At 56.4% G+C, this 70,350-nt stretch overlaps 1 protein-coding gene across 8 annotated transcripts; it reads right to left on the reverse strand.

Annotated features, from left to right (window-relative positions):
* Positions 1–6,127: 6,127 nt before the first annotated feature.
* On the reverse strand, positions 6,128–53,033 carry ERICH1 (glutamate rich 1). Of its 8 annotated transcripts, XM_041737563.1 has the most exons (7): positions 26,751–26,887; positions 25,160–25,302; positions 24,400–24,541; positions 14,743–14,957; positions 11,879–12,526; positions 9,467–9,661; positions 6,128–6,647 (listed from the first exon to the last, which is right to left on the reverse strand). In XM_041737563.1, the coding sequence occupies exons 3-7, from the start codon at positions 24,420–24,422 to the stop codon at positions 6,571–6,573; spliced, it is 1,158 nt and encodes a 385-aa protein (XP_041593497.1). In that variant the 5' UTR covers positions 24,423–24,541; positions 25,160–25,302; positions 26,751–26,887; the 3' UTR covers positions 6,128–6,570. The 8 variants fall into 8 exon arrangements, 6 of the variants coding, with proteins under 6 accessions (XP_041593497.1, XP_041593496.1, XP_041593495.1 ...); XM_041737562.1 differs by lacking the exons at positions 14,743–14,957; positions 24,400–24,541; positions 25,160–25,302 and adding exons at positions 39,340–39,483; positions 52,924–53,033 and having other exon boundaries at positions 26,751–26,903; XM_041737561.1 differs by lacking the exons at positions 14,743–14,957; positions 24,400–24,541; positions 25,160–25,302 and adding exons at positions 39,325–39,483; positions 52,924–53,033 and having other exon boundaries at positions 26,751–26,903.
* Between the last annotated feature and the right edge of the window lie 17,317 nt (positions 53,034–70,350).

The raw sequence follows: 70,350 nt of genomic DNA on the forward strand, positions 1-70,350 counted from the left end.
CTCCTCCCGCACCCGCCCCGCCCGTCCCGCACCCCCGCCCCCTCCTGCACCGCCCCGCCCCTCCTCCCGCACCCGCCCCGCCCCCTCCCGCACCCGCCCTCCTGCACCCGCCCCGCCCCCTCCTCACCGCCCCCCCCTCCTCACCCGCCCCCCCTCCTCCCGCACCCGCCCCGCCCCCTCCCGCACCCGCCCCCCCTCCGCCCCCCCCCCCCTCCTGCACCGCCCCCTCCGCCCGCACCCGCCCCGCCCCCTCCCGCCCTGCCCCTCCTCGCACATCCGCCCGCCCCTCCCCTCCTCCCGCCCCCGCCCCGCCCCGCCCCCTCCCGCCCCTCCCCTCCTCCCGCCCCCGCCCCGCCCCTCCCCTCCTCCCGCACTCCCAGGGCTCCCCCCGCCTCCCCGGGCTGCCCTCGCCCCGGCGCCCAGGCCTCCTGGCGGCTGCCGCCGTCCGTGCCGGGGCTCCCGGGGGCAGGGGGAGGCGCCGGCCAGGAGGTCCCCAGCCCAGCGGCCCCGCTCCCGGCCCCCCAGCACGTCGCGGCGGCGGCTCCCGGCGGGGCGAGGGGCGAGCGGGGAGGCCCCGTGTCTGGGGCTTGGCCAACCGCGCTTGAGCCGCTCGGCGAGGCCCGCGGAGCCCTGTGGCGCCCCGAGGACCCCGTGGACCCACCGCCCGCAGCAGCCCGACCCGAGCGCGACCCGCACCGCACCGCGCGGCACCTGCTGGCACCTGCTGGCACCTGCTGGCCCTGCCGGCCTGACCCGGGCGCCCCGCGGTGGCTGCGGCCCTGGGCGCTGCTCCGGGGCGGCGCGGGCGGTGGGTGCCCTTCCCGACACGGCGGCGGGGTTCCCGCAGGGACCTCGGCCGCCCCCTCCCCTCCGGCCGGCCCCCAGGTGCCCTCCCGGCGTCCCCCCTCCCCCAGGGCCCCCAGGCGGCTTCTCGGCCGAGGCCAGTGCCCGCAGCGCCCTCCCGTCCCACCGCCCACCCCCCGCGTCGGACCTTGGTGTCCCCCGGGGCTGTACATCGGAGACATCTGAAGGGAGAAGCAGAAGGGTCTGCTACGTGGACTGCACCTTGATATTGTAGATCTAAACAGCTAAAAGGAAGATGGAACCCAGAGGTGAGACATGGGCTCATGGGGGGGGGGAGACCTTTAGGAATCTGGGCTGGAGGAATTGCTCAATCTATTGTGCTTTCCCCAAATAAAAGGCATCATCTGCAGGGGCCAAGTTACTCAGTGCCCATTTTCTGGAACCAGGTTCCCACCTCCCCTCTGCACCAGGCCCCGTGACTGGGACACTTCTTTGAGGTAATCGTTTATTTACAACAATCCCAGACACCAGACACCAGCGTGTGCTGACACATGCGTATGTGTGTGTGTGTGTGTGTGTGTGTATATGGGACACCTGCATGTGCCAACTCTGCGTGTGTGCACGGGACCCCCACGTGTGCCAACTCTGCGTGTGTGCACGGGACCCCCACATGTGCCAACTCTGCGTGTGTGCACGGGACCCCCACATGTGCCAACTCCTTCGTGTGTGCACGGGACCCCCGAGTGTGCCGACTCGTGTGCATGCACCAGGCATCCCACCTGTGGTGGACAGTGAAGTGGCAGCATGCCCTGTGAGCAGTGTGAGCACAACGACAGCTTGTCCCGAAGGTCACCAATCATCAGTTTTAAACTAACCAAAGGGGAAACCACCATGGGTGAGCCCCCTCCGGGAGGGGCAACCCTTGAGAAGGCTCAGCTTTTCCCAGCTGCTTCCGCTGGCCTTGAAGGGATTACTGCCAGTTTAGTAATCCTCAGAAGGTCCTGCAGCTGGGACGTGGGGGTCCTAGGGAGCTGAGACTTGTCCTGGCCATGCAAGAACACCAGGACCTCAGTCCTAAACCATCAGAACAGGGCTGTGCCCACAGCCTGGTGAGGCTCTGAGTGTTGTGCCCAAGATCACGAATCCGAGAAACCATCGAGGAGCCGACACCGACGCAAACACACAAGGGTTTATTACAAGCTCAAGCTTGGGTCCAAGTGCACCTGACACAGCAGAGCAGGGACTAAGAGGCGTAGCAGCTTTATAGGGGCCAGTGGCCAATGGGATACACAGAAAGTTGCACAGTCCCGCTGGTCCGGACCCTCGCAGGTGGCCGATTGAGTTACATTTTACCCTAAAGCATCCATTTGAACTGGCCTATCTCTGAGCCGATTTCAGATTAGGGTGTGCCCCGGGTTTGACTAGGGTGGGGCAGTGCCCTAAGCAGGTGGGCCCAAGGCGGGGGCAGCACGAAATGAAGTCAGTCCTGCTCTGCTTGTCCAGGGGTTGGGGATTTTTGTTATATTCCCTGGGTCCCACACTGAGCACACGATCCAGGTGCATGGCCTGCGCCCCTGACCCCCACACACCGGGAGGGAATAAACAGGTGCTGTCTCAAGCCACTGGTGTGTGGTAATCTGTTGTGCAGAAGTAGAATATTGACACACTGGTGACTGGGTTTTGGGGAATATGCAACCTCTTCACAGTTGTGCACGATATTTGTTGTACGGGGTGGGGTGGACATGTGCATCTGTCCCTCATTTTGGAGAGGGTCCAATGTTTTCATCCAATTCTCTGAAGAGTGTACGCCCCAAATGAGAAGACAAGCCCCCTGCAGAAATCTCTGGGGCTCAAGCAAGTGCTGGACACAGAAGAAAAATCCAGAATCGGCCACGTGGTGCAGGTGAACTCAGGACAGCTGTTCTCTAGAAACACTACAGCAGTGGTGTGTGGGCCGGAAGTGCTTGAGCGTGCATGCGGCCTCTCTGGGGCCTCAGGGTCTCAGGGCGGCAGGAAGGTGTGGACAGGCCTGTCCCGGAGGCACCACTGCCTCACTCAGCGAGCTGATAAACACGCCTCATGTTTCCCGAGAGCTTCCCTCTCTGTCGTGACTGGTGTGGTTCACAGAGAACAAGTCATGTGGACTCCACGAAGACTCTGCCCTATTATAAACGATAAGTTGATCTCGTTATTACCCGACTTCACCCCCGTGGTGGTAAACAGATTACCACGTTTATGCTGACACATGAGAGACAGGATTATTTGCTTTTGTTCTCTACAAGAGGCCTTCTTTTCTTCTCGGAATTAGAATGGCACACAAAACCCACTGACCCCCGCAGCCTGCCTGTGGGATTACATCCTGCTCCTTCGTATTTCCGAGTCTGGTCTGGGAAACAAAGGTCAGACCCAAGTAGGTGGGGCGGGGGCGGGGGTGGAGGTTGACAGGGATTCCATGCTGAGAGGAGAGACGGAATGCAGGGCCCATCTGTCTGCCAACCGGAGGGTTTTCCTCTCTATCAACAGTGTATTAACTTGTTCTGCACAGAAAAAATGTAAATTGTTCATAATTAAAAGACACACATTGGACACTGAGAATTAATAGGAAAAACATGAATTTGTTAACATCTATTTTCATACTGGCAGACACGGCTTATTAATTCACAGGCCCTGTGGGGAGGGTTATAACCAGGAAGTCCGGTTTCCGGAGGCCAACCAGGGGGTCCCTGAGGGCAAGCAGTGGCTGACATGGTCTCAGCGGGAAGAGGCATGACCCCTCTTACCCACATTCTATGCTGACTTACCTTGAGGGGAGAGGAAGAGGCAGTGGGTGAGGAGGCTGCTCATGTAGACGTGGGGAGGAAGATGTCAAAAGAGTGAACGGTGATGAACCATGATGCTGTCCCCTCTCCCACAGCAAGGTCTGGCTTCCCCGAAACACCCCCTTTAGGACGTGTGCCCACTCTGTGCACGGGCACTCGTTCTCACAGTCACAGCCCAGGTCTGGCTGGTGGCTCCACTTACGGACTTTTATGAAGCTCAAGGTGCCTCACAGCTCCTAGCTGCAACGCTGATGGATCCCCAGAACCTGGCCGTCCCAATCTGCCTCCAGAAGGTTCTACTTAGTGGAATAGGCATCTCTTCAGGACATGGATGGATGATGAGGTAAGAGGACCTCTTGAGATTGGGGCTTCCAAATTGGAAGGAAGGAGACAGAATGAGGTCTTTCACAGATGATATGATCTTATACACAGAAAACTAAGGGATACACACACACTCCCCACTTTACAGCTAACATACAAAGTCAGCAAAGTTGCGGGACACAAAACCAATATACAAAAATCAGTTGCATTTCTGTACTAGTGACGAACAATCTGAAAAGGAAGAAAACACTTTCATTCATAATCACATCAGAAAGAACAAACTGCTTAGGAATAAACTTAACGATGGAGAGAAAGACTAGTACACACAATACTACAGAACACTGTAGTAGGAATTTGGAAGGAGACATATGTATGGAATTTGGAAGGAGACATATGTACATGGAAAGACATCCCATGTTCATGGAGTGAAAGACTTAATAATAGTGTTAAGATGTGCACCCCACCCAAAGTGATGGCCAGGTCCAATGCAGTCCCTATAAAAATACCGAACGTGTTTTTTCCAGAGATAGAAAACTCTAGCCTAAAATTCACATGGACTCTCAAAGGGTCCCAAATAGCCAAAACAATCTTAAAAAAGAACTAAGTTGGGGGACACACACTTCCCCATCTCATACCTTCTATGAAGCTATAGTAATGAAAAGAGTGTTGTTCTGGCATAAGGACAGACATACAGACCAGTGGAATATAACAGACAGCCTTGAATAAACCCTCATGTATTCGGTCAAATGAATGTCAACAAGGGTGCCAAGACTGGTCGATGGGGAAAGCACAGACTTCTCAGCATACGATCCTGGGAAACTGAATATCCACGCACAAAAGAATGAAATCAGATTCTGATCTTACACCATATACAAAAATTAACTCAAAATGGATCAAAGACCTAAATGTTATAAAGAACTATGAAACTCTTGGGAGAAAGTGTTAGGGAAAAATCTTATGATCCTGGTTTGGCAGTTATTTTCTGGATAGGACATCAGAAACACCAGTGACAAAGAAAAACATTAAGTTGGACTCCATCAAGAGGTAAACAATCTGTGCATCAAACAACAGTAGTGAGAGAGAGAAAAAGATAGGCAACAGAATGGGAGAAAACACGACAAAATAATTTCTCTCGTAAAGTGTTAATATCCAGAATTTATTACTTTTTTAATATATAGAATTTATGTATTACTCTTATAATCCAATGACAAAAACCAAATAATCAAATTCACTAAAGGACAAAGACTTTTTTTTTTAAGATTTTATTTATTTGAGAGATACAGAGATACCAACAGAGAGAACACGAGCAGGGAGAAGAAGGGGAAGCAGTCTCCCCGTGGAGCAGGGAGCCCGACATGGGGCTTGATCCCACGACCCTGAGATTACAACGCCGATGCTTAACCGACTGAGCCACCCAGGTGCCCCAGGACAAAGACTTAAACAGGCATTTCCCTGAAAGAAAGGATGGCCAACAAGTAGATGAAAAGATGCTCAAAAACATTCAACATCAGGGGAACGTAAACAGAAACCATGAGACACCACCTGGTGGCCGTCAGGACGGTAATCAAGGCCATAGGAGACGATGGTGTCGGTGTGGACGTGGGGCCGCGGCACCTCCGTGCGGGGCTGGTGGGATGTGGGACGGGGTGGCCGCTGCGGATGGCAGACCAGCATTTCCTCGAGAAGTCACACACAGAGTTACCGTGGGACCTGGCGATTCTACCCCAGAGAGGTGGGAAAACACGTGTGCACGCAGAATGCCGGGCGTGATGCCCAGGGAGGCACGGCTCACAACAGGAACACAGAGGAAACAGCCCCGGGGGCGCCGACAGATGGCAGGTAAACAGGAAGTGGCGTATCCATACAACGGATGCTGTTTAGCCTTAACAGTGGTTGCCCGATGCGGTGAGCTACTCAACGCCACTGAATTGTAAGCTTAAATACGGCTAACGTGGTGAATTTTATGTAGGCTTCACCACAATAAAAAATATTTCTTTTCATGGACAGAGCCAATGGCCTCCTAAAATGTACACCAGCTGACAGGTGTTTCTAAACCGCAGTAATCCTGAGAGCAGGTGACTGTTGCCATGACAAATGGAAAGAACGGGAAAATGTTGTTACCAGTATCATCAAAGCAGAGAAGAGAAAATAAGGAAGAAAATAATAACTTCAACCAGAATCAAACAACTTAAACCAGAACATTTAATGTCTGTAACACATTCTTAAAACAGAGACTTTTAAATGCAGGGTTATTTAACTTTATAAAAATATATAACAGCTTCTAACTATACAGTTTGTTAGATTTAACAGGATGTCCACTTTCAACTTTTACAAGAATGAAAGAAACAGGATCATGGTGAGTAATATGGGACATAAGCAATTTCTGATATTTGAAGACTTTCTATTTTACCCCGATTTCTCATTCCATGTCTCCAATTGCGTCTTGCCCACTGTGTACAACACACGGTAAATACGGCGGCAGAGATGTTTTCAAAGTTCCTGGGGTTTAGGCCACAAAGAAGATTTAGGGAATTCCATCTTCTTTATATGTAGGAATCCTGTCTGCTAATTTCACGTTTGCCTTTTATATTCTTGCTGAATGTTAGCACTTCTTAGATGCCCGGATTTAGTCAGTGGTGTGGTTCTCAGGAAGGATGTGGGTGATCCAGTAATTAAAGAAAGCTGAGAGCACTGAGGCATGGTCTGGAAAGCAAACAGAACACCAAACAAAAATAAAATAGAACAAGAGAGCCCCAAAACAAAAATTATAAACTATCGTTTTAGAGACAGTAGCCTGGAGATTCAAAGTAGAACCTACAAAAACCCTAATAAAGCACAACTCTAGCGTGAAGTGATGTCGATGGCAGTGCGCGGCGCCCCTGGGTCCTCCAGCACACATTCTGGAAGTCTGCATGTCATTTGGGGGAGAGCCCTGCAGACTGCACGTGTGGTCAGATCTTTAGGACACGGGCCACGGCTCCGCATGTACCGCCCGAGCACACGGACACCACATGCAGGCAGATGTGTGGTCATGGGTGACCTAAGGCCAGACTCAGGAGTCCCTAAGCGGGGGCACCTGGGTGCAGGCAGCCGGGTCATGGGGAGGTCCCGAGCCACTGCCGGCTCTGAATGGACCCACACAGCTAAGGCCGTTCCGAGGTGCCCCCTGCCCGGGCCAGCAGCCTGGCCCCCGAGGCCCCATTCCCTTGCGAGGGGTAAAGGAGGCTCGCGTGACAGGGACCCTGGATGGCAGCATTACTTGTGCTAACGCAGGCGCCAGGGTGCGGGGAATGTAAGGCGTCTGTGAGCCGGGCCCTGGTTCCTGCCACCAGCTTCTGTCCTAACTCCAGAAACAGGGGGCTGGTCTACGGCCTGGCCAGGAAGCCACCATGCATCGGGAGTCTTGGTGACAGAGCTGTGCGAGGACCCTCTGCGGCTCACAAAATGCAGCCAATAGCACCCACCCACCTGTGCCCAGCCCATGCCCAGCCACCTGCACTCAGCCCACGCCCAGCCTGCACCCACCCTGCACCCAGCCACCTGTGCCTGGCACCTACACCCGGCACCTGTACCCAGCTGCCTGTGCCCAGCCCACGCCCAGAACTTGTGCCCCCCCCGCGCCTAGCACCTGCACCCAGCCCACAGCCAGCACCTGTGCCCACCTTGCACCCAGCCACCTGCACCCAGCCAGCGCCCAGCCACCTGTGCCCACCTTGTGCCCAGCCCCTCGCACCTATCACCTGTGCCCAGCCAGCCGCACTCAGCCCCCTGAACCCAGCCAGTGCCCAGCACCTGTCTGCAGGCTTCCTGCACCACTGCCAGGAGCAGCTCTGTGTCACACGTGCTGGTCTCTGAAGACAAGGCTTCGCCGTTCATTGCACACTTTGTTTGCAAAATTGCTTTAAATAGAAAAACTCCGACTGTGTATCCTACATGCGCTGACAAATAATCCACTTTTACGAAAAGTGCTTCAATTAAGTTTTAGTTCTACCAACTGCTTAAGTGTGCCCATAGACGAGCTTGTCCTGTGATTTTCACATAAGAAACAGAGAGAAACATTTCTTCTGCTAAGTCCCCAACTGCTGCTGAAAACCCTGCCGACGCATTTCAGAGCAACGTGTGACAAAGGCTGCAGCCTGAGGAACACAACAAAAACTTTAAAAATTCTAAATGACTTTGTTTTTATCTCAAATACCTTTGTATGTGTTTAACTTAATAAAACTGGCTTTCTGCAATTTGAGCTAGAACTTTATTATGGAAATTTGAGTTTGTTAAATGTTCCACGTAGGACAGCCAAGGTTGACACTGGGTTAGCTGGGCTTCCCACAGAAGGCCCCCGGGGTCGGTCAGTGGCTCTTCCCCTGCAGCTTACCCACGCTCCCCTCCACCCTCTCGTCGCCTCCTTGCAGTGGCTCCCAGATGGGGTCTCTGGGCTCCTGCACCCTCTCTGCTCTGTAACGTGGCCACTGGTGACCTTCCCCATCCTAGGTCCCCACCCGGGGTGCCCAGCCAGCATCCAGACTGGCCCCATCCGACCTGGCTCCTGATCCTCCAGCCCTTCAGAGCTCACAGCTCATGACTGGCTGCCGGGCTCCTCAGGCACAACTGCACTCAGGCCGACACCACTCTCAGGTCATCCTCCATCCTGCGTGTCCGCACCCATGACCCCCTCCCCCCCATGGGACACCCGCCATACTCCAGCCCAGTGCACCTATCCCTGGCTGCATGAATACCCCCTCCCTGTGGGATTTCCTTCTCTGTGGTGTCCAGTCTAGCGTGTACATGGAATGTCACCTCCTGGTCTCCTTAACTCTGACCCTGACCTGATTTGATGCTGTGTTAGTCTTGACTGTTGAGCTGGACCGTGAGATTTCCGGGTGGAAACAGTCATCATGGTCACATTCCCTTGCAGCAGTCAGCAGAGCCCATCCCACTCAGCTGGACAGGTGTCCTGTGCCCGGTGTGGGTCGGCATGGGGCTCTGCACGGTGCTTCTCTAGAAAAAGGCCAATTTTCTGGCACTCCATGTCTGCACATTCCCGTGGCCTGGTATCTCCCCCACAGCCCACTGCAAGCTGCGGCCATAAGTCCCCCTGGCCGGGTGAACCTGAGCACGGCTGGCCCCCAGGTCCTACCATCTCTGGGGAGCGGGCAGCCGGGCAAGGCCGACCGATGCACAAGCGAAAGGTCATCTTGTGACTCACCTCTGTCCCGGACACTCAGAGGGCGGGGTTCCCTCCCACCCGTGCAGCAGAGTGGGAAAGGGGGACAGGGTGCTTTCACTGCCGTTTAAACACAGGGAGCTTGGCCCCAACAGTTGGTAGCTCCCAGTCTGGGAGACGAGAGGCCCGGCTTCCGCGTCTCTCCCCAGGATCACTTAGCTCCAGCAGAGACGCTGGAAGCCACCCCCGCATGCCTGTGTGTTCTGACACCTGACCTCCGACCCCTGGCCACTCCGGTGCAGTGTGAGGTTTTCCCAGGCAAACCCCGAAGCAGCGCAGCGCCCACTGGCGCGGTACGTACCGGGCGGCAGGGTGCAGAGCGCCGGCAGCCTGTCCAGGGCGAGCCGCAGGCTCTCGGTGTCTCGCAGGAGCAACAGCGTCTTCATGTGATGCATCAGGAGCACATCCGCGCGGGACACGCTGTGGTCGCCAAGACGTCGGAACAGCTCCTGCGTAGCTTCCGCGGAGACGGCGGAGGCCGCAGCCCGGGACATGCCTAAGCAAAGCCAGGGCCACTTAGAAACGCACGTTCGTGTTTATCCTCGTCAACCTCGCACGTTCCTGCCCAGAAGGAACCATTTGGGATATGAGAGGCCACCCTTGGAGCAGAAGGTTGAGCCTCAGCCTCATACACCCCACCCGCGGGAGGCTGCAGGACACCTGCCCTCCAATAGGCCATGGGGGGGCGAGTGGCCCAGCCCTGCAGACCAGCCTCAGGCCCCTCCCACTGAGCCGCAAGCCCCTGCGCTCCCTGCTCCCGGAGGCGCCTGTCTCTACCCTTCATCCTCGCTCCTCGACAGAACGTGCTTCGGCTGTGCTGGTGTCGCCTTCGTGCTGCTGGACTGCACACAGCCCTACCTTGTGACCTGACGGCCGTTCCCAACTGCTGCCTCTGCACACGGGCCCTATGCCTCGGCCCCATGCCTGTCTGGCCCCCACGTGCAGGTCAATCTTGTCCCCCACTCCCATACCCCCTCCCAGTCCCCACAGGCATGTCAGACCCGTTCCCCATGCTGGCACCCCCTCCCGGCCCTGGCGTGCACCTGTGTCAGACCTGTCCCCCTCCCCTGGTGCATGTCAGTCCCACCCGCATCTACCCCAAGCCCCCTTGGCCCCAAGGTGTGTATGTCAGACCTGTCCGCCCATGTGCCCTTGTCTGCAGGTTCTATCCCACCTGCTTTCCAGCCACTGATTCTCACGCTGACCCTGACCTGCTGCTTAGACTCTGCGTTGAGTTATATTTCTCAGAATTTCCATTGGACTACCTAAATAGACTAAAGCTATCTGGTGAATATGGGAGAAAAATGTTGCACCATTTTCTCCCTGTTTTTTGAGCACTTAATCACCTCTAAAATGCCCCTTGATGGCCCCAGTGCCTCCACAGCACGTTCTCCTTGTGGTTTTGCTGCCCAGTGTAAGCGTGTAAGCATGGAGGCTGTGGTGCCTGCGCACCCTGCCTGCCCCTGCTCTGAGCGCGTGGCCCTCTGTGCTGCCCGAAGGGCCCACCATGCTGTTGAAGGTCCTGGGTGTCCGACCCTCGCACCGGGGGCTGGGCACCTGGCCGTTCCTAGCAGCGTGCCTGCTTTTCCCCGCAGCCCTGAGGCCTGCCTTTCCCTGCATGGCCTGCTCTGCTGCTGACGCTGTGCTGCCGGCCTGTGTGCTCCCAGGGGCTGGCCGGCCCTTCCATCACCCTCCTGCACGGCCCACAGCCAGCCGACAGCCGCCCCGGGGCACAAGGTGGCCGTGCGAACCCCACTCGGCCCTGGCGAGCCGTCACCTCCTCCGAGGTCTGCCCTCTCAGGCGACTCCTGCACAACCTCCTGGATCCAGCGAGTGGAGCCCGTCCTGAGGTGGTTCTGAGGCTCCTCGGCTCTGCCATGCACCAGCTCTCTTCCTCCTAACTTTGCACGTGTGTTAACGCTTGTTTTCACTCTGTCAGTACAAAGTGCTGACACATGTGCTGAAGGTTAAAAGTGCTATTTTCTCTGCCTTGCTCAGATCAGTCTCATCTCCTAAATGACCACACAGCCAACATTCCTCAACCCTGTCCATAGGGTCATGTTCTCACTTGCATCGGGATCCGCTAAGCCCGGCCCGGCCTGCATCCGCTGGGGGTGTGGTGGGAATGGGAACATCCATGTTGGGCGCCTCCATCCGTGCTGCTTGAGGACCTGCTGCTTCCTGACCCTGAGGTCAGCTGTCAGTAAGCTCGAGGCAAACCTGAGGAACCACCACCCAAGAGGACCAATCTGCTCTCCTCCACCTCCTGCATCCACAGCTGCCCAGGGCGCTCACTGAGAACCTGAAGCCCGCAGGTTACATGTGGGGAGCAGCGTATGTCCCAGAGGAGACGGTCGTGCTTGCACTTTTCCTTCCCTGTGAGCTGAGGACAAGGCACGTGAGTCCACCACACCTGCCACCTGGACTTACCTTTCCTGAGGCAACAGAGCTGAGAACACCGCCAGCCTCTGAGGCAGGTTCACGGGAGTCAGGTGCAGGGGCCGGCTACGTGAGGAGTGCAACGCCTCCAGCACCGGGACACTCCAACCCGGGTGAAGAGTCCACATATTCTGGTCTTTGCCTCAAAACTAAAGACTTATGTTCACCACTGAATATTTTCACATTTCGTATTTTAAACATTTATATATTTTACTATACTTTACTTTTCCAAATAAGTGGATGCCATTATTTGAAAGAACAGTAAAGAACGTACCATCATAAAAATAAATTTCTTGTGTTGACTTCAAAAAGTTTAGGATATCGTCTGCCTTCTCGTTGGTGTTTTTAACATCTTCCCCACTGGTGTCTTCATCGTCCTCCCCGTGATCCTCCCTGGGGTCCTCCTCGTGGGTGTCAGCGCGGTCCTCCCCGAGGACACAGGTGCCATCCTCCCCATAATCCTCCCCAAGGGCAGGGCCACCGTCCTCCCCGTCGTCCTCCCTGAAGACACGGGCACCGTCCTCCTCGTAACCCTCCCCGAGGACACGGGTGCCGTCTTCCGTGTGGTCCTCCCTGTGATCCTCTGCCTGGTCCTCCGCATCCTCCGCCCCATCACTCTCCAGCCCGGCCGCCCACTCGCTGTCGCCCTCCTCCGGCTGGTATGTGAAGTTGCCGCCAGAGGCTGCTGTCAGGCCAGCCGCTTTCTTCCTCTTCATCTGCTGCTGCTTCTTCAGCTTCCTCCTTTTATTTTTGCTGATTGTGGGGCCATCTGCGTGCCGTGGCTGCAGGTTTTCTGGTAAAAGACTCTGCTGTTTTTCTACTTCTGCTCGTTCTGCACCATCGTTGTTGGGATTTTTAAGGCTTTTCCTTGATTTATGCTTTCTTGCTCTTCTTCTCTTCGGCTGAGCGTGAAGATCCTCATCTACAAAAACAAAAATTCATATTTTCTGTACATGGAAACAGAGCAAACATATTGGGCTTCATTTTCCATTAGAATCTTGCAAATTCAGTGGACAAGGGATTTCAAATATTTACTGAACTGTCAACTTTAACTCAGGTCCCGGGACTTACCCTGAAATAAACGAGAGGCGATGTGCCCTTGCACGAGGCCACAGGGAGACACACACCCTCACCGCTGCCACAATCCTGACAAGCGGTGAGAGGTCAGGGACATAAGAGCTGCTGCAGTTTTGGGGGGTAGTAAAATTTCAGTCCTGTGGCCTTGGGATGAAAACATTAATTCCTATTTTTTAAAACATTACTTTGGTGCCTTCTAGGAGTTACTTGGATGCGAGGATAAGTCACAAATAGCGGCGCCTTGCCCCTGTGAATCAGCATGAAGTTGCATTTTGAAATGAAGATTGAGTGTGCGCTCCCGGTGGGGGCGGCGGTTGGCGGTGTGTAGGCCCTGACCGCCTGGGCGAGAGGTGGTGGGCGCAGCACAGAGCGGAAAATTCTACCTGTGACACAGGACAGCGGCAGCAGACCCACAGAGAACACGGCCTGCGGGGGGGATGGCCTGGGAGCCTCTCCTGAGGTCGGAGAAGGCGCAGGACGCCCACCTGCTGGAGGTCCTGGCGGCCGGCAGGCGAGACATGGTGCCGGGGCGGGCACAGAAGGCCTAGTTGGACAGGCAGGTGCCAGCGACAGCTGTGCAAACACAGCACCCGCGGGATCGTGCACAGGGGAAGCACAGCGCTCCGCAGCGGGGAAGCCCCGGGCCCACGCAGCACAACACGCAGGGTGGGTGGTGGAGTAACAGCAGCGAGTGACCAAACACCGGCCGCAGTCCGGGGACACGACGGAGCTGGAGGGTGCCCCGACGCCACACGGCTCTGCTCCCTGAGCAAAGACACGGAGTAGGGGCACCCGCTCGGGGTGCAGGGGGCCACGGCCAGGCGGTGCTCCAGACACCCCCAGGTGGCAGGGAGCTCCTGACGCCTCGGGAGATGAGCGTCTCGTGTATGCAGACCCAAGGACGGAGCGGCCTGCGGCAAACCTGCCAGGCGCGAGGCTGGTGGAGCTGCCCCGCCAGGCGCACGCCGGCACCACTGAAAAGGAAAGATGCGGCTGAATCGCCTTCACACCAGACCAAGGAGGAAGTCCCCTCGGGGGTGGGGACAGCAGCCGGCAGAGGCCAGGCGGGGCAGTCTCGGGCGGCGTCCCCTCCCCGGGGAGCCACTCCTGCCCCCAGCCGCCAGGAGAACGAGCCTCAGACAAACGCTGTCGCCGCGGACGCTGGCCCAGCACGCACCTCGCCACCGGCTGGTTCCGCCAAGGCTCCCGGAGGCACTGCGCTCCCGTCCTCACGGTCACGGTCCGCAAGCGACTACTTGGCGAGAGGACACGGAGCCGGTGGCGCAGCTGAACTCCCTGTCAGCGTGCAGGGGCTGCTGTCCCCTCGGCTACGAGTGTCCGCAAGGCACAATCGACAGTGCGCACGGAATCCTAACAGCATCTAGCTTGGGATTTAGATTTTTGATGCAAAATCCCACTAGAAAAGTGTTTCTTTGTGGGAAAAGAAACTGATTAACCACAATGTATTGATCTGGTTCTTTCTTCTTATCTTTTGGTCAGAAGAGAATTAAATTTTTTTTTTTTTTTAACTCATGATCTTTAGATATTTTTTCCTCATTTTGACTGCTGTCCGTGTTTCACTACAACCTCGGCTGGTCCATTTCTGTCAGCCCCGGAGGTTGGCCCAGCCCGTGGGAAAGCAGCTGCTCCACGGCTGGTGTGCAGAGGCAGGTCCTGGGCCCTCGGGGCAGCAGCAACAGCAGGGGACACAGGGGGGGACAGGCCACGGCTGAGGACACCAGATCCCGGGAGACGGCAGGCCAGTGTGCTCACGGCGACGGACAACATCCCCTGTGCCGGGCTGTGTCTGCAGTGCCCCGTGGCCCCGCACTGGCCTTGGTGACCAGGCCTTTCCGCGGCGGCCTCCCTGACTCCTGGGACCAGGCCGGGCCCTTGTCTGCCCTCTCGATGTCACGGGACCCCTGGACCCTGGCAAGGGGAATGTCCACGGCGGTGGCTGTGGAGCACTCAGTGTATGGCCAGCATCACAGCATCATTTATTTTGCTTCGTGAGCTCCCATCTCCAGCAGGAGCCACTCTGGGCACCCCAGATGTGCTCACCCTGAAGCCCCGGGTCCAACGCTGGGCAGAAGTGAAGGCTCTGAGGCGGCTGCTGCCCCAATTTGGGGGGGCGGCTGCCTCTATGTCTCTCCATCTGAGTCTCTCTCTGTCTCTCCGTCTCAGGACACCCCCGTAGCACCCAACTCCCAAGGGCTCTGTGTCTTGTGGTATAAACCCGTGAGCAGCATCCTGTCCGCAGGCACCTGCTGGAAGGGCTGGAAGGACAGAGGGATGGAGGGACAGGGGGATGGAGGGACAGGGGCGGATGGAGGGATGGAGAGATGGGGTAGACCGATGGCCAGGGGCAAACAGGGGGCGCAGGCAGAACACAGGTCCGATGACCCCCAGTTCCTGTTTTGTCCTGGCCTCTCTCCTGGCTTCCTGTAGCACCATGGACAAGTGAACCGTGTAATTTTGGGTGTGTGCAGACCCGGCACACCGGCAGCACACCTGCATGGATCAGCACAGCCGTCCTGGCACAGGGAGTGCTGAGCACCAGCCGCCCACTGCTCACCTCCACCCAGGCCTCCCTCCTGGTCCGCAGCCCCCTGTCCATCCCACTCTACCCCACCCCACCCCAGGCCTCTCTCCTGGTCTGCTGCCCACTGCCCCCCCCACAGGCCTCCCTCCTGGTCCGAAGCCCCCTACCCACCCCACCCCCTCCCGAGGCCTCCCTCCTGGTCTGCAGCCCATTGCCCGCCCCCCCCACAGGCCTCCCTCCTGGTCCGAAGCCCCTACCCACCCCACCCCCTCCCGAGGCCTCCCTCCTGGTCTGCAGCCCATTGCCCGCCCCCCCACAGGCCTCCCTCCTGGTCCGAAGCCCCTACCCACCCCACCCCCTCCCGAGGCCTCCCTCCTGGTCTGCAGCCCATTGCCCGCCCCCCCCACAGGCCTCCCTCCTGGTCCGAAGCCCCTACCCACCCCACCCCCTCCCGAGGCCTCCCTCCTGGTCTGCAGCCCATTGCCCGCCCCCCCCCACAGGCCTCCCTCCTGGTCCGAAGCCCCTACCCACCCCACCCCCTCCCGAGGCCTCCCTCCTGGTCTGCAGCCCATTGCCCGCCCCCCCCCACAGGCCTCCCTCCTGGTCCGAAGCCCCTACCCACCCCACCCCCTCCCGAGGCCTCCCTCCTGGTCTGCAGCCCACTGCCCCCCACCACAGGCCTCCCTCCTGGTCTGCAGCCCATTGCCCACCCCCCCACAGGCCTCCCTCCTGGTCTGCAGCCCATTGCCCACCCCCCCCAGGCCTCCCTCCTGGTCTGCAGCCCACTGCCCCCCCCCCTCCGCCCCAGGCCTCCCTCCATCTGGAGGTCCTGGCGGGACCTGGGAGCCTGTGCGCCTCCCTCCTGGTTCACGGCCCCTACCCCTGCACCCTGACAGAGGCCTCGTGCCTGGTGTGCAGCCCACTCCAGGTGGGGCCACACCACTGCCTAGCCCATGAGGGCTGCCCCCACCCTCCCACTCGCTCAGTGCCATCACGGGGTGGGACCAGCCTGGCAGGGACAGAAGCCACGTCTGGGAGAGCTGTGTGGAGCCCTCCCTGCCCCCCAGGGTTGGGGGGCATCTGGGGGCAGCCTTGCCCACAAGGGTGTGGCCCCCACTCACTCAGGCGGGGCTCAGCCCAGGGAGCCCAAGGGACCAGCCCACACACTGTGGAATCTGAGGCCGTGACCCTTCCATTCTGCAAGCTCCCTGCCCTTGGGAAGCCCCACATGCCAGGGTTCTGTGGCTTCCACTCTCCCAACCTCACGCCTCACAAAAGTCTGAGCTGCAGCTCTGCCAGGGGCTCCTGTCCAGACACAAGGTCCTCCATCGACTCTAGAACGTTCCGTCCTCACGGCCCCTACAATCTTGCCTCCTTCGAACCCTCATGCACAAGAGAAGCTGGAGGAACATTTATATTAGGGAACCAGAGGCCTGACTATTTATAATCTGAGAGGCACACTGGTTCTGAAAACCTGCCATCCCCAAAACACACCTTTCAGGCATGCTAATTTTGAAAATGATCACAATTTGTCAAAGTTTTCTCCACGACTATTTGGCACCTACATTTTGATGAACTGCGGTAGTAGAAATAGTTAGACGCCAAAAATAGCCAGTCTCCAGCTTATTCCAATTCTCACAGCTGAACAGTGTTGCATTTAAAAAAAAAAAAAAAAAAAGCTAAGTATTTTAAAGGAAATTGGAGTTTTATTCAAGACTCAAAGCTCAGGCTACTAAGGCATGTGATGATCACCGCCCGGCTCCACTGTCCTCTGGATGCTCAGAGCACAGCAGTAAGTTCCCAGTTGGTGCGGGTCTACACCACACCAGCGACAGTCCTGCTGGGACGCCTGGGTGGCTCAGCGGTTGGGCACCTGCCTTCGGCTCAGGTTGTGATCCCAGGATCCGGATCGAGTCCTGCATCGGGTTCCCTGTGGGGAGCCTGCTTCTCCCTCTGCCTGTGTCTCTGCCTCTCTCTCAGTCTGTGTCTCCCATGAATAAGTAAATAAATCTTAAAAAAATAAAGTTCCTTAAAGACAGCCCGCTGCCAAAATAGGGAGGCCGTGCAGAGAGCAGAGCTCCAGGTGCTCTGGGAGTCGGCAGCAGAAGTTGCTTATTTTTCCTCTCCACAAATGGGCATCTACCGTCTTTCGGAGCTGGAGGTACAGCAACGTGTGGTCCACTGGGATCTCGGGACCCAGAGCTGCTCCTGGGTCGGCACTCCCCTATGCAGGGTTTCTTGCTCTCTATAGATCACCTGGGGTGAATCTAGGGAGATTCGGGTCTCCCTGACAGCTTCCTAACGGGGGCTTCTTGGGCCCCCAGCGGGTTCGTCTAGGGGTCCCAGGAGCAGGGACGCTGGTGGCCGTGGGAAGCTCTCAGAGAAGCCATCAGAGGTGAGGCTGCCCTTGCAAGGTCTGCCGGCTGGAAGTAGAGACCCACCACTGGCACATTCAGGGCCACCTGTGACTTCACAATGACTGGGGTTGGGCAAACTTGTGTTTTCTCAGAGGCTCTGACAACACAGGTTGAGAATGGGGCTGAGCGTGGGGATGCAGTGGGGTTTATGTGCAGAATTCACGGGGTTCTAGTTCTCATTATTCCAGGGTATGGCGCAGGCCTAGTAAAACCCTTAACTCCATGTTACCGTTTTTATACTGAGTCTGTAGCCGACAGCAGGGACCACACACACCTGTCCCGCGTTTATAGTGTCTTTCGTTCCCTATTTCACGGATAATTTACAGGAAGGTGTAAACTGCCCTTGAGAAGATGTGTGGAATCCTACGTGAAACCAGGGGTCACCAGTAACCAAGTCTGTGTCCGCGTGACGATGGGAGACTGGGTAGCCTGGAGTCAGTGTGCCTTTTGGGAGCGAGCGGCTCGCGGGGGCTCCCGGAAGGTCCGGCCAGCCACACTCGGGAGAGCGTGTCTGTGCGCCTCTCACATCCCTGAGGCTCCAGAAAGCCCTCAACAGTGCTTGGCACCGCGAGATGCTCCCGGTTGGCCACCGTCCTGGGTGCGCGGTAGGGGCAGGCCACGAGGATGCGACGGAGAAAGTGGGCTCGGCCATGGCGGGTCACCTGCTGCCTGTCTGCAGTGACCGGTGCCGAGGGTCAGGCTGGGTCCCGCCACCTCCCCGCTCTCCTCTCCTGGGGACTCGACTGCTACGCAGGCCCGTGCGCCTGACTGCGGGACAGAGGGCAGGTCACAGACAGTGCTTCAGAAGGACAACTCTTCCCATCGACCCTCAGTCTTCATCATGTTCCAGGACAACTAGTTCAAGGACATCTGAAGGCACGAGCACTGAACGCTGAAGAGGATCCCGAGAACCGTCCGTTTACACCTGACGATGCAGATGGGAGGAACGGGGCCTCGCACGGTCGGGAGCCTGGCGGCCACGAGGACAACGCAGAACGGAATAAGCACCCAGGCTCAGACTCCCCAGTCCTCACCCGCCTCACCTTGTACCGCCCCCGCTCGCCACCAAGCCATCTCCCTTCTTGCCTGGAGACGCAGGTGGAGACCCCACTGAACTCTAAGCACCCACGGGCCCGGGGTCACAGTCAGGTGAGACTGCGCAGAGTCCGTGCGGACCCACACTTGTCCTTGTGCGACGAGAGCCTGCTCAGCCTGCTCAGCCCCGCGTGCCTGCCCCCGGTGGAGTCGTCACCGTCCTCCTCTGGACGCCGCGGCGTGGACGCCGGAGCTGCTACCGTGTGCTCCCTGGGAATACCGTCCACCCCCACACCTGACCCCCAGTGGAGCTGAAGAACCGGGCCCTCCACCGGCCTCCCCCTGGTTCTCCCAGCCACTAGCAACCACCTTCCGGTGCTCTGCTTCTAGGGCTTGGCCTTTTGCTTTAGGTTCCATGTGTAAGGGATCCCACGTGGGATTACTTCCTGTAGGGGACTCTCCAAGCCCACCCACGTTGTTGCAAACGGCAGGACCTCCCTTCCTCGTGGCTGGACCATGTCCTGTTGTACATATACTCAGTATGGCCTTTATCCGTTCATCCTGTGACAGGCACTTGGGGTTGCTGCCACATTTTGGCTACTGTCAACAACACCGCGACGAGCACGGGAGGCAGGCATCTGAGATCTGTTTCCCTTCCCTGAGGCTCTATGCCCAGAAGTGGAAGAGCTGGGTCGTAGGGTAGTGCTTTCTGATTGAGGACCCTCCCCCCGTTCTCCACCGTGGCTGCACCGGCCTGCGTTCCCACCAACAGAATAAGAGGCTCCCCTTGCCCCACAGCCTCGCCAACACCTGTTGTTTCCTGTGTTTATTAATTTTAGCCACTCTGACAGGTGCGAGGGGGTGTCTCATTGTGGTTCCATCTGTGTTTCCCTGATGCGGGGTGATGTGGAGCATCTTCCCATGTGCCTGTTGGCCATGTGGGTGTCTTCTTTGGAGAAATGTCTGTTGATGTCTTCTGCCCATTTTTTGATCAGACTCTTTCTGGCTATTGTCATATGAATTATTTTTATATTTGGGGCATTAACCCCTTATTGGATATATAATTTCCAAGTATTTTTCCCACTCAGTAGGTTGCCCTTTTGTTCTGTTGTTTCCTTTGCTGTGTAAAACCTTTTAGTTTGATACAGTCCCAATAGATTATTTTATTCTTTGCTTTTATTGACTCTGCTTTTGGTGTCAAATCCAAAAAAATCACTAATAAGTACGTCACCTCCTTGGTTAAGTTTTCCCAGATATCTTATTCTTTTTAATGCAGCTGTAAATGGGGTTGTTTTCCTGACTTTTCCTTCTAATACTCTGTCATCAGTGTATAGAATTGGAACTGATTTTGGCTACTGATTACGTGTCGTACATCCTTCCTGAACTTATCAGTTGCTGCAGTCTTTTGGTGGAGTCTTAAGGGTTTTACTTTATGCACAATCATGTCATCTGCAATAATGAGCTTTGCTTTTTCCATGCCAATTTGTACGACTTCCTTCCTTCCTTCCTCCTCCTGACTGATCTGGCCAGGACGCCAGTGCTGTGTTGCATACATGTGGTGAGAGTGGAGGTCCTCTCCTTCTGGAACGTTTATTAGTTGAATAATTATTAATCAATATCCACAAAAAATATCCACAGTACCACCTATTATTGTAAGGTATTCATGCAAAGCTGAAGTAGTGTAAGTTTACCAAAATCCTAATATTTCTCGAATCCAAGTTTCTCATGAACATATACCAGTGATGGTTTGAAAAGTATGTACCTGGATTGTAAGAAAATACAGGCGATCAGCACAAATGGGGCTCCCCTCCCTTTTTAAAGGCAGGCTCAAGAGTTGTGCTGATTGCACTGGCACAGTACTTCAAAATTAATAATCTGACCTCTCGAGCCACATCGTCCTCCATCAAACATTGATCAAAGTTGGCAGCCAGCTCACTCCACCGAGATGGGGAAGGGCCCAGAGTGTCAGGTGTGTGTGTCAGTAAGATGCCAAAAAACAAAATGTGAGCATGTGCATAAGCTCAAGCCTCTGAGAACACCACCAGGCTACTGGGAGGCCCCAGAATGTGCGGAACCCCTCCTGGGGTAGCTGCTCCCTTCACCTCCAAGGCCCCTCATGGTTTCTCCTGTGAGGAACTCAGGAGAAAGCCAATGTGCTCCCATAACTCTGTGAATCTCACTGCAGTACATCAGCAGAACAAGGATGGAAGCTGCTGAGCCCCGGGCAAGTGTGACACGTATGGGACGTGGCCCCTGGTCAGCAGATTGTGGCCAAGCACCCTCCTCGGTCTCCACCTAGACTCCAGGTGTTAACCATGGCACCGTGTAGGTCAAACACGCAAAGGCACGGAGCTACATGCTGCAGTGAGGACCTGAGAGGCCAGGGGCCCCAGCTCCTCAGCACAGACGTGGACAACAAGGTCTGAGGCCTCCGGCCTTCGACATGGGGCCTGGCCAACACACCTGATGGATGGCCGTCTGGCTCCCAGGGAGTCTGCAGGGAGCTGCACCATCAGCTCGGGCTCCCAAAAGCCACCACGTCAATAAGTGCTTCATTAGTGCCTGATACCAGAATGTAATCTTCAGGTGTGATTTTAATGACTTTGCAGATCATCTGCTCAAAGCCAGTGGACACAGACAGCAAACTGGCTCTCTCCTCACGGGCTCCTGTGTGAGTAATGGGTCCAGTCACTTCCCAGCCTTGGCTGAAGACCCGACCCCACTGCACTGGTGCTCCAGGAACGGAGAAGGGCCATGCTCACATGGGTACAAGGCTTGCAATAAACCTAACTGAACCGGCCCAAGTTCGGGCCCTGACCCCTACTAGGAGGACTAGGAAAGTGAGCCTGGAGGAGAGAGATGTCACACATAGACCACGGCCTGCAGATGCTGGTGGGCAGAGGGCAGAGGTGAGGATGGAAGCCCGGGAGCACGTCCCAGGAGATACTGTGGGCTGTCAAGGTCACCGTGAGGAAGGCAAAGGGATGCCCAGCAAGCCTTCGCCGCCAGGTTGGAAGCAGGGCTTGCGAGAGGACCTCTCAGGTGCACAGTTGCAGATGGTGGGGGCGTGGAGCCCTCAGGAGGGATGTGTGAGAGCGGGACAGGGAGGGAGGAGCCAGGGACCTGCAGGGGTACAGGAAGGCATGTGGGTGGCGGGAGCCCCTGGGAATGGCAGGGCAGTGGGCACAGTTGTGTCAGGCGGGGATCACAACAGAAGCCACCCTGCCCCACGTCCTGAGCTGGATCCACCTGCTGAAAGCCAGGCTGATGGGGGTCCTGCTCTCGTGCTTCACCTGCCTGGGGGCAGGAAGGGCAAAGTTACCAGGCAGATGGGCCAGGCCCCTCGAGGGCGAGGAGCCTCTGTTGTGCAACGGGAAACGTGTGCGGGATCTGGAGATGGACGTGGACCAAGCAGGGAGCTGGCCTTCCCAGGAAGTGTAAGAAGGAAGGGCTCGCGCAGGGGGCCTCTCACACCAACATTCTTGCGACAGGCCGCAGGGAACACAGCGGGACACGCCTGAGAACCCCGGGGGCCTTTTCAATCGCCCAAGCGAGAGACCGGAAAACCTAAAGTGCAGTTCGCTGGCACGGGGCAGACTGTAACTGCTCTAATGACCTCTGTTGGCTCGGGTGTTGTATCAGTCGTCATACCCTAAAACGGGCCGGCACCACCGACGCAGACCTGTTCTGGGAGACCCGGAGAGACATCCGCACTTACGCCGTACGCCTTCTCCGCGTAGGTGTTGGGCCGACTTCACCGGCGTGAGGACGATGCATGAGCCGCGGTGGCAGCGGCGACGGAGCCCAGGGCAGAGGGAGGGCAACGGTGCGTCCACGGGCAGCAGGGGTGCTGCCCACGGTGGGGTGCTTGAGCCATGTGCCCCGGGGTGTCCCGGTCCCACCCTGGGCATGGCTTACGCTCAACGGCCTGAGCAGGCGCGGCCACAGCCAGTGCTCAGAAGCCGGGCCAGCGCCCGCAGCCCTCCGGGGACAGGCTGTCTGTCTGGGCAGAGCCGCGCGGCGCGCAGCCCTCCACGCAGGGCCAAGCTGGGGAAGCCGGGGGCAGGCCGCGGACGAGCGGCAGGTCCACGCGGGGAGGAGTCCCCCCCCGGTCCATGCATCCCGGCCATTCGGGGAAGACAGGCCTGCGTGCACGGCTCTGCCCAACGGCCACCGTTCAGGGGGCGGGCACCAGCGCGGGACACATGTCAAGGGACAAGGCCGCAGGGACGACTTCACCGCTGGGCTTTGTGTGCTCGTTACCGTAATGACAGGGAGGGCCTCCGTGTGGCTGGCCCCGCTCGGCGCCTCCGTCCAAGTCCCTCCGTCGCAGGCTGTGCCCACGGCAATGTGCCCATGGCTGGCCGCGGCACGGCTGCCTCGCCCCGCGCCCCTGCCGCCCTCTGCTTGTCGTCCCTGAGCCAGGCGCTTCACAGGACCAGGCGGCCTGTGCTGTGGGGCGTCCTCTGCACACGTGGGGGTGTCCTAGGGTCACCTGCCGGGCTCCTGCGGTATGTTCTGCGGCTTGCTGGCAGGTACCTGGGCTGCCCACGCGCAGTGACGAGCCCCTCAGGCACGGCCCCACCTGCCGCCTCTGTGGTCCCAGGACCAACCACGCCACCAAACAAACGCGTGTAGGCGTTTACCAGTGAAGTGAACTCGGGCTTGAACACTGTTGACTCTTACTTCCAAAAGGAATAGGACGTGGCTTAGAACAATCAACAGCTAAAGAGCACATTCTGAAAGCAGGGACCCAAGCCTTGAGAAGTGGGGAGAGGTCACCACCAGAGGAGAGACCAAGGGAAACAACTGCAGTTTGATAAAGACAACAAAAACCTATGAACTGAGCCTCCCAGCAGCCAAAGTGAAAAGAGCGTATCTGTGTAAAATATCTCTAGTCTAATAAGCAGCAGCAAATACCAGTTCCTAACTACCCAAGCATTTTCTAGCACTGAATGCGACAACAAATTTTCATCGGGACTTTTCTATCAACATCAGTGGATGGACGGTGAATGAAGGACAAAGTTTTAAACGACAGTTTTACAAAAACAAGCTAACTATGAAAATCCCTCTCCATGCCTTTCACCAACTTACATTAAAAATGAAATTCCAAGACGCTGCTTTACAGAAGAAGGTGCTGACATAAAGCAGGTGCAGAGCACGTTCACGACCTGATGGCACAAGGGAATGCGCCCCAAAGCCCAGGGATGGAGTGATGTGTTTCTGGCCGCCAGCACACCAGCCTGGGGTGTGTGTAGGGGTGTGGCTCTCTCTCACCACCGCCTCTGCCATCTGTTCAGGTTCCACCAGCAGGCACCTGGGTCCGAGTCCTGCCAGGTGTACTTAGTACCCGGCAGCCCTGGAGGACTTCCAGGTGAGGTCCTGGATCAGGGAAGTCACATGGGGCAGCCTTACCCCAAGGTGCAGCAAGGCAGGGAGTAGGGCAGGGTTCCACCCAAAGGAGGCTGTGGAGCACAATGGATGGCCTCCCGTGGCCTGGTGCCCAGTGGCCACAAGTGACGGCCCGGGGTTCTGGCTAGTTGAGACATGATGCAACCCACGTGGGCAACAAGAGAAAGCTGAGTGTCTGAGAGGGGAGCCCCCAGGCACAGACTTCTGGAAAGGGGCATCAAGGTGCTGGTGGGAGTGGAAGTCGGGGTCCCCAAGTCTGACCGTGCACCTCCTGTCCCTAGGCTCCCAGGGTGCGTCCCTAAGAATACTAACCTCAGAGAAGTCCACATCTGCATCCTCTCTGCTCACAGATGACCCGGATGGAAATCTGGCCACACGGAGCCACATGGAGCCACACGGAGCCACATGGAGCCAGCAGTGCTGCAGCGACACCTGGGTCTGCGCGAGCGCCGGCCTGTCCCATAGTGAACCCGTGTACACTAATCCGCATGGTCTGGAACTAACCTGATGGGGGCTTCTCGCCCCAGGTGGCAGGGCCAGGGGACAGGGCACCAAGCTGGTACAGGGGCGACTCAACAGGGGGCTCCCCGAGGGCATTGTGGGGTGACCTGGATGGGGTGGCTTGGGGGGGCAGGGCCGGGGTGATCCAGACATAACGGGGCTCCAGGAGGGGACTCCACCGTAGCCCACACATCCCCCACCGGGCTGGGTGCTCCGGCATCCCCAAACCTCTGGTGACCTGGGGCGGTGGCCCCGTGGACAAGGGGTCCCCGCCAGCACCCTGTAGCCAGGGGGGTGGGGTGGGGAGGGCGGGTGGACGGGGGTCCCCGCCAGCGCCCTGCAGCCGGGCGGGGGGAGCGGCATGGTGGAGACGGGGTCCCCAGCAGCACCATGCACTGCGTGCTTTGGGTGCAGGTATAGTGAACCATGCACGGGGGTTGGAAGGATGTGACTTCCCAGCCCTGGAGGAGCGAGCTCCGTGCTCTTCTGGAAACGCGGGCAGGGCTGCTTCTGGAGCCTAGCTCACAGGGCCCCCGGCAGGTATGGGGGTGGGGGGAAGAGGAGCCCTCACCCTGCAGCTGCAGCGAGACATCCACAGCAGACAGACCGAGGGGGGCCCAGCGCTGCTCTGGGGTGGACTGCCCCTGATCCTTGCAGCGGGTGTGGGGTCCATCACTCGGGTCACGGCCATGACAGGTGCACAGGACCTGTGTGCTGCGGAGAAGCTGCCCTCACCACCCTGCCGCTTAATCCTCAGGTCACCCGAATTCCACGGAAACCTCACCTCACCACGGAAACGCCCTCACCTCAACGTCCCTGCCCTCACCTTTGCTATCAGGGCCCAGCTCCCCTGCCCTCACTCTCTGCTCTCAGGACCCAGCTCCCATGCCCTCACCTTTGCTGTCAGGGTCCCACTCCCCTGCCCTCACCCTCCGCCCAGCTGCACCCCCACCTCTGTAACTCCTGGGCAGACACCACTCCAGCTCCATGGCCTGCAGGGCCAACTCACGCTCTGGTACTGGGACCCCTGGCAGAGGTCCTGGCCGGCCTCACCAGCAGAGCAGCATGGGGTGAGCAGAATGGACTGTGTCCACCTCATGGGAATGAATCGCACGTGCTTTTTTTTTTTTTTTTTTCGCACGTGCTTTTTACCAAATATACTAAGTACATGTGAGGTATGTTCAGCAAAGTCACTGATTTTCCTAAGAACATACTTACATTTCCTCACTTTTTTAAAAAAGATTTTATTTGTTTATTCATGAGACAGAGGCAGGGACACAGGCAGAGGGAGAAGCACGCTCCTGCGGGGAGGCTGATGTGGGGACTCCATCCCAGGACCCCAGTGTCGCAACCTGAGCCGAAGGCAGATGCTCTACCCCTGAGCCACCCGGGTGCCCCTATACTTATATTTTCTAATTAAATAATCTATTCACCTGATAATGATTTTCCGACAATTTTCAACAGGGCTTGAAAAGGCACCTTGATTATTCCTTAGCAACCCCATTTTTGGTTTTATGGTTTCTGATCCTTTTGTTAGGGACTCGGGTGGATAATGTACAGGGAAACCACATTTTCTTGATATTAAAATTAATTAAGGCTTTTAGTATAGCTTCTTAGTTTATACCTTTTAAAAAATCATCTAGGTAAAATTTTCATTTGGCAATTCCAGATTCCTCTCTAATTTGCCTTAACGCGATACCAGCACATGCACCAAAGCAGGGGCATCACTCCATCCACAGGACATTCAACCACAAAAGCAAAATAGTCATTCAGTTCTTCCATAAAAAAGATGCTAAATAAATTATTTCCAATGTTACAAAATTGATATACAATCTCAGAAACCCTGAAAAAACTGGAAAATCAAGAAAAAAAGTTCTATGTGCACGGAAACAAGTACCATTAACATTGCGATGTATTTAACAGGGAAGGCCAGACCTTCCCTGGCCTACCAGCGATTGCGGCCGCGGCTCCGTGCCAGCTGAATGTCTGCCCACCCTGAGTCTGTTTGCCCCTTGTTACCAGTTCCCTATCGTCCTTTCCAGTGACTGCGAGACACAGAGCAGTGCACCGTGTGGCCGCACAGCGGCGTGCTCCCCTGACCCTCTCCCTGTGGGCGCTCCAGGGCGTCAGAACAAGTAGGACACCGTGCAATCATGCCTCACCTGAGACCTGGCACGCTCCTCCCACGTCATCGCTGCCGGAGGTGTCCTCGGAGGCCGGGCTGCCCTGCGGCTCTGGCGGAGCTGGGATGTACCCCTCGGGAGGCAGGCTCGCCGTGTAGAACCGCCTTCGAGGTGAGACCTTGGTGTCCGCATCTGCAGGAGACAGGAGGACTGTGAGCATGGCACACTGTGGCCAGAGGTGCAGTCACCAGTCCGCCCCCACGCGACAGGATGGCACATCCCCGACTCTGCTCCCCAGGCTGCACCTCCAGGGCCATACACAGGAATAAAGTCTAAGCGGATTAAAGACCTCGGTGTGACACCTGAGGCCATAAAACTAGAAAGAGCACAAGCATGTGCTCATGCTTGTGACACTGGTCTCAGCAATCAATGTCTTTCTGGATCTATCTTCTCAGGAAAACAAAGAAAACAGAATCGTATTTCCATTGAAACTATGGCAGGTGGACAAGGGAACCGCCCAGACAATGATGAGACAGTCTAAGGAAGGGGAGATAACCCCGATGACCTACCCATCTTCTTAATCATATTTCCACTGAAAATACGGCAAAGCAATCTTGTGACAAATGCAAGTGGATATCCCCATTCATCTTTCGCAGAAAAATTGACATTTTAAAAACAACAGAACAAGGTTTGAAAGAAATCACTAATACGTATGACAGAATGTGGCTTTCAGACATTTCAATGCAAAAACTCGAAACACTCTCAAAATCTTCCACCATCAATGTATTTCACTTTCTTGAAGCTACAATGAAGAACTCAGCTCCTAGGCTACTTTACTTCACAGTCCATGATTCCCATCAATCTGGCGGGATCAGGGGCAGCTTCCAAGCAGACCGCCCTGGCCACACATCAACTTCCATCCTTTCCACACAATATTTCTGGAAGCTTCTAGATGTTCAAGTGAGCCAGTTCCGGTGGAGGTCACAGTACGTGCTGGGCTGTCCACCGCACCACGCAGGGCACCAGACACCGTGACAGCAGGCAGCTCATCTCCCGCCAGGCAGGGAGCGGGTCCATGCGGGGCCCGCGGCCACACAGCCACACAGCAGGCTGGGAGGGAAGGCGGGGAGCGCAGGACACGGGAGCAGCTGGCGGGAGGAGAGGTCCAGGCCCCAGCCCACGGGAGCTCACCGGGACTGTGTCCAGGGCCCAAGGGGCAGTGCAGACGCTCGCAGCCAGAGGAGGACAACGCGGCTGGGAGCGGAGCGCGGGTGCCCGGGCATCCTTCCGCGCCTTGCCTGTCCCCTTGGCCTGTCCCCCACGGAGAGGTCCTCCACGGAGCCCACCGCTCGTCATCCCTGCTCCCGATGATGCTCACAGCAGCCGCGCAAGCCGACTTTAACAAAACCACCGTAAGCGCATGGGCCCTTCCGACGTTCAGGCAGACACTGTCACTGATGGGGGAGGTGGGGAGGCTGCTCATGGCGCCACCATTCACAGCTCCTTCCTTCCGCGACACACGCCGCGTGTTCACCGAACCCACTTCCACGGCCTGCTGACCGACGTTGGACTTTCAGCTCTGACCTTGTCACGGTCCTGGCCTCTGCTCCGGAGGCAGCTCTGCCTTCCTGCCTTTTGGAGAACGAATGAAACTCGGCACAGACGCCCAGACACCTGGAGCCCTGCGGCCCGCCCTGCCAGTCCCGGAGGTGACCCCCGTGTCCCTGCTCTGGGGAAGCCCGGTGCTGAGTCGGGGCTCCTCCTCTGCCCTTTGTCTTTCCAGATGCAACATTCAGCACCTTCTTTTTCTACAAATTGTCCACTCACCCCAAGCACCTCAAAAGCTCAGTAATTTTTAAAAAATGTAAAGTCTTTTTTCTTAAAAAAGATTTTACATTTTTAGAGCAGTTTTAGGTTCAGAGCAAACTGAGGAAAAGGTACAGAGATTTTCCCCACCCCCTGCCCCAGCCTCCCGAGATGGGTGCTTCCGTCAGAGGGTACGTGTGTTACGCTGAAAGGTCCCCCACCGACACATCCTCATCACCAGAGCCCACGGCCTTCATTGGGTCACAGCGTGTCACACGCTCTGTGGTCTGCACATGTGTGTGATGACCTGCACCCACCAGGACAGGGCCACTAAGAGCCGTCCCACTGCCCTAAGTACCCTCTGTGCTCACCTGCTCGTCCCCCGTCCTCAGCCCTTGGCAGCCCCTCACCTCATTACTGTGCCCATGTCTGCCTTTTCCAGAAGCTCATGATTCCAGAGTGGGAATCGTGCAGTGCGTAGACTTCTCGGAGAGGCTTCTCTCACTTACTGGTCTGCACTTGTGCCTCTTCCACATTTTCTTGGGGCTTCCTGACTCCTGTCTTTTTTACACTGAACACCACCCCTGGATGGTGACCTCTGGATGGACCAGAGGTCACGGATCCATCGCCCGCCCCAGGGCATCTTGGTGGCTTCCAGGGTTGGCAGTCAGGAATAAAGCTGCTGGACGCACCTGCTGTGGGTTTCATACAGACAACAGCTGCGTCATTCTTGGGGGTTGGAGGGTGAAGGGGGTCAGGCCACTCCATGCACAATCTCTGCTATCTTGGCCCCCTGGCCCCCACTCTTGCACCTCACACAAGAGTTCTCTCCTCGCTGTGGAAGTCTCGGGGCCACCACGATTCCATACAACTCAGCACGCTTTCCCGTTAAGAGGGAAGGAGAACACACCAGCCAGGTGAATGGAACTTCCTCTGAGAAGGGGTCCGACCCAGGATGTGCTGGTGGTTGGTCCGTGTACGGAGAGGACACGGGGACAAGCTGCAGGCTTCCACATTTACTGAGATGGGGGAGAGGGCACCTGGCAGGCAGCTGCGTAGACAGGGCTGTGTGAGCCGCAGAGGCTGAGCCCGGAGTCTGGGAAGTGGCCCAGATGGAGAAGTCAGCCTGGGAGCCTGACCTGCCCACACACAGAAGCTGTGGGACTGGGGGAAATCATCTGGGCTGCAGACAAGAGCGAAGTCAGAGTGACTGCAGGGCCCTCCAGTACCCAGAGGTGGTGCAGTCCCTTTGATGTGCAGAGTGGAGTCAACATGGGAGGGAGGAGGAGCTTAATCCGGGTCCTGAAGGGCTGTGCTATGTGCCATTTGTCCCAGGGTGTATGGGCACCCGGTCTGCTGAATCCTCAACGACCACGTGGCATGTGTACTTTGAAAATGCTGTCGAGAGCGGCACCTCCTGCTCATGTGATTGCAGGCCCTCACCTGGGTCCCGTGCCTGGGGTTCGAGCTCCCAACCTGACAGACTGCGTCCTGTAGTCCTAAATGTCGGCTCAGAAGCTCCGGGCAATAGACACAGTTACCAGGAAGGAGGCCACTCTCAGGAAAAACACAAAGTATCTCCTGCCTGCCTGGGGTAAGTGGCAAAACGCTGTGAAGACGCAGGGCTGGTTGGACAGGGGACACCACGCACCCATTCCCGTCCTGCCAGCGAATCTTCTCGAACCTCGACATTTCAAGAGGTTGGATCTACGTTGTAGAGGAAAACATGCCCCCACATGCACTCACCAGGCACCGACACTACACACACGCAGCCTGCACCGCATGGGCTGGCACCTGCCCCACATTGTGAGCTCACCCACACACCCACAGCGTGCACACCCATGCAACCCACTCTGAGTGCACGCACACGCTCCACACACCCACTGCCAAGTGCACCCATGCATCCCACACACCCCCACACTGCAGCGCACCCACGTGCCCCGCACCCCCACGCACTGCAAGCACACCCACGCACTCCACACTGAGAGCGCACCCACATGCCCTGCACACCCACACACCTGGCACACCTACACACTGCATGTGTACCCATGAACCCTGCACACCCACGTGCCCTGTATACCCAGTGTGTGCACCCACGCACCCCACACCCACACCCCCACACTGCAAGCACACCCATGCACTTCACGGACCCTGCAGACTCACAGCAAGTGCACCCATGCGTCCCACACACCCCCACACAGCAGCGCACCCATGCGCCCGCACACCCACACACCCCACACTGAGCACGCATCCATGCGTCCGGCGCACCCCCACTCGTGTGCGCACAAACCACATCCTACGACCCCCACAATCAGTCTTGTTACCCAGCGTCCAAGCTGCAATGTCGCGGCAGCTACTTCACGTGCAATGAAAAGTCTCGCTGCCTCGTCACTGGACGGTGCTTAGCTCTGGATAACACCTGCCAGGGAGGTGGGTCTGGGGGCTACTCTTTGTTCTGATGGTGAGCAGTTAGCCCGTCTGCCACATCCTGTCCCAAAAGCCGTCCCCCACCCTGTGCTTCCAGCTCCGGGTCCCGGCTTGGCCGCATCACCTTGGACATGCATCAGCAGGGCAGTCAGCTTTCAGAGGCACTTCCTTCTTCACGACGGTATTAACACAAATATCTGAGTGCTGAACGTGGTGGGTTTTTAAGACAAACAGTGAACTCCTGCCACTCCCCTGAGCATGATGTACATGCACCTTCCACCCGTGGGCCCATCCTCGCCATCACGGGCCTGGTGAAATGTCCTGTCAGAGGCTTCCGCAAAGCAGCACTTTCTCAATGATATTTTTTGTGCACCCCTTGACAATCTGATCGAAATAAACACGGAGGAGCAAGGGGCCGAGAAAAGCTGAGAAAACTCTGAAGAAGAACAGCTGAATGCATTTTCCCCCTGGGTATTAATGCGCATCATAAGCCAGAGTAATTAAGTCAGCTTGGGCCAAGGGAGCTGCAGGAGCCAGAAACCCACTGGGGACGCTCTCTCCTGCGAACAAGGCCGAGGCGAACCTGCCGGAGGTGAGGTGAGACCACCTCCCCGGCACCTGACACTGCACGGGGTACCTACCCCGGAGAGCTCTCTCTTAGGAGGCAGAGGGTACCTACTACTAAGGTAGGAAAGACTTCTTTATTTGCCAACATACAGAATAACACCCAGTGCTCATCCCCGTCAAGTGCCCCCCTCAGTGCCCCTCACCCAGGCACCCCCACCCCCCGCCCTCCTCCCCTTCCACCACCCCTAGTTCGTTTCCCAGAGTTAGGAAAAGACTTCTTGAGCCACAAACAAACACCATGAAACACAAGCTTAAAGATAGTAACTTCCACACAGCAGAACACATTGTTGTTTTTAAGACTGCAGACAATCCATGTAGAGAAGGTACTTGGAACATATAGAGTTGGTCAAGAGCTTAGATTTGGAATACAAAAAGAACTGAAATCTGAGGATACATAACCCAAAACCCGAGAAAAATACCCCCCAATATGGCCTACAGAGGAGTGTATGCTGTGCAGCGTCCGTCACTAGTAATCAATGGTGCATATTAAATTGAGATGCAGGTGCCCTGCATGTGATTAGCTGGCCCTTGAACAACATGGGTTTGAACGGCTGCGGTCCATGGATACGCAGATTTTGATAAGTACAGTATATATCGTAAATATATTTTCTCTTCCTCATGATTTTTTCTTAAAAAAATTCTTTTTATTTGAGAGAGCAAGCGAGTGAGCGAGAGAGGACACAAGTGGGGGGAAGGCAGAGGGAGAAAGAGACTCCCTCACGGAGCAGGGAGCCCCACCCAGGGCTCGACCCCAGGACAAAGGCGCCTTTCACCGACTGAGCCCTCCAGGCGCCCCCTGCTTATAATTCTCTCCTCTCTAGCTGACTTGGCAGCGGGAGTGCCGTGTACAGCGCAGACAGCGTGCGAACTGTTTGTGTGGTTGCTGAGGCTTCCGTCAACAGCGACCAGCAGCGGGTACGTTCTGGGGAGTCACAGGTTACAGATGGATTTCTGACTGCCCAGAGGTCAGCACCCCAAGTCCCGGCTCAGTCAGGGGTCACGGTGCTACCGACTCAGTGGGACCTGGAGAAACAGGAACTGGCATGTGGGTCACCGGATGCATGTACAGCTACCTCTCTGGGATGTGCCCTGTGCAAAGGAGAGGCCACTGCTGACCCCACACACGTCCACTCATAGAAAGAACCAGGAGAAAAGCCAGAAGAACATACAGCGTACTTCCAGCCAAGACGGAATCACAGGCAGTGTGCGCCATCCATCCTGGGGGGGCCGCAGACAGGCCAACACAGTGAAACGGGGCAGGGCAAGCTTGAGGGCCAGGGGGCTGGCACCTGACAGGTGGTGTTCTCCCGAGGTGAGGAGGGGACAGAGGTCCAGGGAGGCAGGCTGTGAGGCCAGGGATCTGAGGGCACCCCTGAGGGTTCTGCTGAGCCTGGTGTGGATACCCCAGTGAGGGGCTCCCAGGAGGGAGAGGGCTTCATATCTCCACACCAGGCAAGGCGCTCAGTGGAGGGTGCCTGGCGGCCAGCGACCTCAGGGAAGGGCCAGGCCACTTCCGGGCAGCATCCCTGCATCCAGAGAGAGCTGGGAGGGTGAGCAGGAGCATGGGGGAGGCGGCCCCTCCGGTGAGCACCGCTGGGTGAGGGACAGCAGCTTCCGGGGCCAGGTGGACTTCTCCTGGCCACTCGTACCTGCTGGCTGGGATGTAAGAACACGCAAGCGGCCCCATGGAGGTCAAACAAGCCCACAGGAGAGGAGACGGCCTGGCACCAACAGGTCCTCTGGGCTGGGGTGCAAAGTCAGATGGTCTCATACGTGAACTTGAAGCCCTCCAAGGAGTAGTTCCTGAACATTCTCCATGTGATGAGAATCACAATTGCAGAGATCCAGGGAGCTGCACAAACCTGAAGCCCTGACAGGCAAAGTCAGACTGCTGGGGACCACCAGCAGGGGGTGTGTTCTGGAACAGCCCCCCACAGCGCACGATGGCAGCTAACGTGGACAGCAGTGAGATCAGTAACAGTCTCACAGACCTCCAAGCACAACACCTGTATAGGGTAGAGCACACACTCCACAGAACCAAGTGGGAAGGGAATGGAAGGGGGGTTTCTGACTTCTAGGGAGGCGGCAGGGAAACAGCCTGGAGGCGTTTGAGGGCTTCGCTTCCACTGTGTCATCTTGCTCCTCCATCCCTCCTGAGATACAACGGAAATACTGTGCAACTTCAATGTATACAGTGTATGGATCTGACACACATGTCGCCAAACCATCGCCACGGGGCTGCCTGACGGCTCCCTCCCCGCAGGTAATGACCACTTCGGCCGCAGTGAGGACGTTTTGGATCTGGTCTCAGGAATGGTCTGAACAGCAGAGCCCGCAGCTCGCCTCCCTGAGAACCGGCGGTCGTGTCTGTGACCGGCGTGCCCCACATCACCCCGGGCACCCTCCGTCCGTCCCCTGTGAATGCCGTGTCTTCAGCATCCACCCAGAAGTGGGATCACGCCGTGCGGGGACTTCTCTGCCTGACCCACCTCGCTCGGCATAATGCCCTGGGGTCCGCGTGCTGTATTCCTCAGGCAACAGCAGTGGCAGAAGGTTAAGAGTTCAAAGACCTGAGTGCAGTGAGATTTTATTAGAAAATACTCACATCTGAATGGGAAACTGCACTTTTTACCAAAAAGAGCTTTGCAACTCTTTGCCCATTTTCATGGGCAACTCCAGGCCTTCATAGATGTTTCTGCACAGACCGCTCTTGACAGACCCCTGCAAGTCCAGATGAATGGCACAAACCTACCTGACCGCCATCCATCCACCCACCTGCCCAGGGTGTGCACTTGCTCCCGCACACATACTCCCTAAAATGATGCATTTAAACTGCCTGCCTCATATACACACATTTTAGAGGTGCCGTATCAAGGACCTGCCTGTGCTGTGTGTGTGACATCCCTCTTTATGTGGAGCACACAATGAGGGGCACCTGCATCTGCTGAACTAGCACTGGCTCATTATCCTTTTCTCCTCTGGGGGTCCAACTCCCCTACAAGTCTGTCCTGAAATAATAATTACACCATATCACACTTCTCAAACTGTATTCTTTAAAAAATTTCAATGATGCTAAATGTAAATATTTTTCTAAGCTATTACAACTGATGGAAGGCAATGGATCAAAGTAACAGTTACTGCTTTTGATGATTTCCCAACACAGAGGCAAGTCCTTTTGGCAACGATTTTTCCTGCTGAGAGGGAAGGAGTGTGGAAGGACGCATGTCCCTGCTAAAACCAGACAGGGCTTTGTTGGAATGCTATCACTATTTTGCATTTTTACAGAGGTAGCTGGTCAGAAAGTTTGAACACAAAAATAGGTAGATGACAGTGGCTTTTTAAAAATAGCAGTATTACCGGATTCACTAAATTTTTTCTAAATCATATGCCAAAAATCACAGAGAAATCCATTATCAAACAAATTTACTTTTAATGATCTTTTGGCTGACAACTCAATTATTTCCCTCAGTTTTGCTAAAAGCAAAGGAATGTCAAATATCTGACTTGCAAAGAGATGTGTTACCCGTCCTTAGAATAATTCACTCTCTTTCCAGGAGACCAGTATTCCCAGTCACCCTTGGTGGGTACACCGAAGTGGTGTCTACCCCCACTGGGCCCTCCTTTACAAACAGGAGAAGAGCGGCTGAGTCAAGACGTCCCACAGGGCACCTGGGCAGTTCCTCAGAGCAGCGATCACGGAGCTCAGACCCTGAGCACAGGGGCAGATTCCACTCACGCAGCCCACGACCTGCTCATCTGCCTCAGAGGCCAGAAACGCAGGACTCCATAGAGGCCTCCGTGGCCCCTGCCCTCCCTGAACCTCACCTGGAGGAGGGTGGACAGAGCAGTGCCATCCTGGAAGCTAGGAGCAGACCCGAGGGTGTCCAGGAGGCTGAGCCTGAAATCACAGCAGGGCCCATCACACAGAGTGTGGCTCCAGAGCTGGAGCCCCTGGCAAGCGGCTGCTGGCTGAGCATGCAGGCAGGAGGGCTAGCCCTGGGTGTGTGGGGAGACCGAGTCAGAGAGGGGCCACCTGCCAATGAGTGGAGTCCTCTGACTCCCCCAAAGGCTGAGACAGCAGAACAGAATGAGAAGTAAGCACAGAATGTGACAATAAAGTTGAGAAACTGCCCAGAAAGCAGACCAAGATGATGAAGACAGAGAAATAAGAGGAGAGGAAATGAGGTGATCTCTCAGGAGCCCCAAAGCCCAGTAATAGGGATTCCAGGGCAGCATGAGCAGGGACACGGTGCTGTACCTGTGTTTCCAGCCTATCTGCCATGGGCCACCCAGTGCAGTGGACAGAAACAGATCCTTACTGTAAAACGTCTGTGCTCTGTCTCTGTTAGAGTGGTCCGGGGGGGGGGTGGTGGTGGTGGTGGTGGTGGTGGTGGTGGTGGTGGTGACGACAATGGGCTATCTCCAAAGGGAAGGAGGATCAGAGTGGCATCGACACCAGAGCTCTTTCATGTAAAAGAAAAAAAAAAAGGCACTGAACACCGTAGATTAAGAGGGAGTGTCATCTTGTCAAATAGCATGTGCGCAAAGCCCCCTGCGGACATCCTGTGCAGAGGGAAAGCTTGGGTCCTCCCCCCAAGACCACAAGGACACCAGCATTTCCACCCTTGCTACTTCCCCTCAATGGTACACTGACCTTCCAGGAAGTAAAAAAGGAAAAAAGAAAGAAAGAAAAGGCATTCAGATTGAATGGGAAGAAGTAAACATCTGCAGCCACAGGCGACATGGTCTTGTGTAATGGCACATGCGTGCGCACACAGAACTGTCACAGCAGCGCATTCGGCAACACTGTAGGATACAAGACTAGGACAGAGAAATCTGAATTCCTGTATTTAGGAAATAATTGCTGAATCCAGGGTCAGAGGACTCATGTGCCTATCCACACACCAGTGATGAGCATTCCAAAAAGAAACCAAAGAGAGTAATTCCACTTAACGACAGTATTAAAAAGAATAAAATACTTCAAAATAAACCTTTTTTTAAGTGTAAAATTTATAGTAAAATCTACAAAATATTGTTGAAAGAAACTAAAGATGGAATTGCAAGGTACCCTGATAACTAAAATAGTCTTGAAAAAGAACAACGTTGTAAGACTCTTGCCTCCTCACTTCCACGCTTACTATCAAGGTGTAACTAATACCGTGTGATCCTGGCACAGGACAGACAAACAGACCAACAGACTAGAACTGAAAGCCCGGAAATAAACCCAGAAGTGCACAGTCAACTTATTTCTAACAGGGGTGACAGGGTGATTCAGCGGGAAATGCAATCTCCTCCGTGAACACTGTGGGGCCAAGGTTGGAGCTGAACCCCTGCCTCACACCACACACTGTTTAGCCTATTGGCGTCGACTTAAATGTCAGAGGTAAAACTGTAAAATTCCCAGAAAACCTGGATGTAAAATCTGGGACCTTAGATTTGATGATGGTTTGTTTGTTTGTTTGTTTTAAGATTTTAATTATTTATTCATGAGAGACACCGAGAGAGAGGCAGAGACACAGGCAGAAGGAGAAGCAGGCTCCATGCAGGGAGCCCGACACGGGACTTGATCCCAGGACCCCAGGGTCACGCCCTGGGCCAAAGGCAGGCGCCCAACTGCTGAGCCACCCAGGCTTTCCTTGACGATGGTTTCTTAATGATGACACCCAAACCACAGGCAACAGAAGAAAAACTAGATATACTGGACGCGATCAATCTTGAAAGCTTTTGTGCTTCCAGACGCATCAAGGAAGTAGAGAGACAACCCATGATGGAAGAAAGTATCTGCAGGTCACATATGTATGTGATCGGGTCTAACCTCCAGAGATGCTCGCTCACATTTCTCTGCACACACACAGGAGAAGATGCTCCACATGCTCAGTCGTCAGGAAAATGAAAACCAGGGCTACAATGAGGTACAGCCGCACACCCTCCAGGACCGCGCCAACAAGAAAACAGAGTAGCACATGCGGGAAGGTGTGGGGGGCTGGAGCCCCCGAGCCACTGCAGGAATGTCATGGGGGGTGGCCCCTCAGAACTACCATGGGGCCCAGGAGGCGCACTCCCCGAAGTGAGAACACATGTCCACACACTTGCACGTGCATTCTCTCGGGTTACAGCCGAAGAGGAGAAACCCGCCAAACGTCCATCCATTGAGCAATGAATACACAAACAAGCTCCATGCATCCAATGGAGTGGTATTGGGCGGTAGGGAGGAAGGGGGTCCAGATACGACGTGCAGGGCCCAGGTGAGGGCAGCCACTCACAAAGGCCACGTAGCGTAGGTGTCCACATGTGGGCTGTGCAGAAGACGCAAACCCCCAGGACAGCAGGTAGGGACGGGGATGGGAGTGGCTGCCCACGGGCACCGGGTTGTTTCTGGAATGATAACTATATTCTGGAATTAGTGGTGCTGTTTGCACAGTGTTGTGAATATACTAAAAATAACTGCTTTGAAAGGGCTAAAACAGTAAACTTGAGGGTAAGCGAATTTTATCGAAAAAAAAAAAAATAAGGGGCGTCTGGGTAGCTTAGTTGGTGAAGCGTCCGACTCCTGATTTCAGCTCAGGTCATGATCTCAGGGTCGTGGGATTGAGCCCCTGTGTGGGGTTACGTGCTCGCTCGGGAGTCTGCTTGGGATTCTCTTTCCCCCTCTGCCCCGCAAGCTCGCTGTTCTCTCTCAGAAAACAAGTTGCTGTACATTATATGGATTTTTCACACAAAAGCACAGAAGTTAGGTTCGTTCACCAGCATCTGTGAAATAACCAAACGGACAGAGAAAGCCATCCTCTGTTCCCTGCCTCATGGGACACAGCCCCTGGTCCCACTGGTCCTCGCCACTCCACCACGCCATGCCTACCCTTGTAACTCCTCACAGGTACTAAGAATTCCCTGCTCCAAGCCAGGGCCACGCAGGGACTCAGAACCAGCGTCTACACGGCCTGGCATTCAGGGACATGCCTGCTGTGACAACCTGGGCCACAGGCATTCGAGGGCCAGTGTGGGTCTGAGAACTGCGCATGTGGGACAAAGCCCCCAAAGAAAGCGAGCGGTGGCTGCCTGGTGCGCCCCGGCTCTGGCGAGGGGTGGTCGCTGTGTCCTGACCCTGCATCGGGAGGACAGCAGGGGAAAGGCCAGCGCCCAGGAATAGTGGCGTGGGAACAAAGTCCAGAGCAGACTCACGCCAGAAGAGCCAGAAACAAGCCCAAGGACGGGACTCAGGCATTGCCCATATGTGTCCTACGCTCGCTGGTGCCCCAACCCTGCAGAGTGGCCCCTTGCCAGCGGGAGACCCCATGCTGCCGGGGAGCCAGCTAATGAGGCTTCCACGGCCACCACCCTCCTGTCTGAGGAGCTTGGGCAGACCTCTGCCAAACACCAGTGCGTTAGGGACCAAAGTAGGACAGTTGTCAGGAGCCTGTGCTGTGTGGACAGAGCCAAGGCAGGGCCAGCGGCTGGGCCAGGGTGGCCACGGCATGGGAAGCCGAGGCCGGCAGGGTCAACGGTGGTCTCCGGGGCCAGAGAGCGGCGTGCTGGTGAACCCAAGCACCCAGCAGAGTCCTGAGCTGGTCTGGGACAGAGGCTGCACTGCTGCCTTCTCTGCCCCCTGAGCACCCTGGGCTGGAGCACAGGTCAGGGACCCCTACCCTGCCAGTTGTGAGAGCCAGGGAGCTTGGCACCCACCGCGGCCAGGCCAGAGCCGCCTGCTCCGGGGCAATGTGACGGTTGCCAGAAATCTGTCGCTGACCCCCCACACCTGCAAGCCCGTCACCTGGCACCGTGGGGACACTGCTGCCTGTGACCTCCGCAGCGGCCGCTCGCTCGGCTGGTTGCTCCGAAGCTGCAGTCACGGGTCCACTCTTCTCTTGGCCACAGGGACTAGGGAAAAGCCTCTTCAGCACTTTTTCCACAAACACTACAATCAAGTGACAAAGAAAGAGGAATTCTTCTTAGTAGTTCATTTAAATCACAAATGGATTTTATATAAAATAAAGACGTAGCCTGATATTTACCATCAGAGAGAAAAGGGGATGTATGTGACAACAACCTAGCATTGTCCCCCCAAGAGCCCCCAGGACCGTCCCTCGGAGGACCCCCAGCACCACCTTTCACAGGTCCCTGTACTTTCTATCAGGGGCCCCCCAGCTTGGTCCATGAGAGGACCCCCTCCCCACAGGAGCAGCAGCCTGGGATGCCCACAGGTGTGGACACAGGGGACAGGAGCCAGGCTGGGTTGAGCGGGCGGCAGGCCTGGGTTGTGGTGAATATGAACCCGGTGTGTACTCAAGGGGGCTGCTGCATCCACCACGACTGCACACGCTCACGGCTGTAGCTAGGAAGCGACCCGCGTCTTCATGCTCATGCACGTTTTTCACTGGGTTTAGGTTAGGGGGCATTCTGCTCTAACTGGAAGGAAAGCCGTCATAATGGATAAATATTTGTCCTGAAGTGTGGATAAGGAACAGGCATAAACCTCAAAGCAGCGTCCTGGAAAAGGTGAGGGGAAAGGTTAATAAAATGAGTTTGTTTTAACCTTGGTAAATTTAGACACAACGAAACAGGAGAGAGCTGCCCTGGGGTCAGGACGCTGGGCGCCAGCGCGCGGGGACGCTGCCAGGCAGCCGCCACAGGAGGGCCTCCCACTGACCTGCTCCAGTTGGAAAAACACAGCTCGGGTTTAAAGATCCGCAAGGGCCCCCTCCTCCGTGGAGACCCGAGAGAATCGTGGGAACCCACCGGCCCGGGCCGGCTCCCGGGCAGGGCGCTCCCCTGCGCCAAGCAAGCTGGCCCTGCTAATGACGCTGGCGTCGAGGACCGCACGTCCTAGCAGTGAGAGATTCCCCAGGCGCTTTGACTTTGCTGAACATTCTACAAAATCTGTGGGAGCGCGGGACCCGACGCAAAGTGCACTTCCGAGACGATCTGCCCAGGCGCAGCGTTCCCAAAGCCTTCTGCACGGCGGGGTCACAGGCACGTGCCTTGGCGCGTCACCCAAACAGGACTGCGGGGACAAACAGCCTGTTCTGCACGATGCTCACAAGAAACGCCCCGTGGTCGTCAGCAGGTACAGAGGGAAGGCGCAGGCTTTCGGCTGCGGATGGCAGCGGGCTCCCCCCTAGGGAGGCCCCTGCACGAAGGGGGGCTGACCCGGCACCTCCCACCGCCACAGCGGACGGAAATGCCCCGGCCACAGTGGCACCGACACAGACGTGACTGTGCCCACCGCGCCTGGCCGTCCACGCGCTCCCGCCCCACCTGCGAGCACTTTCTGCGGCACCTCTCTTCCTTACACGCTTCCCAACACAGACACACGCGTCCTGGTGCCCGACACACGCTGCACCTGGTATCTTAAGCACGCAGCACGGAGCTCCCCTCTCCGACCCTGCACCTGTGCCCCGCGGCCCGTGGCCACTTCCCGACACCACGAGCTGCTCCAGGAGCCGGGGTCACAGGCAGGGCCTGGGGCGCAGGGAGCTCACCGGTACAACGGTCCTGCCACAGACGCGTTTGGTCGCACGTGCACGGTACTGCATCCGTCCAGGACGCCACGGCTGCACACCTGGCACGCACAGCAACCACAGAGTTACTGCAAACAACCTCCCAACAACGTAAGAATGCAGGAAAGCAGGCTGTATGTGCAGGATTTGAAAACAAAAGCAGATACAAACCTAAAAGTTCTGTAAGTTTACATCCTAAGCTGTTCTGTGAGGGGAAGAGTGGGGGAGGGCAGGTTCAAAGAGATCAAGAGGATCTGTTCAGGTTACTTTTTAATAAACGGCAAAGGTGATTCTCCTAATCTTAAAATTTAAAACTGAACACTGTAGTCCAAAAACTGAGAAAGAGAAACTTCCAGCATCCTAAGCTGAGCTGGGTTAAGAATCTTATAACTCCAGGGGCCACCGTGATTTTTGTCCTACAGCAACAGATGTTAAAACCTCGCAAGCAAAAACCCACCCTTTCCTGTGGAACCACAGGCTTCTCCAGGACAACCCTGGTGTCCAGCTACTTGGTGGCAGCATGCTTGTGCTCTGGCAGCGGGAAGGTTGGAGAGATTTGTTCCCACCCCGACTCCTGGTCATGACATCATCACGGGGAACAAGTGCCTGATGTACAATTCCTGACACTTGTTCAGGCTGCCTTGGACACCAGACACTGGCAAATACTGGTTTTACCTTGTATTATCCGTGATCCACAGCTGGCTCACAAACTGCACCATCTCCAGGCATGAGAAGAGGTGATCTAAGACGTGTCACAACGTGCATCTCAGTATCAAGGGGGAGTTTTTTCTCTTCAAGGAGAATTTAACTTTTATTTATTTATTTACTCTTATTTATTTATTTATTTACTTACTTACTTATAACAAGGAGAATTTTAACTAGTAAATCTTAACCCAATCCGAACATCCAGGTATCTCAGAATGAAACCATTTGCTAAGCATGATGACGGAATGCTTTCAATTGCCACAACTTAAGACATAACGTCTTTTTAAAAATATTATGTTAAAAAAAAAAACAAACGCTTTAAAGAGCAGTGTGTAACAAAGTAACTTTCTGGCAACTACTATTGCTGGAAGACATGGTGACAGTGACACACTTCGCTCTACCCCAGGCTTGGAGACTCAGTGGTGGAGGTTAACGTCAGGAGTCAGATGCTGTGGGGGACTGGAAGGAACAGCTGCGCCCCAAGACCAGCAGACATCCCGAGCATCTGTTCCTGCCCACCGCACGACGGCACACGGCAGTGCCTGGTGTCCAGGGACACCGTGGCGCATGGAGCAGTCATCTGGAGTTTCCTATTACTAAAAGAGCTCAGGGTTTATTTAAACAGAAATAGTCGGCTAGCTTAGGCCTGAAAACACGTCTCAGAGCCACTTGAACTCTCACTGCTACTTGGAGCCTCCAGCTATGAATAAAACACGTACCCTCTGAACTGCTGGATGATTTCCCACAGATAGGGACTTAATTCTGTAAACAAAGCATGTCTACCAACTGGCCAGATCTCTATAGTGATTCATGCTAAAAAAAAAAGCAGAACATAGAAGAAGGTACCAGTATTTTTTTCAGGATACTGGTACATAGTAAATCATCATTTTTATTTATTTTTTAATTTTTAAAGAAGATTTTATTTATTTATTCATGAGAGACATGGTGGGGGCGGGGGCAGAGACACAGGTGAAGGGAGAAGCAGGCTCCATGCAGGGAGCCCGACGTGGGACTTGATCCAGGGTCTCCAGGATCAGGCCCTGGGCTGAAGGCGGTGCTTAACCGCTGAGCCACCCGGGCTGCCCATAAAGCATTATTTTTTAAAAGCATCTGTCACTTCTGGTTTGTTGAAGTTGTGTGTTTACTCACTACAAACATTAACTCTTTTTCAGCGTAATTACTGGTTTTAAAATCTAACATCTGAGTATACAAAAGGGAAGAGTGTGTTCCTTTTTTAACAAAGGTGTAAACGGCTGCATTTCAAGGAAATCGCTCTCCTGTGTGCTGTGCCTCAAGAGCAGAGCCTGAGGACACCTGTGGCAGGTGAGCTGGCTCCCGCTAGGGAATGGGTTGCACGTCAGCTGTGCTTCCTGGCCGGCAGGCTCCCAAAGGGAGCAAAAAGCAGTGTGTTCCATTCGAACAGACTCGTATGAGAAAAGAAATGGAAATAGGAACTTTTTCTTGTGTAATACCCCATCCTGAGAAAAGCAAAGAAGATTACAAATATGTGGTACAGAAAACGCACCCCATAATATCAAGGAGTGAGCTCACTCTGGTCGCAAAGTAGCACATACTCTCTCAATATTTGCGTACACGGCACACTTCACTTCAAATGGGGGTAAAGCTACGTTCTACTAGACACACGTTGTACATCGGGAGAGCCTGGGATGGTTGAGAGCAGAAATGATGTTTCCTCATTTGTGATTCTCCAGACAAGTATATCAAAACCCCCGTTAGCATCCCTACAGGCCAGTGTGTCTGGAAAAGCCCGACTCGGAGAGGACAAACAAAATATGTGTAGAGCTCATCTGAGGACACGAGGAAAGAAGCCAGCTCCAACGCCAGAGTTTCAAGGCTGGATGTTATGGGGAAGGGATGGACCACATACTCCTGGGAATCACACAAAAGTAGAAGGGACCCCAAACAGTGACGCTAACCTTTAAAAGTTTTGAGAGGAAAACATAGAACGAATAGGTTTACGGCGCACCTTTATAGAATTTCCAGTGGACACACTGACAAGTGGGAAGTGATGACATAGAATCGAGAGTCACCAGGCTTTTTGAAACCATATTTAAATGAAAAACTGCTGTCGGAAACCAGACTAGAAAAGGACACGGATAGAAGCTTAGTGGCTTAGCGATCGTGCCCCGTCCTCACCAAAGCCTGGTGCAAGGGGCACACCCTCCAGGGCACACCAGCCACAGACACGCACGCACACTCACGGTGTTAGCAACAACAAATCCTGGGTCGCGTCACCCCCGCTTCCATCCTGGCTCGGTGTACCAGGGTGCAACAGACACTCGAAGCTGAAATTTGTCAGGGTTACTGTATTTCTTGGAACTAGATAGTTTGAGTTTTATCTTTTCAAGAAAGACTATATTTAAATGCCTGTTGAGTACCTGCCAGCCTATCCACAGCTTTCTCAACAATATTCAATGTTTTATTTTTTCCATTTTATCCCAATAATGAGGCTAGGTATTTAACCATTGTCTATAATCTAGGAATAAATTCATAATAGTACTATGTCACTTCACAAGAAAGGAAAGTTCAGGATAATATGCTAATTTAATGAATGAGTTTCTTAATGAGCTTCATAATAGAATCATAAATGAAAGAATAATTAGCTAAGATTTAAGCAAGAGTTGGCAAGCTTTCTGAAGTACTAATTAAAAGGGAAACAGTGCTCAAAATAAAACCACAAATGGCACTCAAAGGGGAGATAATCAGAACATACACCGTGACCAGTCTGATGTGCTCGTCCCATCTAAGGATTAGATTTACTGAATATTCTTTTTTCTCCCAAAACTTCACTTAAAAAAAAAAAATTCCCAACTTTGTCCTAAATTTTTCCTTGTAGAGTGTCTAACATGACTTACTGCACCAGCCGTCAGCAGGTCTGTCCCAGCGGGGACATGGCAGGGATGCAGGGCCGGGTGGCTCCCGGCCTCACCGAGCATGCTAAGGGAGCAGCACGGCCCCACGAGGCTCACGTGCCCCTCGGACACTGGCTTTCATGTCCTGGGCACACACAGGATGCTTTCCTGCCTACGCCAAAAGTTTCATTTTTCCCAATTTCATGAATGTTGGCTTTTTCATCTACTAGATCTTAAATTCCACCCAAAGCACACATGGCGAGGCTGGCAGCCGGTCACTAGCACCAGCAGTTAGGTTAACCACCTGCTTTGGGAGGGCTGCAGGGGTGGGGAGAGCAACACAGACTGGGAGGTGCCAACGACTCAGGGTCCTTAAACCCACCTCCACTTAGGGATGGGGCCTGCTGCTGTGTCTTCAGGGTGGGCACCTGGTGTCCAGGTGATAGAACTCACTCTGTCCACATGCCCCACCCGGACTTACATCTGATCCACAAGACAGCAGTCTGCAACCACCCACATGTCACTGGACTTACAAGGTCAGTCCCCATGTTTCAGGAGGAACTTCTGTTCCCCAGGGCTGCTGCCTTACTCCCGGCTGTCCCCACCTACCGGTGAAACCCCAACCACAGGCTGGCTGGCCCTCCTGCTGCTGGCCCTGCCCCTTCCCATAATTACCCTGTCCACTCTCAGATCTGTCCCTTACGGGAGCAAACACCAGCCCCGCTATGCTGGAAACCTCTGGTAGCTCACAATTCCTACCCCAACGCAGCTGCTTCTGGGTAGCCAGGGCCCAGGATTCGTGGTCTGTACAGAGCCATCTGTTTGTCTCTTACCCAAGTCATTCATTTCAGGAAATGCCTGCTGAGCACAGGAAGCCTGCCTGGTAGCAGAATTCAGACAGGAATCTGATCTGATGCCCCAGAGGGCAGCCGTGTGTGAGAGGGCACATACCTTCACGGGGGCTGACAGGCTGGGGTAGGGGTGCTGATCCAGCCCTGCTGGCTCTGCCCTGAGGACTCACATGAATAAGTAAAGCCGGGCCGGGCTATCTCTACCGAGGAAGCTTCACAGGCCCAAGGATGAAGCTGCGCCCCCACAGCCACGAGGCACACAGCTCAGCAGACGAACAGAGGTCTCTTTCCAGTACAGGTGCATCCCAACCAGAGCCTGTGGTTCTGAGGCTCCAGAGGGGGCTGATGGCAGAGTGTGTAAGTCTGAGGGTGTGATGGGAGACGATGCACGCACAGACATGCAGACACACATGTGCATGCACACACAGAGATACATACAGACATGCACATGCACACATGAACAGACACGCATGCATGTGCACATACTTGTGCACACATGAACAGAGATGCACATGCATGCAGACACACGTGCACATACGAACAGACACATATGCATGCACATATGTATGTGCATGCACATACACACATGGATACACACCTGCACGCACAGACACACAGACACCCTATCCCAGCCCCACTGCTCCAGGGTCGCTGTCATTAGCACCTGAACCACACATAGCCCCACAGTGAGGGGTGGGTTATGCTGAACACAGAGGCAAGGACACAGGGAAGGGGATGAGGCCAGCTGGAACTGAGACCACTCACAGTGCAGGCTGCACCCAGCCAGGGTCCCTGGAGGACAAGGACCTTGTGGCTCCAGTGGTTCAGCTGGCCACATACTCCCAGCTCCCAGGAGAGGCTCATCCCCTGAAGGTCAGGCAGGGCAGGAGCAAGGTCTCATTAAGAAGCAATGGGACTCTGTGCACTACACACATTCCCCCACCTGGCCATCTGCCTCATGGGCCTGGCAGGCAGGTGTAGGTGGAGATAGGTCAGGGCTGGATGTGGTATCCTGGGGAACATGCAAGTGTGCAGAGGTGGGAGGCCAGGGCCACAGACACTCACTCACTTAATCCTGATCATGTGAGAGGAGGAGATGACCGTTTCATCGTGATGAGAGATCTTAGGGTCAACAAGTGGCTGGCCCGCGGTGGGGGTGCCAGATGAGAAAGAGGTGCACTGCTGGGGCACGGGCACTCTGCCATGCTCTTGACTTGAACCTGTTCATTCTACGCTTTCCACCCAGTGCTCATCTCATCGGCACAGGAGCAGGGAGTGAGGGCCAGGGGCGTCTACAGTGCAGACGGCGGACCAGAGGCGAGCGTGTCCCTCCTGGCCGGGGACGGAGCCCACGCTCTCAGCAGGCTGGCCTGCCTGCAGTTAGGTATCCTCTGTTTTGGAAGCCAGCTGGAGCATGCCTCCCGGGAGAGGCATTCCGGAGCGTGCAGAGCATCCCATAGCAGGGGCTGGGAAGCAGGGAGGATGAGGTACTCCAGCCTCTGAGGAGGCAGAGGAGGCATTGTGGGACAAGCTACCAGACTCCCCTTACGCGCTCCAGCAAAACCACACCCAAGGAGAAGTAGGGCGGGCAGCATTCCTCAAAATGGATGGGTTACTTCAAGAAGTACTGTGCTCCCACTACAGGAGAATAGGCCTGGGCAGGCGGCCTGGGGAGGCGCCTGGGAGGAAGGTGGCTGGACACTATACCTGGGAACTCATGTGAAGACTTAACTGTGCAGCTACTGAGGCCAGCAGCCTGTGAGAAGGGGACCAGACCCTCCTGCAGCCTGCCTCTTCCCTGGGAATGCCCCTCCCCAAAGAGCTGGCCCTGGGGCCGACCCAGGCCACCTGGCCATCCTTCTCCTTCCGGATGCTGTCCTGCTGCTGCAGGCTCTCCCCACCTCTGCTCCCGTGAGCATGAGCACAGCCAGTCCCCACCTGAGTCAGCACTCCAGTAAGCGCTGGATATTGGCCCACCTCCCCCAGAGGGAAGGAAGCCACTTCCCCACCACTTAGGACATGGGGGCCTTCCTGTGAGTTGCTTCAGTCCTGGAGGGCTGTTCACTTCATTGCCTGCCTGCTAACTCACAGGCTTGTCCAGGAGACATCTGCTAGTACCGTTCATACATTTCTCCACATTAAATACAGCACATTAAAAAAAAATTTTTGCTTCTTAGTCAAGTAGTATTGCTGCAAAGGCAAAATATCCTCCCCATGAATCCTACAAATTGTCTCAGAGGAGATGGATGCATCAGAAAGATACAGGACTAGGGGGAGCTCTCTGCTCCCAGGGAAGCCGGCTGCTGTCCAGCTTCAGACGGGATGCCAGCCTGCCCTTGTCATGCTTACTCGGTCTGTGCCAGAGCGGAGTATCTTCTTCCTGGGATGTGGCTCAGCCACAGCAGTGACTGTAGCCTGAAGGGATAGCCTGGAACCTGCCTAGCTAGAGCCAAAGCGTCCAAGTCCCTGCTGTGTTCCCAGGGCATGAAGATGTCACACACGCTCAGCAGACTCCGTGACCGTTTGCTGTGGGAGCGAGTGTTAAGTGCGAGTTCTGCACGCGACCCGGTGTCTTTGAAGGGGCACTGGGCGGCAAGAGAGCAGAGCTGTGAGGGCAAGTCTGCACCAGCCACGGCCCTCTCCGCCGCACGGTTCCCAAACCATGGGCTTCAATAAGGTACGAATGTTCAGACTTTTCCAACTGCAATCTCCAGTAAGTGTTTCTGGAAGCAGAATGTTGTCCCAGAGACGTGCTCTTCAGTGATCTTGTTAAAAAGACTCACAAAACTAGTATTTTGCTTCCCACTTAAATTTTACACTTCCAAGGCTTTCTAATCCATCCTTCTGACTGCAGTGTCTTAAAACCTCACTCTGACAATTTTATCACCTATCCCCCAGGGGAAGGAGAGCTTTTTTAGAGAAGGCTCCTAAATGAGTAAAACAATGCAGGGTTTCATCCATCTTAATTTGGTGAGCAGAGAAAGCTTTTTACAAGTTCACTAGGTGCACTAAGATGACCCCGACATCTTGCAGGGGGAAGAGCACTCAGTGTGAGGCTTAGAAGGGTCATGGCAACGTGTGGGATGTGCACTACAGGAAGGGCCCCGGTGTGACGGAGAAGAAACACTGGGGGCTTGACAGCCATCCCACAGAGCCTTCACTCCTTTTGGCGTGTGTGCGTGTGTGTAAAAGCAGTGGTGTGAGCACTCATTAAGATGTTTTAATGTTCATTTTGGAGACTAACATCTGACTGGTTAGAAATTAAGCCATTTTAACCTATGATGATCTGTGTTTAAAGCTCACTAAGTGAAGTCAAGACTCAGTGGGATGAGAGCAAGAGGGAGGCACCCACAGTGCTTTCCTATAAAGGAAGCCACAGAGATGGGGACTCTATTTACTGATTCCATACTCTGCCTGGTTGAGAAATTAGTTACTTTTTCATATTTTATGCAAGTGCTTATTAACTAAAATGGATATTTGACTTCTCATTTCAAAGGGCAAAACCACAATCATCCATTTTAAAAGAAAGAAAAAAGAAAACCACAGCCTGAACTAATCCAAATAACATAAGAAATGTATCAAAACCTTCGCTTTTACCTGAAACCATAAAACTCCTAGAAGACAACACAGGGAAAGAGCTTCTCGATATGGGTCCTGGTGATGATTTTTGGACAGGACACCTAAAGCATAAGGAAGAAAAGTAGAAATCCACAATTGGGACACATCAAGCCACAGGCTTCCACACAGCAGACAAACCCATCAACAGGACGAGGAAGCCTGGGGACCGGGAGTAGACATCTGCCAGTCACACACCTAGAACGCGTTCACACCCAATATAGATGAAAAATGTACACAACTCAACAACAAAATACCAAGCTAATTAAAAAACGGGCAGAGGATCTGAATAGAAATTCTTTTAGAGAAGACATCCAGATGGCCAATAGACACATAAAAAGATGTTCAACACCACTAGTCACCAGGGAAATGCAAATCCAAACCACAGTGAGAAATAACCTCACACCTGTTAGAATGGCAATAATCAAAAAGGCAAAAAATGACAAATGTTGGCAAGGACGTGGAGAAAGGAGAGCCCTTTTACACTGTAGGTGGGAATGCAAGCTGGTGCAGCCACTCTGGAGAACAGTGTGGAGGGTCCTCAAGAAGTTGAACATAGAGCTTCTCTACAACCCAGCAACTGCACTTTTGAATATTTATTCAGAGGAAATGAAATCAGGAGCTCAAAGAGGTATCTGCACCCTCATGTTCACTGGTGCACTATTACAGTAGCTAAGGCATGGAACAGCCTAGGGGTCCTCCAGGATGGATGAATGAAGATGTTGTAGTGTATATACACAACGGTATACTGAACCATTAAGAAAGGTGATCTTGCCATTTGCAACCACATAGGTGGACCTTGAGAGCCTCATGCTAGATGAAATACGTCAAACAAAGACAAATACAATATGACCCCACTTATATGTGGCATCTAAAAACCCCTGGATGCGTGGATACGGAAAATAGAGGAGGACAGCGCCCTGGGTCCCGGGGGGCAGGGGGAGGACAGCGCCCTGGGTCCCGGGGGGCAGGGGGAGGACAGCGCCCTGGGGCCCGGGGGGTGGGGGGAGGACAGCGCCCTGGGTCCCGGGGGGCAGGGGGAGGACAGCGCCCTGGGGCCCGGGGGGGGGGGGGAGGACAGCGCCCTGGGTCTCGGGGGGAGGGGAGGGGGAAGGACAGCGCCCTGGGTCCCGGGGGGCGGGGGGGAGGACAGCGCCCTGGGTCCTGGGGGAGAGGGGGGAGGACAGCGCCCTGGGTCCCGGGGGGTGGGGGGTAGGACAGCGCCCTGGGTCCCGGGGGGCAGGGGGAGGACAGCGCCCTGGGTCCTGGGGGGGCAGGGGGAGGACAGCGCCCTGGGTCCCGGGGGGGGGGGGAGGGGCAGCGCCCTGGGTCCTGGGGGACAGGGGGGAGGACAGCGCCCTGGGTCCCGGGGGGTGGGGGGTAGGACAGCGCCCTGGGTCCTGGGGGGTGGGGGGTAGGACAGCGCCCTGGGTCCTGGGGGGTGGGGGTAGGACAGCGCCCTGGGTCCTGGGGGGTGGGGGGTAGGACAGCGCCCTGGGGTCCCGGGGGGCAGGGGGAGGACAGCGCCCTGGGTCCTGGGGGGCAGGGGGGAGGACAGCGCCCTGGGTCCCGGGGGTGGGGGGAGGGGCAGCGCCTGGGTCCTGGGGACAGGGTGGGAGGGACAGCGCCTGGGTCCCCGGGGGGTGGGGGGTAGGACAGCGCCCTGGGTCCTGGGGGGTGGGGGTAGGACAGCGCCCTGGGGTCCTGGGGGTGGGGGGTAGGACAGCGCCCTGGGTCCCGGGGGGCAGGGGGGAGGACAGCGCCCTGGTCCCGGGGGGTGGGGGGTAGGACAGCGCCCTGGGTCCTGGGTGGTGGGGGGGTAGGACGGCGCCCTGGTCCGGGGGGGCAGGGGGGAGACCGCGCCCTGGGTCCCGGGGGGCTGGGGGAGGACAGCGCCCTGGTCCCGGGGGGGGTGGGGGGAGGCACAGCGCCCTGGGTCCTGGGGGGCAGGGGGGGAGGACAGCGCCCTGGGTCCCGGGGGGCAGGGGGGAGGGACAGCGCCCTGGGTCCTGGGGGCAGGGGGGAGGACAGCGCCCTGGGTCCCGGGGGTGGGGGGAGGACAGCGCCCTGGGTCCTGTGGGTGCTGGAGGCAGCGCCCTGGGAGGACAGCGCCCTGGGTCCTGGGGGGCAGGGGGGAGGACAGCGCCCTGGGTCCGGGGGGCAGGGGGGAAGGACAGCGCCCTGGGTCCTGGGGGGCAGGGGGAGGACAGCGCCCTGGGTCCCTGGGGGGCAGGGGGGAGGACAGCGCCCTGGGTTGGGGGGCAGGGGGGAGGACAGCGCCCTGGGTCCTGGGGGGCAGGGGGAGGACAGCGCCCTGGGTCCCTGGGGGGCAGGGGGGAGGACAGCGCCCTGGGTCCTGGGGGGCAGGGGGAGGACAGCGCCCTGGGTCCTGGGGGGCAGGGGGAGGACCAGCGCCCTGGGTCCTGGGGGGGCAGGGGGAGGACAGCGCCCCTGGGTCTGTGGGGGCAGGGGGAGGACAGCGCCCTGGTCCTGGGGGGCAGGGGGAGGACAGCGCCCTGGGTCCTGGGGGGCAGGGGGGAGGACAGCGCCCTGGGTCCCGGGGGTGGGGGGGGAGGCAGCGCCCTGGGTCCCGGGGGGGGCAGGGGGAGGACAGCGCCCTGGGTCCCGGGGGTGGGGGAGGGCAGCGCCCTGGGTCCTGGGGGCAGAGGGGGAGGACAGCGCCCTGGGTCCTGGGGGGCAGAGGGGGGAGGACAGCGCCCTGGGTCCTGGGGGCAAGGGGGAGGACAGCGCCCTGGGTCCTGGGGGGCAGGGGGGGAGGACAGCGCCCTGGGTCCAGGGGGGGCAGGGGGGAGGACAGCGCCCTGGGTCCTGGGGGGCAAGGGGGAGGGGACAGCGCCCTGGGTCCTGGGGGCAGGGGGGAGGACAGCGCCCTGGGTCCTGGGGGGGCAGGGGGGAGGACAGGCGCCCTGGGTCCCCGGGGGTGGGGGGGGAGGGCAGCGCCCTGGGTCCCGGGGGCAGGGGGAGGACAGCGCCCTGGGTCCTGGGGGGCAAGGGGGAGGACAGCGCCCTGGGTCCTGTGGGGGCAGGGGGGAGGACAGCGCCCTGGGTCCTGGGGGGTGGGGGTAGGACAGCGCCCTGGGTCCCGGGGGTGGGGGGAGGGCAGCGCCCTGGGTCCTGGCGGGGGGTGGGGGGAGGGCAGCGCCCAGGGGGGTCCTGGCCGGGGGGTGGGGGAGGACAGCGCCCTGGTCCGGGGCAGGGGGAGGCAGCGCCCTGGGTCCTGGGGGGCAGGGGGGAGGACAGCGCCCTGGGTCCGTGGGGTAGACAGCGCCCTGGTCCCGGGTGGGGAGGCAGCGCCCTGGTCCTGCCGGGGGGAGGGGGAGGGCAGCGCCCTGGTCCTCCGGGGGGGGAGGACAGCGCCCTGGGTCCGGGGGGCAGGGGGAGGCAGCGCCCTGGGTCCTGGGTGGGAGGGGGAGGGACAGCGCCCTGGGTCCTGGGGGCAGGGGGAGGACAGCGCCCGCCGCGGGGGGAGGACCCTGGCCAACAGCGCCTGCCGGGTCGGGGTGGGACAGCGCCTGGGTCCGGGGGCAGGGGGAGGACAGCGCCCGGCCCGAGCAGCGCCCTGGTCCGGGGGCAGGGGAGGACAGCGCCCGGTCCGGGGGAGGGGAGGACGCGCCCTCCGGGACCGGGTCCGGGGCAGCCTGGCCCGGGGGAGACGTCGGGGAGGGGGGAGCCCCCCCGTCCGGGAGGACGGTGGCCCAGGGGTCCCGGGTCCGGGCCGGGTCCGAGGGCAGGGCCTGGGGGCTCCGCCGCCCCGCCGCCCCGCCGCCCCGCCCGCAGGCCGCCCCCAGCGTACCGTGCCGCCGCAGCGCCGCCATGGCGATCCGGGCCCCCCGCTCTCTCCCCGCACGACCCGCTCCAGGGCCGGAGCAGCGCCGCCACGCTTCCGGATTCCGGTCCTGTAGGCCCGCCCACAACAGGGCGTGTCCAATCGGGATCCGGGGTCTTTCCCGCTGAATGCCAATCAACCGCCCCTCGGCTGTGGATTGGCTCGTACGGGGCTGTGGGCGTGGCCGATGGTGCTTCGCGCATGCTCAGAGGGAAGAGGAGGAGTCCTGAGTTAGGCTCCCTTAGAAGACGGGGGCGTGGGATCTCCAGCCTCCCGCGCACCTGTCAAGCCCTCACCTCCGCGTTGCCGTTTAATCATTGATATTCAAATGAAAAAAGGGGAAGGCCTTATTTTTTCCCAGTTTCGAGATATAATTGAAATTGGACACTCTAAGTGTGGGGGTCATGGCACGGGGTCAGCGGAGGGGTCGCGGGGGAGGGGCCCCGGGCCTGGAGGCCGGCAGGAGGGGCGGCCTGGCGGCCTGGCTGGGGACCACCGCGGCATCGCTAGGGCTGCAGGGCCCCAGGGGACCCCAGAGCCAGGGGCGTGAGGGCCAAGGGAGGAAGAGAGCCTGCGGCGGCCACCGCGTGGACCACCGCCCTCCCCTCCCCTGTCCCCCTTCCCCGTGGGTCCCCTTCCCCCGGGTGCGATTGTGCGATTCTTCCCTGCGCACCCCAGCCCACCCCACCGCACCTCCGGGGCCTTGACTGATTCCTTACTCCCTTTCTTGAATTGCCTTCTCAGGAACTACATTTGCCCAGAGCCCCGTCTGTCCGTGTCAGCGTCCAGGATGCTGCAGGTGTCTGAGGTCTGATGATGGGAGACGGGAAGGGACTGCAGTGAGACACAGGGCATGTCAGGTGCGCAGGAGCTGGGGAGGGGGGTGGTCAGGGAGGTGCCACAGGAAGGTCACATGGGCCAAACTGGCAGCAGAGGGAGCAAGGCTGGGTGACAGCCAGGCAAAGAGCACTCAGCAGAGGGGAGGCGATGCCCCGTGAGGGTCCTGGGTGGACAGTGTCTGCAGCAGGACCAAGGAGGCCCGAGGGACCGATGCCATCAAGCACGAAACAGGCCTCATTGTTGGGACGAGGGCCCCCACGGGATTATGGCAACCCAGCCAGCCCCGGAAAATCATCAGCCTGCAGGAGCGGAGGGCTGAACTTCTGTGAACTACCTCTTGAAGTCCCTTGAGGAAGCCGGGAGACCAGTGTGCGACCAGCACCCACAGAGACCTGGGCGGCCAGCATCCGAGTGAGAGCATCCGAGGCTGTAGGACGCAGTTCTCGGATTTCTGATATATTGGTCGACAAAACAAGGGATTTTCATGTTGACTCGTATGGGCTCTGAAGCAGAGAAGTGCGGCACGTGTCCACAGTGTTTTTCCGGAAACTGGAAGGATGGAGTCACAGAGAGGAGATGGGAAGCCTCCGAGAGGCTCATCCTTGGGCCCGCCATGTGAAGTTTGAGAGGCTCGCTAGACACAGCATCGTAGGCATCCCTTAAACAGCTGACTAGGACTTTAGAGTTCAGGGACTGGTGAGTCCAGGCAACCCTTGTCCAACCCACAGAACATCCAACACCAAGAGTGAACCCTAACGGGGTTGCCTGTAGACTCCAGATGACGATGGGTCAGTGTGGGCTACTGTTGTAACAAAGGTACCGAATGGCAGGGATGTGGGAGATGGGGGCATTGTGGGGGGGAGGCAGTATTTGTTAAATACTGAATAAATAAGGTTATTTAGAACACGTTGGTGCAGGAGAAGGAGGGGATGCTTGCTGGAATAATGTCCTCGATGAGGCCTTGTTGTGAACTTTCCTTCTCTTCTGCAACGTCCCACCAGAGTTCAAGCCCACTCTGGACCTGGTGGCTTTATCACAAAATCTTCCCAGAAACCACAGGTTTTCCTGCCGCCCTAAATCCTTAATCTCCTTCACACCCAAATTTGAAAGAACCTGAGAGCTGAGGGCAAAGTCAGCCTCCACTTTGTCATCTGCAGCGTGTGTCCTACATCCACACCCTCTGTACCTGCTCCTAAGTCACAGGACATCATGTCCTGGGGTCCAGGACAGGCTTATCTGTGTGCACCTGCCCCTCGGTGACCTCCCAGAGGTTCCATCAGCCCAGGTGCAGAGCCTGACATGGGACCGCTGTGCTTCCTCTCCTGCTTCTCTCTCCCCTCATAACCTGCCTAGAAAACCCGCAACAAGGGTGTTTTCCCGGCAGCGTTCCTTTTGTCCATGGCCTTCGTCATCCCCCTAGAATTCCTCCAGGCATTTTAAGGTGAGCTCCCCACCTCCATTCTCATTTCCTCACTCCTACTCCACTCTAGTCTTCTCCTCATTGCAGCCAAAATGTCCTAAAAATCTCACTGCCATTCAGAATTAGCAAAGGTAATCCATCACTGTTACAAGCTAAGTCAAAATTGCATGAGCATATCAATAGTTGCAGAAGAGGCATTTGACAGAACCCAACCCGTGTTCACGATAAACACTTCCATCGGACTAGGAACAGAGGGGGAATTCATCAGCTTGATAAAGAGCACCCACAAAATCCCTACAGCTAACATCACATTAACCCTGTGTTAATGGTGCCCCCCCACCGCTCCTTCCCACAATGCACCGGAAGTCCTGGCCCAAGTAATAAGACAAGGAAATGAAAAGTATGGAGCTTGGGAAGGGAGAAGTAAAACAGTCTTTGTCCACAAATGTCATGATGGTCTTCGTAGGACATCTGACTTCTGTGCTCAAAGCCTACATCGAATTGTATTGAATTCAAGATACACCTTGGGGTCCTTAAAATGTCATGTAAGCCCCAGGCTTGTTCTGCAGGCACGTTTGTGCTGTCCCTCGCTCGCTTTGTTCCACTTACTCCGACCATCCAGAGCACCGAGGGTGGGTCTTCCACCTGCCCTTCCTTCCATCTCCCTGGAGCTTCATGACTGCTCTTCCTTCTTCCTAGATCCCCTTCCCCAAACCCCAGTGCATCTCCAGGGCTCTGACGGAAGTGCCCTGTGCTGCACTCACTGGCTGGAACCCCAAACCCTGCTGGTCAGCCTCTCTAGGAGGTACCGGCATTGCTCAGCCAGAGGAACCTGCTGTGGGCATGTGGGAAAACACCTGTGGGTTAGGGAGATGAAGTCAGATGAACAGATTGTCCTGCCTTCCAAACCTCAAACAATGCTGAGGTGCAGGTGCAGTCCACATGGTTCCTTCAGGGACCCCAGCCAGGTGGAGCACCCGTGTCTACAGGGGTGGCCAGCTTGGTAATGTGTCTGATAAACTTTCCCTGTCTCCCCGGTGGACTCCTCCTCCACTTGGACTCACCTCCCAATAAACCACCAAGCTCCCTGTCTCGGGTGATATTTTTAAAATGACCCCCCCTCTGTGGACTGAAAATCCCCTGGTCCTGTGGTTCTTTCTGTTTTGCTCATATGTTGAGGGAAAGAGACACTCAGCACGTTTTTGTCATTTTTTTTGTGGTTGCTGTTGTGTGAATGAGCAAATGAATCTCAAAAGGATGAACATGAGGACAAATATGGAGAGGAGGGAAGTACATTTTTAAGTGAAACTGATCTAGAATCTGGATTTCTGGTTGACGGTTGGCACAGTAGGATTTGTCATTTTTTTTTTTTTGGATTTGTCATTTTTTGACCACAGAGACAAATTGGAAGATGCTAGAAACACTGCAGAAAAATCCAGTTGTGGACAGGTTTCTTTGATTCAGTTTGTATCCACTCCCTCTCAGCATACAGAATTTGGCGGAAAAATAAAGAGCAATGGACGAACGAGACTGGCCCATTCTATGAAGTACAAGTATTGCGGAGGCAGCGGTGTTGTTTAAAGGTTTTGGAACTTCTGGAGAAGCCCGGCTTGTCCACCTCGAGTATTTTTTTTTTTTTCACCTCGAGTATTTTTGGTCACCTGATTCCTGTTCCAATCCCTATCATTTCCCTATAAGCATCCTGCGGGCTGCAGGTTTCCTAGCAGCTGTTTAGGGTTTTCTGCCCTTAGGCTTCCCAGAGCCCAGGTGGAGCCTCGCAGCCGGTTCCTGGGTTCCGGGGGCGCCGGCCCGGCCCAGGCGCGCAGGCGAGCGCAGCAGGTGGCCCCGGCTGGGAATCCTGCTCTCGTGCGGTCTTGGAAGGCCGTTCCCGGGTTGCCGGACGGTCTGTCGGAGCTTGGCCCGTGGGTCTGGGCTGTGCAGGGCGCTGGGACGGCGCTTCCAGTCCTTCCCCCGCGCTGGGGTCCTGTGCGCGGCGGAGAGCAGACCCGGCGGCGGCCGCGGGGGGCGCGCCCTGTCTCGGCCGGGCTCACCCGGAGGGGCCGGTCCCGCGGCTCCAGCGCGGCCCTTCTTCCCGCGGCCCCCCCGCCCCGCCCCTTCCCCGCCCCCCCCTTCCCCCGCCCCCCACGCCCCGCCCCTTCTTCCCACGCCCCCCACGCCCCGCCCCTTCTTCCCACGCCCCGCCCCTTCTTCCCACGCCCCTTCTACCCGCGGCCCCTCGCGACCCCCCGCGGCCCCCCCCCCCGCCCCTTCTTCCCCGCGGCCCCTCGCGACCCCCCGCGGCCCTTCTTCCCCGCGGCCCCCCCCCGCCCCTTCTTCCCACGCCCCGCCCCTTGTTCCCACGCCCCGCCCCTTGTTCCCACGCCCCTTCTACCCGCGGCCCCTCGCGACCCCCCGCGGCCCTTCTTCCCCGCGCCCCTCCCCCCCGTCTTCCCCCCGCCCCTTCCCCCCGCCCCGTCTTCCCCCCGCCCCTCCCCCCGCCCCTTCTCCCCCCTCCCCCCGCCCCTCCCCCCGCCCCGTCTTCCCCGCGGCCCACGGCACTTGTGCGCTACAGGAAAGCGCGCCCGGAGGGAGCGAGCGGCTCGGGCCTAGGGCAGCGGCCTCGGCAGCGGCAGGACGGGCGGCCCCGGGGCTGGGGCCTCGGGCCGGGTGTCCTCGGGGTGCGGGCGGCCCCGGCGCTGGGCACGTGCGGAGCCGCCCGCTAACTTCGCGGCCCCGCCCGGCCTCCGAGCGACGAGCGCCCCGGTCCCCGCGCCTCGGGCGCCCCGCGGGCCGCGCCACAGGTGGCGTCGGGGCGGGGCGGGGCCGGGGCGGGGCCGGGGCGGGGCCGGGGCGGGGCCGGGGCGGGGCCCGGGCGGGCGGGCGGGGCGGGGGCGCGGCCTGGGCTCCCCGCCGGGCCTGGCCCCTCCCCAGCTGCCGCCGCCCGCGCCCCCCACCGCGCCGGGCCTCCCGGGCGCCCAGTGCGCAGGCGCGGGCGGGCAGCTCCACCGTGCGCCGGGCGCGAGCGGCCCCGCGGGCTGACGGCCGGGGCGGACGGGCGGACGGACGGGCGGATGGACGGACGGACGCGCGCCCCGTCGCCCTGCGCCCGCCGAAGTCCAGGCCGAGGATGTCGGCGCTGAGGAAGGTGCGGGCGGGGCGGGGCCTCGAGCCTCGCGGGCGGGCTCGGACCCTGCGCTCCCGGGCGTGGGCGCGGCGGGCGGGGGCCGCGGGCGGGGAGGGGGCGTCGGGCCCCGCGGGAGGCCTCAGGGGCGGGGCGGGGCCGGGCCGGGGCCGGCGGGGCGGCTCGTGCGGGGTCGCGGCGGCCGCAGCCGGGAGGGGGCGGCCGCCCTGCAAGTGGGAGCGCGAGCGCCGGGCTTTTTCGGGCGGTTGCTAAGCGCGGAGCTCCCGGCGCAGGTTCTGTAACCAAGACTCCCCCGGCGGCGGCGGCGGCTCCGGCTCGCTCCGAGCGACCGCGGGGAAATGATGAGGCTGTGATGACTGCAGCCTGCGCTGCCGGGCTGGGGGCGGCGGGCTCGGGCTCCGCGAGCGCCAGCAGGTGAGGCCGGCTGCGAGGCAGCCCCAGCGCACCTGGCCGCCCGCCCCGCGCGCACCGCGCCCCGAGGCTCGCCGGCAGCTGCACGGGAGACCTGGGGGAAGGTGAGGGCGAAGAGTCCGGAGAGGTCGGGAGGGGGCGGCACGGCGAGTGCCTCAGAGGGCGGGGAGGTCCGCAGGTGCACGGGGGAGCGCGCAGGTGGAGACGGGATAGGGCCCAGGTGGAGGCAGGAGAGGTCTACGGATGGAGAGAGCGGAGTCCGTTGAGGGGAGAGGGCGCAGGTGGCGATGGAGGGGTCTGCAGGTGCAGAGGGCGCAGGTGCAGGTGGAGAGGGCGCAGGTGCAGCTGGGAGGGGGCGCAGGTGCAGGTGGAGAGGGCACAGGTGCAGGTGGAGAGGGCGCAGGTGCAGCTGGGAGGGGGCGCAGGTGCAGGTGGAGAGGGCGCAGGTGCAGGTGGGAGGGGGCGCAGGTGGCCGGAGGACCGAGCCCGCGGGGGGCTGGAGACCTGCTCGGGAAACTCCGGGCAGCCTCTTTTCCTCTGACTCTTCCACACTTCTCAGCTGCTGCGATTCCAGCCGCCTGCGTTCTCTTCTGCCAAACGCATGGCGACTCGGGCCGGGGCTCGGAATTGGGAATTCGTGACTTCTCAGCCTCCGCTGCCTTGTATCGATTACAAATTAAGCGATGGGTAGCGGATTCTTCCTCGGGGGTGTAGACGCTGCCGGCAGGGGCTGGCGTGGTTTCCGAAGCGCACAGCTTTGTCTGCCACCTCGGAGGCAGGAGAGCTCAGAGCAGGACTTCAGACCAGGGCTTTCCTGGGGGCTTCATCTCCTCCCCGGGGGCCTGCGCCCTTGCTGGCTGTGTGTCCGTGGGGTGCTCGGATGTGATAGCAACTGGCCGCCCTGGCACTTCTTGCAGATGGTGAGTTAGCTCTGGTGACCAGTGAATCCCCAGGCTCTCAGCACAGGCTTGGGGAGGCCATGTAGCACCTCCAGGGGGACGCTCCTTCTCCTGTCTCAAGGCTGACGTCACCCCCACCCTCTCCCCCACAACTTGCAAGAAGCAACATTTACATTTGAGCTTCATGTGCCTACAACACCATTCCCATTTTTCTTCCTTCACAGTCTCTGGGTAAGGTAGTGGGGTAACCAAGGCAAAAAAAAAAAAAATGGCGAATGGATGAAAAAAAAATTGTGATTTTTTTGGCAGGTCAGGTTGTTACTCTGGTGTTAAAAAAAAAGTCATTAATCAGGATTTTCCAGTAGCCAAATTGTCTTGTGCAGGCACTGAGTGACTCACAGATTGGCTCCAACTGTAATTGTGGAGCATGTGTACCATTTCCTTTTAGATGATATGACTTTTTCATTGCTTGGAAGGGAACAGATTGGAATATTTTATGCCCCACATCTGGCAACACGACTAAGCAGGCTCGTCTCTGCTGAGGCACATCTGGGCAAAGTAGGGACCTAATGGACAAAAGCAGGGGAGCACGTCCTGTCCTACAGCACACTGCCTTTTGCTGCATCGATGCAGATGTCCTGTCCGGCATGGGGGGGTCCATACGTGTGGGGGGACTCCCACTGATTTCCCCTACAAGTGCGTCCTACTGTGTGTCTGAGAACCACTGTGCCTCATCATGAACTCTCCCCCAGAAATCCTCTGTCCTGGGTGAGGACATCGGTAAGCCTTGGGTGATTTACTGCCGTGACCTGTCCGGTCCCGTCTGCGGGATCATTGTAGGCTACAGGGTAAGCTTAGTGAGCGAAGGGAATACCACCTCAAATATTCCAAAGGGATGAAGTGCTTAAAATGAGAGTTTTCTCACCACAGAGATGTTTTCTCAGTTGAGCGTTGTAAGCCAACTTTTCATTCCGTTAATCCGTTCCCTTTCCTTCCAAGAAACTTTGCATTTGCAGTAGAGTTGCCCAAAGTGGTCCTGCTTGAGACAGAAATAAACATCTATTCTTTTACCACTATTTTTGTATGGCTTAGGTTACTGGTGATTTAGATGAATTAATAAGGATTTATTTTTTATGGAACTCAGGTTCCTTTTGCATTTTCTTCAGGGTGACACAAATACTCCCCCCCTATGGAAACCTATTGCTTCTCTTATATTTGTGTACTTTGTTTTTGAAATTGGGAGAAATCCCAAATTAAATATTAAAAGCAAAACTATGCTCTGCTACATTTGGGTCACATTGGATTCCAGATGCCAGAATCCAAGCACTTGTGAAACTAAAGGGTTCAAATGTGTTTAATATTGTTCGAGGATTCCTTATGTCTCCCTTAAGCAGAGTATCTTTCGTCTTGTGCCTACATGATGAAATCGAAGAAATGCTGTCATTCCTTTGTGACTGTATTTTGGGAAAACTTCATGATTACCCAAGGAGTTGAAGGATGTATACTTTGAGTATAGATTTTAAAGGGAAATTAATTAAATGTATCATTTATTGACCCCCTGGAAAGGATATTCTACGGTCATTCATTGGATACAATAAAAATAACTATGATTCATCCTGTGGGACAGATGGGAGTCCTCTTTAGAGCATCGCCAGCATGTTGGTTCTAAAAGAATCATAGGCTACCATACAGGAAGTTAGTAGGCAAGACATCTTGTGAAGTTAAAAAATCATTCTTCATCCCCCCTGGTTCTGAGTCCAGGGTCCCAGCCGAACACCAGCTTTTCAGCTGTGTTTTGTCGCTTTGCCTGGTACTTGTGAACACAGAAATTAAGCTCGGTGCTCCGTGCTTACTTATGACAAACACACTTGTTTGTAGGGAGCGGGGGCTGTGGGCTTTGGGTCAGCAGGGTGGGGCTGTAGGGGGTGCAGACTCCAGTTTACATCCCGCATCTGCTTGTGGGAGGGCACGCACCCTTCCAGCCCCTCTCCCTCCCAGGGACTGATCCAGTTGTCATCAGCATCCGGCTCTTTGCACGGGTACCTGGGCACCGTATGCGGGCACCATGTGCAGACCCCGGTTCTTGTTACGGCCCTCACTCTGTGCTCTGGCTTTGCCTGCTTCTGAAAGAGCTGCCCCACTGAGCCTCTCATGGAGCCCCCCCCCCCCGTATGCCCTGACACTGCCTGGAGGGGTGCCTGCCCATGTCTCCGGCTGTTCTCACAACTCCCACCAGGCACATCAGAGAAGATGCCTCCCCCCCGGCTGGTTGCCAGCGGTCTTCCTCTCTGGGTGTCCAATGCTCTCCGTGTCTCTGGGCGGGTCTTCGAGATGAACTCTCTAGATCAGCTTGATAGGCTTCTGTTGGACTTCCCATGCAGTGTGAATTCACTTTCCCAGGTGACTGCTTGTTTCCCATGGAGGGTCCCCTGTGCCCCCTCTAGACTCTGCCCTGTGCATAGAGGCGGGCTTCTTTCGGGGTGAAGGAAGTCACAGTGCCATCCCTGTCCCAGGAGGAGGAGCTTTCCTGTGGACCTTGACATTTCCTAAGGTTGGGAACTGCATATGTATTGTCAGAAAGTCCAGCTAAAAACACGCAGGGCCTGGAGTCCTTGCCCTCAACTCAGGAGGGGATGGCCTCTGTGAAAAGGAAGCCACATCGTGGGGACCACCTGTCTGTGGGAGACCGAGGGGCTCTGGCTGTGCCCGGAGACACCTTGGTCCTGAGACCTAGTTGCGCTTGGAGCGTCATTACTGCTTGACTTTTCAGGTTTGTGAACCAGAAAATCTCCCCAAATTTGATTTGGGTTTTCTATCCCTGAGGACCAGGTGGTATGTAGGGGGTTTAGTTTCTCCACATTAAAGCTCTCATCATGGTGTTAGGTTATGTATCTTCAGGTGATACTTTTGTCTGATAAATCTTTGTATGTGTGTATCCACAGGAAAATAATTATTCCAAAGAGGAATAAGCATTGTGAGCCTATTCATAAGAACGCAGTAAACATTTAAAGTAACTTTGTAGATGTAATCGGTCATTGTCTTTAAAACGATGTACCATACTCTGCACAAAAGTACAAATACTGGAATGATTCCCTTAGGGCCCATGGAGTCTATATTATAAGCCGGGCAAAATAAAATTATCCTCTTGTACTAAATGAAAATCTGTCCTACTGGTTTCACACAGCCTTGAGCAGCAGGATCCGCGTTGGCAGCGTAGGTGGTGATGAAGAGTGCGGGCTCTGGAGTCAGACCTGCTGGGCAGCCCAGGGGCCTTGGACAGTTTATTTGACCTTCATTTGCTTCAGTCCCTTGTCACTGAGAGAGCGACACATACAAATTAGCTTTATAGGATAGCTTTAAGGAACGGGGTTTAAAGGAAGCACTTAGAATGGTGCGCGCAGTAAATACTCAGGGAGCGTGGACTGTTTTGGATCATGAAGTGAGATGCACCCAGTTTGAGCCATCGTGCGTTGGGCGTCATGAGGCGACGCTCTGAGTTCCCGTAACACCTGGGTATTCATTATTTCTGCTCTTAGTTGTCTATTTTGCTGTTTCCCAGAAGTTTTGACCCAGCCTCACCACAGAGGACAAGGTTAAAATGTTCATCAAATAGACATAAGCGATCAGAACAAACAAATGTGACAACCAGGGGGGTTAACATAATTCTTTTTTTTTTTTTTTGGTTAACATAATTCTTGATTGAGTTTCCTTTTCACCCGGTCCCCCACAACACTCTGAAAACACATGTCCTCCCTAGGTCACCTCTTGGGATGGACTGTGCATACTTGTTTTTCAGCGATGAAGAGATTTTCCTCGGTGCTAAATCAGAAAAGGCGTTCTCATGGCAGACTTTGCACAAAGGGTTTGAGGCTATGTGGGACACACCAGAGTGTTTTCACGGCTGTGTCTTGCCACGGACGTGGAGAGACGTGATAACAAAACATGCAGAGCCAGTCGGCACAAGGGCACGATGATTTTTCCCAAGTATTCCCCGTAGTGTCTCCGGGACCGGAGTGGAGCTCTGGGGTCAGGAGCCGGGTCTTTCTCCGCGTCCTGCCTGTGTCTGCTACCGTTAGTGCTCGGGGCTCGCACAGCCCGTGGACAGCTCAGGTTTCTTAGCTCTCACGTACCTTCCTATTTGCACGTGCTCCCGCGGACGTGCCCACTATACCTGTCTTAGCCAAAGCCGCAGAGCGGTGTGGTCTGAATGTGACCCCGGTGAGTGGGGTCGTCTTGGCCGTGGCCTCCGTCTCCCATCTCACTTCGGGGGGTGGTGCTCAGCCTCCAAGTCAGAGCTTAGGAGCCGTGACGGTGACGTCCCTCAGCCCACAAGCTCAGCTAGGGAGGGCTCCCCGGGCTGGTAAACCTCCGCTTGCCCTGCGGTGCACCTGTGACTTCTCTTCCCCTTGCAGAGTGACCGCTTTTGAGGGAGGGTCGTGGCCTGGTGCATCCTGAGGTCCCTGTCAGTCTTGCTGTGTGTGAACAAGAGCACTGAGCAGACGGCCTGGCCGTCCCGGGTCTCACCCCGTGTCTGTGTCTCCTCCTCCCGCAGGACTCCCTGTGTGGTGGCCTAGGCTCTGCGCTCAGGTCCCGTCATGACCTGGCCACGGCAGAATGACGCCCTTCCCCTGCCACACCTCCCCGTGGCATCTCCTCTGTGCGGTCCTCAGCGGACCCCTCGGACCTCGTGTGACTGCGATGTTCCCACTGACAGGTTCTCCAGCCCTTCCCCGTGGTGGCTCGTGCCTTGGGGAATGGTCCACGGGAGCTCCCCTGTGCCAGCTCCCGAGCTGGGTCCTGGGCGTTGAGGAGAAGCCAGAAGCCGTGGGGGGCAGACCTGGCGATCCCCCAGGCCTCCTGCGCGTGCTGCGTCCTGTTACCCGAGAGGTGTTGGAGTTAGTGACTCCCCAGCCAGTTCCCTCGCCGGTGCTCTGCGGGAGACGCCCCACACGCCCCTGTTTCTGCCCATCGTCTCTCCCAATTCTGTGTGGGGATGTTGGAGATACAGGACGCACATGCCGGTGCGTTTGTTCACTGTTTTTATTTTGCTGGGATATGAAACTTTTGGCTCTTTAAAAGTGACATCCATTATTCTGATGTTCTTTGGAATTTGACAGCTTCTGAACAAATTTCTGAGCATCTTTTACTCTTAGAAACAGTATAGGATCTATTTTTAACGTAGAAATAATCTTAAACAGTCGAATGTTATTTTTTCAAACTTCCATTGTGGCCATTTTGGGATATAACATCCTGGGTCTACACTAAGATGTTCTAGATGGTATCTCTAATTAGATGAAAAATTTTATTTTTGTTGTGAAGGATGGGTTACATAGCTCACCAAAACCACCAAACAGTATTCACTGGTTCTCAATTTATCCACTGGCTTGTTTCTCTGATGATATTTTCTTAAAAGTCACAGCACTTATTTGAAATAAAACTTCTGTGTATAACTAGTCCCATCAATTTCACTTCTGGGGACTTAGCCTAAGAAGATAACCACGAATTTATAGGGAATTATCTAAATACTATCCAGTCCAGCTTTGTTTTACAATAAAATATTGGAAAATACGAAAAATGAGAGGTTAGATAAATTCACTGTTACAGCCACGTTACAAAAAGTGCACATTCATTAGGAAGATAAAAGTTGGGTACTTAATACCACAAAAAGGGGTTCATGTCACATTAAGGGACAAGAGGACATTACAGACAGCACCTTCTCACCCCGTGTCTCGGAAGCTTCTCTGTGTGGAGCCCCGGGGAGAGACAGAAAAGATAGGCCAGAGTGGGGGCACCCGGCTCGGGTGCTGGAGTGAGGGGTGGCTTCTCCCGGCGGCCTCCACGCGACCCCACCCGGCCACTCCAGCCCACGCTGCCCACACTGGGCTCCCTCCAGGCTGCCCCCGGAGCTGGGGCCTGTCGGGGCACCGGGGCCCTCACGGCCCTGGGCCCCGCCTCTGAGCGCCTCTGACCGCAGTCACCCCTCCTGCACGGAGCCTCCGCGTGGGCCCGTTGTGAGGGTCCAGCCATCCCTCCTGCCCCCGCGAGCTCCCCGGCTCCCGTCTGACCCGTCGGGGGATTTACTTCATCGTTGGATGTTTGTCTCCTGTCTATGATCGCCAGCATGCGCTGGGCACTTGCGGGGGGAGGCCCTCCGCTGAGCGTGTCACACACCCCTTTGTGCTCCTCCCTTGCACCAGCCCCGGGAGCTCGGGACTGCAGGCTTCTGCGCGTCACGGATGCGGACGTCAAGGGACAGAGGTTAGGGAATGTGTCCGGGGTCACATGTATGGCCTGCCAGAGCCCGCCAGTGCCTTGGGTGGCTCGTCGGCTCTGGGAGGAGGGAGGGTTGTGTGCGTTTTGGTCACTGCTGTGTCCCAAGCCCCTAAAATACTGCTGGGCCCGTGGTGCTCAGTCAGTGGTTGCTGAGTGGGTGAGTACTGATCCGAGTACTGGTGGTGTTCACCCGTGGGTGCTGCGATGGAGACACGGTGTCTGCCTCTCTGTTTTCTGTTTCTTTTGGTCTTGGGGTGTGGACCGTCCACAGAATGTCTGAAACACGGCATGTTACTGTCGTCATAAAGGGTGGCAGGTGGAATGTCATCAGGGGTCCTGGTTTGTTCCCATTCTGTGCTGGATCTTCCTGTGATGGTCCGACCCCCCGGGGTGCGGGTGATGGCCTGACCCTTCAGGGCCCTTCACCCCCAGGTGTGGGCAGAGGACTGACCCTCTGTTGGGACCTGCTTGGTGCTGTGACCAAGTCCCTGTGCCGTGTTCCTTATGCGACACGGCCGAGCTTGGCTTCCAGCCCCGTCAAGAACAGGCTTTCTGGGACTCTGAGTGCTTTCCCAAGAGGGGTGGTTCTGTACCCAGGTTCCTGCCATCTGTGGCTCTGCTGTCCTCGCACGAGCCTTCCAGGGTCCTCGCCCTCCTCACCTGACCACGAGAGGGAGGAGCTGGGAGGACCACGTGGGGTGGAGCCTGGGGGACAGACCACTGCTCCTTTCCCACGGCCTCTGTCACCTGCCAGGTCACCTGAAGGCTGGCAGTGGCGGCTCACTAGTAGGACTTGTGGGACCCTCTCCAGGGGCATCTGTTTTCCATCCCGGCCTTGCTTTGCTCGGGATTGGTCGTCATGCAGCTGGCGTAGCACGGTCGTGTGCTGTTTTATGCAGAGATGTGCGGGGCACCTGGATCAGGGGTGGTAGGGGCCACGCGGACTGTCAGCCAGGCCACACGTCCTGCTCTTACCTTTGCTGCATAACGCTCAGTCAGGGTCCACACGTCAGGGCTGGAGACAGACGTAGGTCTTGTATCCTCCCACGGCGTATCTTAGCGTCTCTCCACGAGGCCTCTCCAGAGGGGGTTGGGTAGAATGAGGGTCCGCGGTGTTACAGGTAACAGCATCTCTGGGGACGACTCGTGTTGTGGGTGGTCAGCAGGCACCACCTCCTCTTTTGGCTTTGCCTGTGAGCTTTCGTTCCAACCCTTTAGAATTTCCCTCTACGTTAGATTTAGAATATTCTTTGAAAAGTTTTCAGTGTTTTCCCAGGAACCAGAACAGACAGGACCTGGAGGCCAAAGTCTTATTGTCGAACTCAGTAGCGCATTTGCTTGGCTGCTGGAACCTGTCTTGCCAACACCTCTTGTTGTATATATTCCACCTTAAAAACTTTCCTCCTGGGGCAATGGCTGTCATCTCCCTTAGCTGGGGGAGAAATGGGAGGCTGGCTGGGGACTTTAATATGTTTTCTTTTCTTTTCCGGTCATTGGCTCTGCTAAATATTTAGAAATCATACAGATGTGCAAATTAATGGCTTCAAAGTCACCAATAATTCCATGACCTAGAAACTCATTGTTTTTGCCTCTTTTGCTTCTTTCCCATCTTATATTTTAAACCAGAACTGGGAAAGATAGTGTTTTTTTTTTTTTCTTTTCCCCCTTTATATTCTTTTCTGAGAACTCGTCCATGTTTTCAAAATATTCTCTGATGACCTGATTTTATCTGAAGTGCAGTATTCCAGGATGTGGTCTTATTTAAGTGTTTCCCTATTGCTCCATGTTCACTTGCTTACCATTCTGGGGCCTGACTGGGGCCTTGGTGGCTTGTGGCCCCATCACTCAGTCTCTGCTTCCATCTTTACATGGCTTCTCTCTCTCTCTCTCTCTCTTTCTCTCTTTTCACGTGGCTTCTTGCCTGTGTCTGGGCCACCTGTCCATCTCCAGTCTCTCTCTCTCTGGGGCACTCTTGTCCACGGATCAGGGACCCACCCGGATGACCCGGGAGTGGTGGCTCCTCTCCAGGTTCCTAATTGAATCACACCCTCAAAGACCTCTTTTCCAAATAAGGTCAGGGTGCTAGATTCCAGGCACTGGAACGGCCATCCCCTGGGGGCCGTGTTGGCTTGCAGCAGTGGGCATGAATGTTCCCAGGACTTGAGACTGCTGCGAGCTCCTTGTGGAGCAGAACATCCCCCCTGGCATGGTGTGAGTGCTCATTTTGTGGCACCCCCCCCCCCGCCCGGGAAGAAGGGGGCAGGTGCATTGGTCATGGGTCAGGTTGGGGCTGTGTAAGAGCCACAAGAGCAAAGGAAAGGAACGTCGGGCAACTTTTCTGTGCCCACTCGGAGAAAACTGAAGGCATGCATGGTGCGCCTAGAGGCACATTTGTTCTTTTCTTTAAAGATGGGTTAATACCCTTTATGTATGAAGATTATTTCCACGAGTGCATAAAAATGAACAGGGAATGAACAGCAGATTCATAAAGGAGTCAGTAGCTTGGTCAATAAGCATTTCGGGAATGGCAGAGTCACTAATAAAAGTAACACAAAGGCAAACTAAAAATCACTATTTAAAACTTATACAATAGGTTATTATTTTAAAAACAATCAATGGCCACCCATTTTCAGTATTTGATTATCAGACATCCGAGCAGGAGTCCATTACTTCGTGTGCCTTCAAACGTCCTGAAATCCACCCGCGAGGCATTTTCATCTGCCAAGTGCACGTCCCCGACGCTCACTTCCCCTGCGCTTCACAGCTCATCAGAGAACACTGTGTTCTGACTTTATAATGAAATGTAGATTTCCTGTTTCAAAAGGTTTAATGGGGTAGCGTTTTTTAAGAAGAATTCAAGCTGGCTAAATTTAGTGCTTGAAAAATGGCCAGTCCTGAAATAGACCTATTCTGAACCGGCGGACCCGGCTGCAGGATGTTGATGGAGGAGGTGAGCTGACCGGGCTGCTGGGCCTCCCCGAGCGACGCGCGACGAGCGACGGCGGCCGCTAGCGGAGCGGTGCCGCAGCCACCCTCCCTGGGGACGGGCTTCCTGTGCTGTCTTGCCGCTTCCAGTGCCTCGTGACACTACTGTCTGGTGCGATACGAGCTCCGGACTCGTTTCTGATCATGTTCGGGGTGTCTCTCCCCATCCCGGTCTCTCACTGGCCGGTTCAGGGTCCTCTCTCCTGGTCCTTGTGGCTCTCTCTTGTGCAGACATTTAATAAATGAATCTTACAGTTTAAAACACATGAGCACTTTTCTGGGTTTCCCGCCTCTTTCCTAATCCTTATGGTAAGTTTAAAATTCCACTTCACCTGACGTTCTCAAGCGTATGGTTTTTTTCTTGACGCACCTGCTCCTCTGGCTCTCCTTTGTGGAAGGGTTGTCTGCGTCAGGTCCTGCGCTGTGGTCAGAAAGGAGGGCGAGATGTGGTCCTTGCCCTCCGGAGGTTCCTCATCTGGTGGGAGCCACAGAAATGGTATGACCAGACAGTTGGCCATCGCACAGCACTTACTGGTGGGGTCTGCTGCGCAGACCGGTGGAGCAGGGACCCCGGGGATCAGGTGTGCACCGGGTCTGGTTCGCATCTGTCTGGGATGCGTCTGGCATTGGTTGTCCAGGAATGGGGGCTGAGGCTGCAGGTGGGTGTTCAGAGCACTGTGTCCTGCCAGTTTTCCTGCTTTCACATTCTGGGCCTGTTCCTTCGGCCCTAAACGTGGTGGATGCCACCACATGGGGGTCTGGATCCCCTTTGAAATAAGTGGGGGGCTGCAGAAGGTGACCAGGAGGCGTTGGCACCCATGAAGACCCACCCAGCCTCTGGCAGCGGATCCAGCGGGATCGTGCAGATGTGGAGTTTGGCTGCTGGGCCGCTCATGATGAAGCCCCTGGGGAGTGGGGTGCAGTCTGGCTGGGTCCCCTTGCCAGAGTGACCCCACCGCTGGCCCCCCTGCAGACAGCCTGCCTCTGGGGTTGTTCAGCACAGTCTTCCTGTCAAGTATTATATTCCTTTGTCCATCCAATAGACTCCTGCTTGTCTTGTTTTCAAGATTATTTTTAGAAACATGGCAAAAGCCATGGTCACTCTAGCATGGTTGTTTTATCCTAAACCCCCACCTTAGAAGAACACAGATTACAAGCTAAGGGAATGTGTTTAACTTGATTTATTTGGGTCACATATTATCATTTCTCTCTTGCAAACATGCAAACAGTGGCCTTGAAAGGTTTGGAAGGCTTCACAGTGTGGGACACAAGCCAGGAAACTTAGGCCGGGAGTAACCATGCACTGTCCACCTGTGATTCTGGGGGAGGGAGGACGGACAGCATCCCCCTGGGCTGCGTCGCTCCCCTGCGTCTCAGAGCAGGGACTTTGCCAATGCCTCTTTGGAGCGGAAGTCACATCAGGG

This window comes from Vulpes lagopus, chromosome 22 (genome assembly GCF_018345385.1).
Source record: "Vulpes lagopus strain Blue_001 chromosome 22, ASM1834538v1, whole genome shotgun sequence".
Classification (NCBI taxonomy): Eukaryota; Metazoa; Chordata; class Mammalia; order Carnivora; family Canidae; genus Vulpes; species Vulpes lagopus.

Excerpts from the sequence above, each read along its gene's own strand:
- ERICH1 (XM_041737561.1), bottom strand. The coding sequence starts at position 52,945 with ATGGCGGCGCTGCGGCGGCACG. Across the intron at positions 9,662-11,878 it reads AGAAATTTATTTTTATGATG|GCATGTCCCGGGCTGCGGCC; the intron begins GTACGTTCTTTA and ends GGCTTTGCTTAG. Across the intron at positions 6,648-9,466 it reads GCTCTGCACCCTGCCGCCCG|ACCATGCCTCAGTGCTCTCA; the intron begins GTACGTACCGCG and ends TTTGCTTTCCAG.